Below are 72,089 nucleotides of genomic sequence, written 5' to 3'. Positions count from 1 at the left end.
CATCATATGCGCAATGTGACCAAAGAGTTGATCACGGGATGATGTGTTACGGAACGAGTAAAGAGACTTGCCGGTAACGAGATTGAACTAGGTATTGGATTCCGATGATCGAATCTCGGGCAAGTACAATACCGCTCGACAAAGGGAATTGTATACGGGATTGATTAAGTCCTTGACATTGTGGTTCATCCGATGAGATCATCGTGGAACATGTGGGAGCCATCATGGGTATCCAGATCCCGCTATTGGTTATTGACCTGAGAACGTCTCGGTCATGTCTGCATGTCTCCCGAACCCGTAGGGTCTACACACTTAAGGTTCGATGACGCTAGGGTTATAAAAGGAAGCTTGTATGTGGTTACCGAATGTTGTTCGGAGTCCTGGATGAGATCCCGGACGTCACGAGGAGTTCCAGAATGGTCCGGAGGTAAAGAATTATATATAGGAAGTCCTATTTCGGCTATCGGGACAAGTTTCGGGGTCATCGGTATTGTACCGGGACCACCGGAAGGGTCCCGGGGGCCCACCGGGTGGGGCCACCTATCCCGGAGGGTCCCATGGGCTGAAGTGGGAAGGGATCCAGCCCAAAGTGGGCTGGGGCGCCACTTCCCTTATGGCCCATGCGCCTAGGGTGAAGGGGGAACCTTAAGGAAGAGTCCCAAGGAGGGAAGGCACCTCCTAGGTGCCTTGGGGGGGGGCAGGACTCCTCCCCTGGCCGCCGCCCCCTTGGAGATTGGATCTCCTAGGGGCTGGCGCACCCCCCCTTGGGATCCCTATATATAGTGAGGGTAGGAGGGCCTCTCAAACACACCTTTTGGTTTTGGTGCAGCCCCTCCCTCTCTCCCAAGTTCTTCTCCTCTTCTGCGGTGCTTGGCGAAGCCCTGCAGGATTGCCACGCTCCTCCACCACCACCACGCCGTTGTGCTGCTGCTGGATGGAGTCTTCCTCAACCTCTCCCTCTCTGCTTGCTGGATCAAGGCATGGGAGACGTCACCGGGCTGTACGTGTGTTGAACGCGGAGGTGTTGTCCTTTCGGCACTAGGATCATCGGTGATTTGAATCACGACGAGTACGACTCCATCAACCCCGTTCACTTGAACGCTTCCGCTTAGCGATCTACAAGGGTATGTAGATGCACTCTCCTTCCCTCGTTGCTGGTTTCTCCATAGATAGATCTTGGTGACATGTAGGAAAATTTTGAATTTCTGCTACGTTCCCCAACACGCTGTTCTGTTACGTTTTGGACATGCCGAGAACCGAGGCCTTTTTTCTGCTGCTTCGCTTTGGAGGCGCCAAGATCCTCTCCGACAAGTGTATGACTACATGGTGACTCGTGTGTACCACTACCGTCGCCCCGAAGACATTGGATTCATCAAGTACCCCTCCGAACGAACGTGAACGACTACCACCGCAAGAATGGGACCGGCAAGTCCGAAGACCCCAAGTACCACAACATCGATGACCACATAGACCGCCAAGACCGGACCCGTCAAGTACCCTTCAGATTCGTCAAGACCCCAACGTCATATGCACAATGACCGTCGCCGAAAACCCGGGTAGCAGAACACCAAGTACCTCTCCGAAAAACGAACATGTGCCACTACGTCCGGAGGCATCGGATCCGTCAAGTCCAACAACGACCGTGTACAACTATTGGCCACCCTGAACGACTACGAAACGAGAACCTCTGCTTCCCCTCCAAACGTGTACCACTACGCCGCCCTAACGTCTACGGAACATGTACCACGACCATCGTTGGAGACCCCGTGGACGTCAAGTTCCATGTCGTGACCCCGAACATCTACGGACATGAACCACTACTTCCCTCGGCATCCTGAGAACGTCTACTTCCCCTTCACCTCTTTGAACTTGAACCCCTCCGATAACGCATGCTTCGAAGGTATAACCGTCGAGACGACCGCCCGTGAACGAATGCTTGTGTGATGTATGAGATGCCCGTGTGTTGCTCGGTCCTCCTCTTTTGCCGCTAACCCGTGGGGACCTGGTATCCGGGAGCACCCCACCATCTTTTACATGCTCCCGTCACTTTTCCTTTTGCACCGGTATTTCCATGAGCTACCGGAACCGTTATCGTTGCCGTGGCAGTCCCTTTCTTTCCACCACGGTGACAAATGTTTCTTAATGCTCTTGTCAACTTTTAATAAAAATTGCATAAACTTGAACATGTCATCCGCATCATGTTAACAACTTTAAGATGTTTAAAATTGTTGTTGCAATAAATTGCTAATCCATATGGGGATTTACCGGATTTGTTGTTTGTTATATCCGGCCCCATTTAAATTGTTTAAATGGTATAGTTTTGTTATGCTTCACCTCTTGCCATGTTAACCAACATTTAATATTGTTGAGTACCTAACCAAGAGTGAACTAAATAATTGATGTGGTGTTCCGTCAATATGCAACGGAGTTGCATATTGAGCTCCACTTAATTTGTAGGATTGCTTGTGCACTTTTCCATGCCACGCCTCTTTAATCCGAACATGCATTATAATTGTTTGTGCATCATGCCATGATTATGTGAGGGTTGTTTACTATGTTGTTTGCTTCTTTCCGGTGTGCTTCTTTGGGTTGGTTCCGATAATGTCGCATTTGTGAGGATTTGTTCGACTACGTCCGTTTGTCTTCTTCGTGGACTCGTTCTTCTTCCTTGCGGGATCTCAGGCAAGATGACCATACCCTTGAAATCACTTCTATGTTTGCTTGCTAGTTGCTCGCTCTTTTGCTATGCCTATGCTACGACACCTACCACTTGCTTATCATGCCTCCCATATTGTGAAGCCAAGCCTCTAACCCACCTTGTCCTAGCAAACCGTTGTTTGGCTATGTTACCGCTTGCTCAGCCCCTCTTATAGCGTTGTTAGTTGCAGGTGAAGATTGGTGCTTGTTCCATGTTGGAACATGGATTTTTGTTGGGATATCACAATATCTCTTATTTAATTAATGCATCTATATACTTGGTAAAGGGTGGAAGGCTCGGCCTTATGCCTAGTGTTTTGTTCCACTCTTGCCGCCCTAGTTTCCGTCATATCGGTGTTATGTTCCCGGATTTTGCGTTCCTTACGTGGTTGGGTTATAATGGGAACCCCTTGACAGTTCACCTTGAATAAAACTGCTCCAGCAAGGCCCAACATTGGTTTTACCATTTGCCACCTAGCCTTTTCTTTCCCTTGGGTCGGCCAGCCCAAGGGTCATCTTTATTAAACCCCCCGGGCCAGTGCTTCTCTATGTGTTGGTCCAACCCAGAGCACCGTGCGGGGCCGTCCCTTGGCAACTTGGGTTATGTTGGCTCCCGTACGCTTATCTTATTCGGTGTGCATCTCCTATCGGGATTTGTCGGCACAGCGGGTGGTCTTGCTGGACTTGTTTTACCATTGTCGAGGATGTCTTGTAACCGGGATTCCGAGTCTGATCGGGTCTTCCCGCTAGAAGGAATATCCTTCGTTGACCGTGAGATCTTGTGATGGGCTAAGTTGGGACACCCCTGCAGGGTTTTGAACTTTCGAAAGCCGTGCCCGCGGTTATGGGCAGATGGGAATTTGTTAATCTCCGGTTGTAGAAAACCTGAAGTTGACCTTAATTAAAATACATCAACCGCGTGTGTAACCGTGATGGTCTCTTTCCGGCGGAGTCCGGGAAGTGAACACGGCGTTGGAGTTATGCTTGACGTAGGTTGGTCTAGGATCACTTCTTGATCATAGTTGTTCGTCCGTGCTTTGCCTTCTCTTCTCACTCTCATTTGCATATGTTAGCCACCATATGTGCTAGTCTCTTGCTGCAGCTCCACCTCATACCTTTTACCCTTCCTATAAGCTTAAATAGTCTTGATCGCAAGGGTGCGAGATTGCTGAGTCCCCGTGACTCACAGATACTTCCAAAACCAATTTGCAGGTGCCGATGTTACCGAGCAGGTGACGCAACCAAGCTCAGGAGGAGCTCGATGAAGATCTTGTCCTTTGTGTTGTTTCGTTCCAGTTGATCAGTAGTGGAGCCCAGTTGGGGTCGATCGGGGATCTGTGTAGCATTTGGGGTAGTCTTCTTTCATTTTGGTTCCGTAGCCGGACCTTGATTGTATCTGGTTGATGTAATGCTTTATTCATGTAATTGTGTGAAGTGGCGATTGTAAGCCAACTATGTATCTCTTTCTCTTATGTATTACATGGGTTGTGTGAAGATTACCTCACTTGCGACATTGCTTTCAATGCGGTTATGCCTCTAAGTCGTGCTTCGACACGTGGGAGATATAGCCGCATCGAGGGCATTACAGCTACGATGGAGAGAAGGAAGAACGTGGCGATTCGGCCGTCTGGTGCAACAAGCTTGTCGACATCCAGAAGCAATACAAGATCATCAGCAACGGGCAAGAGAAGGACTCCATGGTTGACCTCGCTGAGACCATCATCAACCCCTGATACGCCAACATGAAAGAAGACGACCTGAACACGTGGGAGGTACCTATGAATCTAGCCTACATAACCTACGCGGCCAAGGGCGCATACGCATGCTATGACATGTACATGCAGATCTTCGACATGAGGGTGTGTCTGCTTCCCGTAACCGACGAGTACACGGACAGCCGCATCGTCATGATCAAGCGTGCCAGGAAGGTCTAGATGTTGTACTTTATCTATTTATAAGCACCTTTATCATGTGAGTGTTTCATGCATTAGCCTATGTGTCGTAATTATCTATTTTTTCCGAAATATTGCTTTTAAGAACCCATTAACCTGATTGCTTTTTTAGTGGCAATTTGCTTATGTATGTAAACTAGTTCACTTGTGCGTAAAAAAACTAGTTCACTCGGCTGCCCTGCTTTGAATCTCCTTCCTCCCAACATATTCCCCTCCTCAGGTGGACCCAGCAGGTCTCTGAATTTTCTCCCACTTTCTTTTTTGATGTAAACTGAGTTTTCTCCCAGTACTTTCCCCTAGAACCAACTCAACTGTCCCACGTCTAGCCTAAAAAATAGTAATACCCCACGTACTATTAACTCATCAAATTAAAATGATATTTTATTTCGTAAGTTGAAAGTTCTTACAAAATAATAATAATAATTGTTTATATATAACTTGGCAAATTAACTCCTAGTGATTGCGTACATAAGCTTGCAAAGATTTTATTGACGTGCAATCATGTGTTTATGTTTTTATAACATTTCTCCGTCTAGCCCAACATGATATTTTCACCCAGCCCAGCAATTCCGTGGCTTTCGACAAAAATGCAAATGGGATTTAAATGGGCTGCATAGATGCTACATCATTGTTTCACCCAGCCAACCAAATGGACTAAAAAACAAATGGACTGACATCTGGGTCCACGGCCACAGCCCAGTTTTTTGTGATTTGCCAAGTAAGTCGCTTTGTCAGGCCTGTTCGGTTGCAAATCTTTCAAGACGAGGAGAGCTTTCATTCGGCTGGCCGAGAAAATGGCCCATCAGTAAGGAGAAATGGGCTGTACATTTTTGAAACACATCAAGCCGGCAATTAGTTTCAAATATCTTTTTTTTCATTTCGAGATTTTAAATTACACTAATTTTTATGCGTGGAGAATTTGTTGGATTTTATATTGATATACATTTATTTTTAAAATCAGTTTGAATGTGAGTCGAAATTTCGGGATTAAAAACAGTTCGGACCGCACCAAAATATGCAAAATTTCATATAATTTTTTTACCGTGGCCACAATATGGGCTGTAATGCTAACAAAAAGAATATGGGCTCCAAAAAAAACCTTAAGAATTAGCAAATGGGATGTATGCTGTTTTCCACAGATTTGAGGCTTTCCTAAAAAAAGGTTGACACACAAGCGGTGACTGTTGGATGGCCATCCAACGGCTGTCATGCTTCTTCAATCTCTGCTCTTCCTGCTCCAGCCGCTCAAACAGGCGCCGGCGGGACTACCTGCTCCCTCCTCCCCGCGGTCGGCTCTGCTGTCGCGCAGGCCTCACCGCCCCACCATACACCCATCGCTGGCCTAGCCATCCCTCTACTCACCCACACTTGCTGTTATTCTCCGGCGACGGCAGACGAACCAGTAAACCCTCGTACAGTCGTACTCCCCTCCGCATGGGAAACAACTGCCGAGTCTTCCCTGCCTCCGTGTTGTTCCCTTCCTAGGCCTCGCTGTCGTCCACCGCCCTGGTGCTCTCGGCACGGCCTAGTCAACATGGTCAACGACCGACATGCATCTGAAGTGGACTTTACATGGAGAGGCCGACGGCTGGGTCCACGGCCGCACACAAGGAAATGCCTCCTTATTACGTGCAAAATAATGATTCCTCCACCTGACATCAGGGACCCACGGGAAGGGCCTCTGTATTTCGCGAAAAAAACATTACCGCCGCTGACAGCTCGGACCCACCAGCTATATCTTCGCACGCAAGGAAGTGCCTACTTATTACGCACAAAAAAAATGAATACTCCCCCTGTTAGCTGGGACCCAGTATAGTGGCAGGCTGCCTTTTGGGCCTACTAAGTTGACGGGGATGGAGGGCTTTGTCAACTTAGTCAATATGCATGATGCTAGCTCCAGTGACCGTACGATGTCCATCCAACGGCCGTAGTGCTTCTTCAACCTCTGGTCTTCTTGCTCCAGCCGCCCAAACCAGCACCGATCGGGCCTCGTGCTCCTGCCTCCCGTGGCTGGCTGCGATGCGGTGGAGGCCTCACCGCCGCCTACTACTCCCACCGCTGGCTAGGCCATCCCTCTACTCACCCACACCCCCTATTATTCTGCGGCGATGGCAGCCTCACACCGCAGCAAACCGGTGAACCCTCGTACTCCTCTACGTGTGGGCATCCACTGCCGCGTCTTCCCCTTCCTAGGCCTCGCCGTCGTCCACCGCCCTGGTGCTCTTGGCGCGGCGTGGTCAACGTGGTCAAGGAACGGCTTCCATCAGACGTGGACTGTACGTGGAGAGGCTGACAGCTGGGTCCACGGCTGCAGCAAGGAAGTGCCTCCTTATTACGTGCAAAATAATTATTCCTCCACCTGACAGCGGGACCCACCGGACGGGCCACCGTATTTCACGAAAAAAATGTTTCCCCCTGACTGCTAGGACCCACCAGCTACATCTTCGCACGCAAGGAAGTGCTTCCGGGCAAAAAACGTTTCGCCCCCTGACTGCTGGGACCCACCAGCTACATCTTCGCCGGCAAGGAAGTGCCTGATAGTCGGGACCCACCTGGTCGAAGCGTACGTAGCGTTGTCAATCTGGTCGCGAACGTGTACGTACATACTGGTTGATGTAGAGGCGCGCACGTGTCGTAGTAGAGGCGCGCACGTGTTGTAGTAGAGGTGCGCACGTAGCATTTACACGTACGTACAGCGGCCAGGGTGCAAGAAAGAAAATACGGCCACGTATGTGTACATATGGGCGGGGTGTCGAACGCCTACTCGCGCATACGTACGGTCAGGGCTGATGTACATGGCTGGGTCGGAACGGAGAAAAAGCGTCGTCATCGTGTTCATGGGGAGGCAACGGAATGCGTCGTGTTCATGGGGAGGCAACGGAATGCGTCATGTTCATGGGGAGGCAACGGAATGCATCGTGTTCATCGGGAGGGCTTGGATGGAACAGGCGATGGAAACGAGGCCTGGCGTACCACAGAACGGAGGAAACGGCCTTGTGTTCGACCGGCCACGTTCGAAACGGGATCCTGTTCATCGGGAGGGGTCTGGTGTACCGCAAAACGGAGGAAACGGACCTCCTATGGTCGAAACAGGGGTCCTGTTCATCGGGAGGGGTGTGGCGTACCGCAAAACGGAGGAAACAGACTTGTGTTGGAGCGCTACGGTCGAAACGGGGGTCCTGTTCATCGGGAGGGGTGTGGCGTACCGCAAAACGGGACTCGACGGGATACTGTTCATCTCCACCGTCGACCTCCTCCAGCCTCAACGGGCTCTTGTTCATCCAGCCTCCATGGGCTCCTGTTCATCCAGCCTCCACCACGCGCTACTCCACCGGCTACTGTTCAACCACCCCTCCATCCTCTACTGTTCATCCAGCCCTCCACACCACAGGGTCCTGTTCAACCACCCTCCATGGGCACCCCTCCTCCGTCTACTGTTCATCCAGCCCTCCACACCACGGGGTCCTGTTCAACCACCCCTCCACTGTCTACTGTTCATCCAGCCCTCCACACCATGGGGTCCTATTCATCCACCCCTCCACGGGCACCCCTCCACCGTCTACTGTTCATCCAGCCCTCCACCACACCACGGGGTCCTGTTCATCCAGAGGCAATGCCACCGCTCACTGTTCATCGAAACCCCCCGCAACGCTCACTGTTCATCCCATCGATCGACTTTAGTTAGCAACAGTAGTGAAGGAATCGCTCGACCGGGTTCAGTTAACAGCCATCGATCGATCGCTCGGGTTCGGTAACGCGTAGCCTGCAGTGCAATCGCTCAGGTTCAGTTAGAGCCCAACGCCTCGCTCGGGTTATGTTAGAGCCAATGCCTCGCACACACGTGCGTACGTGTATGAGAGAAACGTGCATCGCTCGGCCCCCGACCTCCCACCGTAACCGGGAACTCCCCGAAATTTTCCTCCCCCTCGCTTCTACCACGGTTTTTTCCGTCATGGACGGCCCAAAGAATGTCATGCAGCTGCGTCTCCGGCCCGCCCAAGATGAAAAGCCCATTTTTTGTCATGATTTTTGTCATAGAAGTATGAGCCCACCACATCTATGATGATACCGGGTTTTGACACAATTATCGTCATAGAAGTGTCATATGTATGACAGAAAAAAAATTCATTCGGCCCAAAATGTCACGGATGTGTCTTTTTTGTAGTGATCTTTGATTAGCGAGCTAGTCAAGTAGAGGCATACTAGGGACAAGCTGTTTTGTCTATGTATTCACACATGTACTAAGTTTCCGGTTAATACAATTCTAGCATGAATAATAAACATTTATCATGATATAAGGAAATATAAATAACAACTTTATTATTGCCTCTAGGGCATATTTCCTTCAGTCTCCCACTTGCACTAGAGTCAATAATCTAGTTCACATCGCCATGTGATTTAACACCAATAGTTCACATCTTTATGTGATTAGTTCACATCTCCATGTGACTAATACCCAAAGGGTTTACTAGATTCAATAATCTAGTTCACATCGCTATGTGATTAACACCCAAAGAGTGATCATGTTTTGCTTGTGAGAGAAGTTTAGTCAATGGGTCTGCCACATTCAGAGTCGTATGTATTTTGTAAATTTTCTATGTCTACAATGCTCTACATGGAGCTACTCTAGCTAATTTCTCCCACTTTCAATATGTATCTAGATCGAGACTTAGAGTCATCCAGATCGGTGTCAAAGCTTGCATCAACGTAACTCCTTACGACGAACTCTTTGTCACCTCCATAACCAAGAAACATTTCCTTATTCCACTAAGGATAATTTTGACCGTTGTTCAGTGATCCACTCCTGGATCACAATTGTACCCTCTTGCCAAACTCATGGTGAGGTACACAATTGGTCTGGTACACAACACATCATACTTTATAGAACCTATGACTGAGGCATAGGGAATGACTTTTCATTCTCTTTCTATTTTCTACCATGGTTGGGTTTTGGGTCTTTACTCAACTTCACACCTTGCAACACAGGCAAGAACTCCTTCTTTGACTGTTCCATTTTAAACTACTTCAAAAACTTGTCAAGGTATGTACTCATTGAAAATTTTTATCAAGCATCTTGTTCTATCTCTATAGATCTTGATGCTCAATATGTAAGCAGGTTCGCCAAGGTCTTTCTTTGAAAAACTCCTTTAAAACACTCATTTATGCGTTCTAGAAAATTCTACATTATTTTCGATCAACAATATGTCATTCACATATACTTATCAGAAACGTTGTAGTTCTCCCACTCACTTTCTTGTAAATATGGGCTTCACCACAACTCTGTATAAAACTATATGCTTTGATCAACTCATCAAAGTGTATATTCCAACTCCGAGGTGCTTGCACCAGTCCATAGATGGATCGCCGGAGCCTGCACACTTTGTTAGTACCTTTAGGATTAACAAAACCTTCTGGTTGCATCATATACAACTCTTCTTCAATAAATCCATTAAGGAATGTAGTTTTGATATCCATTTGCCATTTTGCGGAATCTGGGCTCATCATCGCTTCATCATAGTTTGTAGGTTCGTCATGGTCTAGTAACATGACTTCCAGAACAGGATTACCATACCACTCTGGTGCAGAACGTACTCTGGTTGACCAACGAGGTTCGGTAGTAACTTGATCTAAAGTTTCATGATCATCATCATTAACTTCCTCACTAATTGGTTTAGGCATCACTAGAACTGATTTCTGTGATGAACTACTTTCCAATTTGGGAGAAGGCACAATTACCTCATCAAATTCTACTTTCCTCCCACTCACTTCTTTCGAGAGAAAACTCCTTCTCTAGAAAGGATCCATTCTTAGCAACAAAGATCTTGCCTTCGGATATATGATAGAAGGTGTACCCAACAGTTTCTTTTTGATATCCTATGAGGACGCACTTCTCTGATTTGGGTTTGAGCTTATTAGGCTGAAACTTTTTCACATAAGCATCACAACCCCAAACTTTAAGAAACGATAGCTTAGGTTTCTAGCCAAACCATAGTTCATATGGCGTCGTGTCAACGGATTAGACAGTTCCCTATTTAACGTGAATGTAGCTGTCTCTAATGCATAACCCCAAAACTTTAGTTGTAAATCGGTAAGAGACATCATAGATTGCACTATATCCAATAAAGTACGGTTATGACATTTAGACACACCATTATGCTGTGGTGTTCCAGCTGGCATGAATTTGTGAAACTATTCTGTATTGTTTTAGTTGAAGACCAAACTCGTAACTCAAATATTCGTCTCCGTGATCAGATCGTAGAAAATGTATTTTCTTGTTACGATGATTTTCCACTTCACTCTGAAATTCTTTGAACTTTTCAAATGTTTCAAACTTATGTTTTCATAAAGTAGATAAACCCATATCTGCTCAAATCATGTGTGAAGATCAGAAAATAATGATACCCGCCGTGAGCCTCAACACTCATTGGACCGCATACATCAGTATGTATTATTTCCAATAAGTCCGTTGCTCGCTCCATTGTTCCAGAGAACGGAGTCTTAGTCATCTTGCCCATGAGGCATGGTTCGCAAGCATCAAGTGATTCCAAAAACCCATCAGCATGGAGTTTCTTCATGCGCTTTACACTAATATGACCTAAACGGCAGTGCCACAAATAAGTTGCACTATCATTATTAACTTTGCATCTTTTGGCTTCAATATAATGAATATGTGTATCACTACGATCGAGATGCAATAAACCATTTATATTGAGTGTATGACCATAGAAGGTTTTATTCATGTAAATAGAACAACAATTATTCTTTGACTTGAATGAATAACCGTATTGCAATAAACATGATCCAATCATATTCATGCTCAATTCAAACACCAAATAACATTAATTTTAGGTTCAACACTAATCCCGAAGGTAAATGGAGTGTGCGATGGTGGTCTTATCAACCTTGGAATCACTTCCAACACACATCATCACCTCGCCCTTAACTAGTCTCTGTTTATTTTGCAACTCCCGTTTTGAGTTACTACTCTTAGCAACTGAACCGGTATCAAATACCGAGGGGTTGCTATAAACACTAGTAATGTATAGATCAATAACATGTATATCCAATATACCTTTGTTCAGTATGCCATTCTTCTTCTCCGCCAAGTATCTAGGGCAGTTTCACTTCCATTGACCATTTCCTTTGCAGTAGAAGCACTCAGTTTCAGGCTTGGGTCTAGCTTTGGGCTTCTTCATGGGAGTGGCAACTTGCTTGCCATTATTCTTGAAGTTCCCTTTCTTTCCCTTGCCCTTTTACTTGAAACTAGTGGTCTTGTCAACCATCAACACATGATGCTTTTCTTGATTTCTACCTTCGCTGATTTCAGCATCGCTGTTGTGGGTTTGTCACGGCAGATGTCCTTGTGAAAGGACTTAGTCGTGGAGCCATCGCAATGGGTTAGCTTAAAGGGGTTAAACCGAACAAGGGGACACGGGGAGTTTATACTAGTTCAGCCCCTTCGGTGAAGGTAAAAGCCTACGTCTAGTTGTGATTGGTATTGCTAGGGTTTCGAAGGCCAGGGAGCGAATCCGCTTTGTCTGGCTCTCGAGTTGTTGTCCGTCCTCCAAACTGCTGCCGGGTCGTCCCTTTATATACATAGGTTGACGCCCGTCGGTTTACGGAGTCCCGAAGCCGGATCACAAACATGTCCGGTTTGGTCTCCATACTTCCTATATTTCAATGCAAGTTACATAATTAGGTCGGTTTACATCTACATGCCTTAACTCGCCTCTGGGCCTTGGGCCTTCATAAAGCGTCATCATTTTTACATCTTCATGGGCTTCTAATCTTCATAAAGCTAACACGGCTAATCCTGGCTGGTTTACATCCAGTAGTAATATCCCCAACATTAGGCCCCACATTGGTTTGAACTTGTTCATGTCAATCTTCAATACTTAGAAAAATTCCTCCATTGCATCTTCACCTTGATCTTGTAAACCGCTGTGACGTCATACTTCAGGATCATGATAGACCGCCCTGACGTCATCTATCCGTTGAAGCTGAAGATTACCTTCATTAATGCATATCCAGTGATTGAAGCGACACCATTATTAACTATCTGTTTTTGAGCTCCTCGATTCCCGAACTTGTCGCCTTATTGCTTCACCTTATAAATAGGGCCACGGGTCCTTATCATTTTCTCCCCTCGTCTCGTTTGCTTCTTCTTCCTCCTCGCGACACCTCCGCACCTCAGTGCCGCCGCCATCGTCAAGCCTCGCCTCTGCCTCACCATTGGCCGCTGCATCAACCTGTTCGTATCAGAATTCCGCAGCACACTTCCACTGCTTCCGCGGCTGCAGTAAGTCCTTTCCTCCTTCCTTAGATTCATTAGGGTTTCCCTGTTCTTCGCAGTTCTCTGAAGCTCATCAGTGCTTTGGTGTTGTTCTTCCCTGTTGCTCCTTAGTATATAGATGGACACTTCACGCTTGACGCATCCCTTGCCGTGGCTAATCTTCTGTTACTACCACAAACCCTTATGCACAAAAAACTGATCTAGTCCTGCATAAACTGTTTTGGGTCCTACCCTTTTTCGGGTCCTACCGTGGGGCTATCGCACGATGGGTTGGCGCCCACCGTGGGGCTATCGCACGATGGTTTCGAGTTCTTGAAGGGCAACTTTGATGGACTCAAGGGATACGCTATGGGCCGGATGACGAAAAGTCGTCGCGGCAAGCTCTACATCGACAACGCAGGACGGGGTCCCGAGGCCGATTCAATCAAATACGGGTACCGGGTCCCCTTTGGTGGGATTCACGTCTTCATCGGCAAGATTGGCGAACTGGCCCCTGAGCCAGACATCTGCACCGACATCATCGAGACGGCTCAGCGTGCAAGCCCTTCGACGGTTCAGCCTGTGGCGAAGCATGTTTTCATAGGCGTCATCCATGGAGCAGAATACGATGACGGACCAGCGTCTAATGGGGAAACCGTCGTATGTTCCGGCGACGAGTCTTCTGGAGAGACCGAGTCGCTCTATCAGTTGCAGGATGGCCGGATTGGTGGAGGATCCGAGGGCAACAGTATTCCGGACTCCCCTGATTTGCCAAACTGGGCCGCTATCTTCATGGTCGGTACACAGTCGGTGCCTCATTCGTCAGCTGCCGCAACAATACTCTCTGGTTTAGCAACGGCCACGCCGGCAGGGGCAGGAAGCTCTGTGCCGCCTCCGGCTCAAGTCCTGTCTGACTTGTTCGATGCTTTGGCAACATTGATGGCCGCAGAGGTGGATGCAGCAGCCCGAGATTAGCACAATGCGGAGATTGCAAAGGTGAAGGATCAGATAGCTCAGGCTAAAGCGGACCTAGCGGCAGAGAACGCTAGGATGGCTACAGAACGGGCCGAGTTGGAAGCTCGGGCCTACCGGATTAGGCTGGATCAGAACGCTTCCGAAGAAGTCATGAGAAGAAGGTACCGATCGCATCTCCCGTCGAGTTATGAGCTACGAAATCTCTTCAATACGCCAGGAGCAGGAACTAGTAACCAGCCAATATTAAACCGGATGGAGGCGCCAGGAACAGGAGCGTCGGTTCAACCGCGCACGATGGACCCGCCTCATCAGAACAACATTGTGCCATAGTATGTTCCAACACCTCCCGGGCATTACTCCAACCCGTTGGAAAACAATGTGGCCGCCGCTTCACGATTGGCAGCCCTCCCGACCGACGGCGAATCACCAGTTGCAATTGAGGCACGACGGGCCAGAGATCTCCTTCAAACAGCTCTAAACCAGTAGCAGGCATATTCACATAGCCGCGAGAGGATTCATTCCACCCCCCGTCCAAGCAGGAGCTACAGCAGGCACGTTGAGGATGAACCGGCTGTATCAAGCAGCGCACGTCACTGTAATCCGCCGCGAGGGCACAACCCGGCAGGGGGAGGTGCTAATGTGAAGGATGTGGTAGACCATGGTCACGCGCGTCAAGACGCCGAGTTAGCAGCTCTGCACGGAGCCCGTCAACCTACTCTGGTTCACCCTACCGCTTCAGTAGAGCCAGGTGTGGTGTTCAGTTCCTTAGGGGTGTCGTGTCTTACCCCCGCTTTGCGTAATGTGAGACTGCCCAAGGATTTCATAGGACCTCGTAAGGTACCCAATTATACCGCCGATCTACAGCCAGAAGCATGGGTTGAAAGCTACGAGATGGCAATGGAGATGCTAGATGTGGATGAAGCGGTATGTGCTAAATATTTCACCATGATGTTGGAAGGAACAACTCGTACTTGGTTGAAGAGCTTACCAACTAACTCTGTCGGATCATGGGCCGAATTAAAGCACCGGTTTATCCAGAACTTCAAAGATACTTGTAAGCAGCCCATGTCAATTGTGGATCTGGCCGCTTGTGTCCAAGAGGAGGGGGACTCCATGACCCATTGGGTCAAGCGGGTCTCAGCGATTTTGCATTCATAGGATCGTATCAGTGCAGATACCACAGTGCTAACGTTGGAGGGAAATTGCCATTTTCTGCCGCTCAAACAGAAGTTAGGAAGGCTCAAACGCCACTGCAATGATATGCCAACACTTATGGCCACTTTGGTTAAGTACGCCGATTCAGATAATACCAAAGACCTTGACTCAGAGGAGGACAAACCGGGGAAAGGGAAAAAGAACGGCAACACCAAGGTTCAGCAGCATAATACGGCAGGCCATGGGAACAGTGGTAAGCTCAAAGCTGACAACAGCTTGGACTTTGTTGCTAACACCAATGCTCAGGAGAATGGCCAGCGCCGTAAGGGCTAGCAGCCCCAGAGGGGCGGAGGTTCAGGCCCCAATTTGGAGCGCCTGTTAAATCAACCCTGTCCAAAGCATGGATCAAAGGAGAAGCCAACGTCGCATCTTTCGAAGGATTGTTATATCATGCAGGATTTCAAGAACTCCAATATGTTCCAGTACGATAATGGCCCGCCCGGTGGTTCAGGAGGTGGTTTCCACGGGCCGGGTTACGGAGGTGGCAGTTCCAGTTCAGGATTTTAGGGTAATCAACCCGGACACCTCAATCAAGGGCACCAAGGCAACCAGGGAGGTTACAACCATCAGGGGAACCAGCAGCAGCAGCAGTCGGGTTATCAGAGCAATCCTAAGAAGCTAAATAGTGGGCAATATCAGGTCTTCACCACTAGCTTGTGTAAGCGTGATCAGAAGCTTCACAAGAGGGCAGTAAACTCTGTTGAACCGGCGGTGCCTCAATATTTGCGCTGGTATGAGCAACCCATCTTGTGGAGTAGAGAGGATCACCCACCCCGGGTTGATAATCCGGCTCACTTGGCCCTAGTGGTGGCCCCTCAAGTTGGGGGATATAAGTTCACAAAGGTACTCATGGATGGGGGAAGCAGTATCAACATTCTATATTATGTTACCTTTCGTCGTATGGGGTTGACAAATAAGAGTCTTAAACCGTCAAACATTGTTTTTCACAGTGTGGTGAGTGGCAAGTCTGCATATCCAGTAGGCAAGATAGCCATAGAGGTGGCTTTTGGAGATGACTATGATTCAAGGTCAGAAACATTGACTTTTGAGGTGGTGAAAATCAAAAGTCCGTATCACGCTTTGTTTGGGCAACCAGCTTATGCTAAGTTTATGGCGAGGCCATGTTATGTTTATCTACAGCTTAAAATGCCCGGTCATAAGGGGACCATCACAGTACACGGGAGCAAGAAGATCGCTTTGGAATGTGAGGAAGGTGATGCAGCTTATGCTGAGTCGGTTTGTGCCACGGAGGAATTGAAGTTTTATAAGGACCAAGTTGATCTGGCAGATATGACTTCTTTGAAAAAGCCAACTACAGAACACAATCCGGCGTTGAAATTTAAATCGGCCACATATACTAAGATGGTTGATTTTGTTCCTGGCGATTCATCCAAGCAGTTCAGCATCAGTGCTAACCTGGATCCCAAATAGGAAAGCGCGCTCATCGAGTTCATCCGTGAGAACCGGGACATCTTTGCATGGAAACCTTCTGACATGCCAGGTGTACCGAGGGAACTCGCCGTGCACACACTTAACATTGATCCTAAGTTTAAACCGGTCCGCAGTTTCTCCGCCGCTTCAATGAAAAAGGCGTAAGGCTGTCGGTGAAGAGGTAGCTCGGTTGTTGGCCGCAGGGTTTTTCTTGGAGGTCTTTCACCCAGAGTGGTTGGCTAATCCGGTGCTGGTTCTTAAGAAGAACGGCACTTGGCGTATGTGTGTAGATTACACAGACTTGAACAAAGCTTGTGCTGCAGACCCCTTTGCCCTCCCCCGTATTGATCAGATCATCGATGCTACAGCGGGTTGTGACTGTTTGTGTTTTCTGGATGCTTACTCCGGTTATCATCAGATCAAAATGGCAGTTAAGGACCAGGAGAATACAACTTTCATCACTCCCTTTGGAGCCTTCTGTTATGTCTCCATGCCCTTCGGGCTTAAGAGTGCCCAGGCGACTTATCAAAGCTGTGTTCAGAATTGTCTTCATAAGCAGATTAGGCGCAATGTTCATGCATATGTGGAAGATATTGTGATAAAATCCAGAAAGGAGGAAACATTGATAGATGACTTGAGAGAAACCTTTGACAACCTCCGGGTTTACAAGATGATGCTCAATCCGGAAAAGTGTGTCTTTGGTGTTCCAGCAGGCAAACTCTTGGGTTTTCTGTTGTCAAATAGAGGCATTGAGGCTAATCCGGAAAAATTTCAGCAATTACATCTTTGGCTAAACCGGCGTGTATCAATGACATTCAACGTCTGGCCGGCCGGATTGCGGCTTTGAGCCAGTTTATCAGTCATCTTGGGGAGAAAGCTATCCCTTTATATAGATGCTCAAGAAAACAGATGATTTTGTCTGGAGTGAGGCAGATGATAAAGCGTTTGAGGATCTGAAGAGGCAGTTAGCTGAACCTCCTGTGCTTGCAGCACCGATCGATAAGGAGCTGTTATTGCTATATGTGGCTGCTAATGCCCGAGCTGTTAGTGCGGCTATTGTGGTGGAGCACAAGGAAGCTGGCAAGGAATATCCGGTTCAACGGCCGATTTATTATATCAGTGAGGTGCTCATTGAGTCAAAGCAGAGGTATCCACATTGGCAGAAGCTGGTATATGGAGTGTTTATGGCAAGCTGGAAGCTTAAACACTATTTCAGGGCCATCCTATAATAGTGGTCAGTTCGGCCCCTCTGGGAGATATCATTCAAAACAGAGAAGCAACCGGCCGGATTGCCAAATGGGCTATTGAGCTTGGACCTCACGGGCTCAAATGCATACCTCGCACAGCAATTAAGTCCCAAGCACTTGTGGACTTCATCAATGATTGGACGGAATTGCAGGCACCAGAGGAAAAGCTGGATAACACGTATTGGACTATTCACTTTGATGCATCGAGACAGTTGGAGGGCTTGGGGTTGGAGTCATACTAACTTCCCCATGAGGTGACAAGTTTTGTTATGTACTCCATTTAATGTTCCCTTGTATTAAGAATACAGCTGAATATGAGGCCTTGCTCCATGGTCTTCAGATGGCTAAGGAGATGAACTTAAAGCCGGGTTAAGTGCTTTGGGGATTCAGATCTGGTGGCCCAACAGGTGTCTGGCACTTGGGATTCTAAAGACCCACTCATGGCTGCATATCGATGAGAGGTGGACACAGTGGCTGGTCATTTCAAGGGTTATCAGGTGGCACATATAGACCGACGAAAGAATTAAGCGGCGGACGCTTTAAGCCGCCTTGGTTCTCAGCGTAGACCAGTCCCACCAAATGTCTTTCTTGACGTGCTGCATAATCCGTCGGTCAAAGTACCAACAGAGGAGGAGTTGGCTATTCCTGACCCGAAGGCTCAATTGGTGGCAGCTTTGCATGTTATACCGGATTGGACAATCCCATACCTGGCTTAGATGAACCGGGGCGAGTTACCAGAGGATGAAACCTCGGCCCGGCAGATAATCCGGCGTTCCAAATCGATGACTATACTCAACGGAGAATTGCATCGTTACAGTGTTTCAGGGGCAATTCAGCTCCTTAGTAGGGTTATGAGATTTTCGAGAAATCCATGAAGGGGATTGTGGTCACCACGCCGGTTCAAAGTCCTTGGTGGCCAAAGCTTTTTGCCATGGTATTTACTGGTTAACAGCTCATGCTGATGCGGAGGATTTAGTCAAGAGATGTGACGGTTGTCAAAAATTCGCACGCCGTGCTCACATTCCGGCTCAGGAGTTGAGGATGATTCCAATAAGTTGGCCATTTGTGACTTGGGGGCTTGATATGTCTGGACCCTTCAAGCAATCCAAGGACAAAAAGACCCACTTGTTAGTGGCAGTTGATAAATTCACCAAATGGGTGGAAGCAGAGCCAGTCAATAAGTGTGATGCGGCCACGGCGGTTCAATTCATCAAAAAGGTGATATTCCGGTTTGGTTTTCCACACAGCATTATAACTGATAATGGTACTAATCTGTCAAAAGGAGAGATGGAGGAATTTTGCCAACGTGAGCACATCCGGCTTGATATAGCATCGGTGGCTCACCCCTAGTCTAATGGTCAAGCGGAGAGGGCAAATCAAGAAATTTTATGAGGTATCAAACCCCGGCTTATGGTTCCTTTGAAACGGACACCGGGTTGTTTGGTTGTGGAGTTACCCTTTGTGTTATGGAGCATCAATACCACACCCAACAGGTCTACGGGTTACACACCTTTTTCATGGTTTATGGAGCAGAGGCAGTTCTTCCTAGTGACATCTGTCACGACTCGCCTCGGGTGACAGCTTACGTTGAAGCTGACAATGAGAAGGCACATCAGGATTCCCTGGACCTGTTAGATGAAGAGCGTGATCTTGCAGTAGCTCGTTCGGCGATTTATCAGCAAGATCTCCGATGTTATCATAGCCGCCGGGTTAAGACCGGAACCTTTCAAGAAGGTGATTTGGTGCTTCGGCTCATCCAGGATCAGACTGATATGCACAAGTTATCCCCACCTTGGGAAGGACCATTTGTGGTCAGCAAAAATCTGCACAACGGGTCATACTACCTCATTGATGTTCGAGAGCACAAAGACTCACGTAAATCGGAGGAAGAGACCAAGCGGCTGTGGAATATAGCTCTTCTTCGGCCTTACTATACTTGAGCCATAGGCTCTTCATATGTACATATTTATGACAATGTATATATTATATAATAAACTGGAGCCTCGAATAAAGCGGGGTCTTTGTTCTTTTTACATCATGTGTGTGCCTATAAGGGTTTCCGCTAACAAAGCACAATTTTGTTAAACCGGTATCTGCAGCTGCATGAATACAAAGAGATTTCACTAGGGGGCTTGGTAGTTATCACGCCATAGCTACACCTCTTGATAGGCGTTAAGACACAAAGGAAATTATGTGGGGCCCAAGAGAGTGTTGCACAAAGCAAAAACTCAAACATGGGCACCCACTGAGCACAACTCAAAAAGTTACTTGGGGCTCTTTATGCAAAGCAACAAAGAGTTTGAAAGGACCCTTGTAATTGGCTATCAAGCCACGGCTAGGAAGCCTGGTGTATTCACCTAAAACCCCGGGTTAACCTGCCTTCATCAAGTAAGCCACTCCTGTCCAGGTAATCCTGGTATGACCCGCCGAACGTTTGACAAGTCAATCTTCTACAGACCCTGAACTTGTCAAAGTTAAAACGACGATTGGTTAATTGGAGGCCCATCTTAAAAGGCTTTGTTAAACGGTTTAACTCAGAGGCCTGGCAGCCCATGAAAAGCCTCGATTTGGAGCCTGGCAGCACGTAAAAAACCTTGCATATTTCTTTTTTGGAATCCTATTTGCTAAGTTTTTTGCCTTTATTGAGGTTCATAATATGTTCTGATAAACCGGTGTCTCTGGCCCGGCTTAACTTTCAACTACACGTGGTCAGTACATGATCAGTTACAAACCAGCGTTCCTTACCCCGGTCTGGTTTGACTAAATCGCTAGTGCTATAAAGAAAACCCGGTGATTATTATATCCCGGTACGGTTTATTATCATAATCCGGCAAAATAAGGACGGAGATGTCAACACTCCGGATTAGTGTTGACACCTTTACCATACAAGCAGTTGGTCAACCAACGAGGTATGTTGCACATATTACTGTTTATACAAAAAACTTTGATCATTCATCTAAGTATTTTTGTTGAGCATCATAACCCGTCCAGTGGTAAACCGCTAGGATACTTTCAAGTTCTTGTATCCAGGAACACATCTCAGCATGGGCAATGCATAAATAGATCCCAAAAAGTGGAACAAATTTTCACAAAGTATCACAAAACATGCTCGATGGCATGACTGATAAAGGAGTTTTTTCTATCCTATTACAAGAAGCTTCAAAGCGGCCACAAGTGCAAAATTATTTTTTGGCATTGGCATACAAATATCTAGTAAACCGGCTGCCGGTTTAAGACGCTTCGTCTGGACGGTTTGAAGGTTGAGGATCAGTTGGTGCGATCACTTCTTCTTCATCCCTCCCCAGACGCTGGAAATCAACCGTTGACCAATCGACTCCAGTTAAAGCTTGAAACACGACCTCTTCATGGATAAGGCTGGAGGGGTTAATATCAGGAGCAAAGGTATGCTTACGGATTGGAGGCACAAGTTCTTCGACTTCATGGATTTCGGTAGGCTGTCTCTTCCCTTCAGCGTCATAAGCCGGCTTGAAATGAGACAAGTCTGTGTCCTCTGCCAATTTGCTAGCTATTAGCCGCATTTCTTTGGTCAGCTTTCGGAGGTCATCATTGTCGAAGTTTGAACCATCCTCCTTTACACTTGGGTATCCTTTAATGATGTCCTCCGCTTCAAGGTCTGGAATCCATGCCTTGGCTCGAATTAGTGCGGTTAATGCGCCTGCTCTTGTAGCTGCCTTCTTCAGTTCGGTAATCCGGGCTGGTAACATGGCCAGCTTCTCAAGAGTTTCCTTTATTAATGATGGTGCCGATTTATTGTAAGTCGTAGTGCAAATAGCCCGCTGGGACCCAGAGTACAACTATTCAATCAAAGTATACACCGCTCTAAGCTTCATCTGCATATCTGTGCCCAGATGAGCAATACAAGTGCCTATGACGGTTTAAAATCAGTGTTCTGATCAATGATAAGGTTCAATGAATTGGATAAAATGCACAAGGAGATACTTACCAAAGACAGCGGAAGTCATGGCGTTGATTTGCCATTTCAAACCAGCTAGTTCATCTACAACTGGTTTCAGGGCTGCTTCGGCATCCTCAGCTTTTTTGGTTAAACCGGCTTTCTCGGTTTCCCAGTCAGCATGATCTTTGTTAAAAGACTCTTTCAACTTCTCCATCGCTGCCAGGGCTTTGGTCAGCTCCTCTTTAGCTTTCGCAGCTTCTGCTTGTTGGGACTTCACATTCTCTTGCAAATCAGCGGTCCGGGCATCTCTATTGCTTAGTTCGGCCTACAACAATGAAGAAATGTCAAACAACAGGATATATATTTTCTAAAGTACAAAGCGTATAACAAGTTATGCACTTCATACTTGGGGGCTAATGCATATTTGCTCTGATTCACTACATCTTTTATAGTCTCCAGAACAATGCAAGCATTATCCTTGACACTTGGGGGCTAATGTACAATTGTTCAAAACGGACACATGGATAACATCATAAAACCCGGATTACTTTGCAAAGCTAAACCGGCCTTTGGGGGCTATGCTGAGGAAAGCTATATCATTACATTGGTAAAGTATAGGCCTTGCTTTTCACTAAGGACCTAACATTCTGAGGGTCAGTGGGAGAGACTTAAAGTATTACAAAGACCCGGTTCACGATTAACATCATAAAACGGCCCTTGGGGGCTACTTGGGCTGGCATATCAACTTTGGAATCAAGAAGTAAAGGGAGATAAAAATACCTCATAGCGTTCCTTCATCAAATTCACCAAACCGGCTTCATAGTCACGGTTTGAGTGCAGACGGTTTAAGAAACCGGAGTGAAGCTCTTCAACATTGAGATGGGCATAACTTGATAAGTCAGTACCCCATTTGCCCTTTTCCCTAGCAGCACGTTCTTCTTTGGCACTATGTTCGGCCAAGACTACGGGATGGCCAGGAGAGCTGTGGCCCATGCCAGTAATGATAACAACATCTCCTTGGCCTTCAGTGGTTTTGCGGGTGATGACGGAGTTTCAGTATCTCTCATCGGACTAGCCCGGTTTGGAGCTGCCGGTTTAGTGTCAAGCATGGCAGGGTCAGCTTCTGGTGGTTCATCAGTATTCCGATCTTGAAGGGGCGGTTCATCAGAGGAGGCTTCAGGATGAGGACCCTCCGGTTCATGAGTTTGGTCCGGTTAACCTCTTTGCTCTTCTTCAAAAACTGCCTCGTCTTCTGACGGATTGTTGACCCGAGCTTTCTTGCTGGGTCTGGCTTTGGCTCTGCAAATAAATTAAAAGAGGGTTAGCATCTTATTCAAGATTTATAACGCATTAGAAGGAGTTTGAAAACTTACCCAACCACAGTTTTTAGAGGAGGGAGTTGGGTTGTTGTCGACTCGCCAGAGGATGAGGGAGGTGTCACCTAATAATTTGATCGGACGGATTAAGAGGTTGTCTGAAATAACCTGCCTTGGGATAAGAATGGTCAGAAGTGGAAGAGACCTCAGACCGGCGCTTCTGAACCGCGGTATCAAGTAAACCGGCCGAAGTGACCTGTTGGCCAGTGTGCCGGGTTGTCCGGCGAGCTTCATGTTGCTGTGTCTTCAAAATAAATGTTGGGTCCAAGTAAGCAAGAGGATGAGAAAAGCTTACTTTTCGGACTGCTTGACGGCTTTTTTGTGTTCGCATAGAGTCTGAACCAGAGGAAAGGGTAATTACCTCTACATCATTAGCTTGGCTGCCTTCTACGTCCTCCTGATAAAGATCATTGTTAATGGGGTGCATGAAAAGGGAGCTAAGTGAGTCAAGTTCTACCTCAACTTCCGGATCATCAGCATCTTCATCAAGTTCCATGTTGATCTGGTCAGCCGTTTTCCGCTTTGAGGCCCGCTTGATGGCTTTGGTTTTGGGACGAGATGGTTTGACCGCTTTATCCCCGGTTGGCTTTACCGCTTTATCTGCGGATTTCTGTTTCCATAAGGGATCATCACCCTATTCATACATAAACAGAAGAAGGATTACAAGTTGAACAAGTTAAAGATATCAAAGATGAAAAGGAAGTATAGTGCTTACAGCAGGCGGTTTGTTCTTGGTATAGAAGGGGTTTAAGCCGGTTTGAAGACAGACTGATTCCGATTCATTCAAAATTTTCTTTACGCTTTCAGTGACCTCTTCATCGGTCACCTGAATGTTGATATGGCATTGAGGGTCTTCAACATCACCGGTGTACTCACACATTAAACCGGGGCAGCGGCTTAGCAGCAAGACGCTCCAACATATCCAACAGCGCACGAAATCAACGCATGTTAAACCGTTGGCCATAAAGGCCCGGAGCTTGGCGAGTTGAGGGGCATATTTTGCCCGTTCTGCAGAACTTAAGCGTTGCGGCATTGGATGGGTGTTGGAAAGCCGGTGATCACGATAGCCTGGAAGGGGATTTTCATCTTCAGGAGAAGTATCTCTGTAGTAAAACCAACTCTGGTTCCATTCCTTAGGATGGTTGTGCAGTTTGGCATGAGGGAATTCAACTTCCTTCCGCTTTTGAATAGAAACACCACCAAGTTCAGTGTTGGGACCATTTACAAATTATGTGCGCCGGTTCAGATGAAAGAAGTCCTAGAACAATTCAGCAGTCGGTTCTTCATGTAAATACACTTCACAGAAGACCTGGAAGTTGCATAGATTGGACACCGAGTTGGGTCCGATATCTTGAGGATGGAGTTGGAAACTGGCAAGCACATCTCGGTAGAACTTTGACCCTGGAGGTTTGAAACCACGGCCTATGTGGCCGACAAAGATCACAACCTCGCCCTGCCTCGGAGTTGGAGGATTTTTTGTTCCTGGGACTCGCCATCGAATTTCAGTTTTCTTAGGCAAGGTGCCAATGCTGACCATTCCATTCAACTGTTCCTCGGTGATCTGGGAACGAGCCCAATTGCAAGCGGCAAAGTGTTTTGCCATCGTGAAACAAAAAGCTGGAAAAGAAATGCTGGTTTACAAATCATTCACGGTGGTATACAAGATGCAGTGGAATAAAGATATACAAGTATGTGAAATTGCGTAAACTGGAGACGAATACAATAGTGAATGACAAGGTCATATCGAGGGCGTACATGTGTTGTTAAACCGGACTATTAAAATCAAAATAAAGAAGATTTGCCGGTTTATTAGGGGACTAATGGTATGAGGTAGATTGTTTTTACAAAGGTAAACCGCCTACGTAGTACAGAGGATACAGATCTAAGGCGAAAAGGGCTAAGTAAGGAAAAACAAGTTTCATAGGATCACATGAGAATTTGGGATCTACCGAAGACAGAAAGGCAAAAATATTTTGACCTAAAAAGGGTAGCACCCGAAACAGTTTATGAAGGACTAGATCAGTTTTTTGCACATAAGGGTTTGTGGTAGTAACAGAAGATTAGCCACAGCAAGGGATACATCAAGCGTGAAGTGTCCATCTATAGAATAAGGAGGAACAGGGAAGAACATCACCGAAGCACTGATGAACTTCAGAGAACTATGAAGAATAGGGAAACCCTAATGAATCTAAGGAAGGAGGAAAGGACTTACTGCGGCCGCGGAAGCAGCGGAAGTGTGCTGCGGAACTCTGATACGAACAAGTTGATGCAGCGGCCAATGGTGAGGTAGAGGCGAGGCTTGACGATGGCGGCGGCGCTAAGGTGCGGAGGTGTCGCGAGGAGGAAGAAGAAGCGAACGAGACGAGGGGAGAAAATGATAAGGACCCGTGGCCCTATTTATAAGGTGAAGCGATAAGGCGACAAGTGCGAGAATCGAGGAGCTCAAAAATGGATAGTTAATAATGGTGTCGCTTCGATGACTGGATATGCATTAATGGAGGTAATCTTCAGCTTCAACGGATAGATGTTGTCAGGGCGGTCTATCATGATCCGGAAGTATGACGTCACGGCGGTTTACAAGATCAAGGTGAAGATGCAAGGGAGGAATTTTTCTAAGTATTGAAGATTGACATGAACAAGTTCAAACCAATCTGGGGCCTAATGTTGGGGATATTACTACTGGATGTAAACCGGCCAGGAATAGCCAGGTTAGCTTTATGAAGATTAGAAGCCCATGAAGATGTAAGAATGATGAAGCTTTATGAAGGCCCAAGGCCCAGAGGCGAGTTAAGGCCTGTAGATGTAAACCGACCTAATTATGTAACTTGCATTGTAAGATAGGAAGTATGGAGACCGAACTGGACACGTTTATGATCCGGCTTCGGGACTCCATAAACCGGCGGGCGTCAACCTATGTATATAAAGGGACGACCCGGCAGCGGTTTGGAGGAGGGACAACAACTCGAGAGCCAGACAAAGCGGATTCGCTCCCTGGCCTTCGAAACCCTAGCAATACCAATCACAACTAGACGTAGGCTTTTACCTTCGCCGAAGGGGCCGAACTAGTATAAACTCCCCGTGTCCCCTTGTCCGGTTTAACCCCTTTAAGCTAACCCATTGCGATGGCTCCCCGACTAAGTCCTTTCACAAGGACATCTGCCGTGACAAACCCACGACAATCGCGAAGAGCTTGAGAATTACTTTCGTCATCCCTTGCATATTATAGTTCATCACGAAGTTCCAGTAACTTGGTGATAGTGACTAGAAAACTCTGTCAATCACTATTTTATCTAGAAGATTAACTCCCACTTGATTCAAGCAATTGTAGTACCCAGACAATCTGAGCACATGCTCACTGGTTGAGCTATTCTCTTCCATATTGTAGGCAAAGTACTGTCAGAGGTCTCATACCTCTCGACACGGGCATGAGCATGAAATACCAATTTCAACTCTTGGAACATCTCATATGCTCCATGTCGTTCAAAACATTTTTGAAGTCCCAGTTCTAAGCCGGAAAGCATGGTGCACTAAGTTATCAAGTAGTCATCATACCGAGCTTGCCAAACGTTCATAATGTCTGCATCTGCTCCTGCAACAGTTTTGTCACCTAGTGGTGCATCAAGGACATAATACTTCTATGCAGCATTGAGGATAATCCTCAGATCACGGAGCTAGTCCGCATCATTTCTACTAACATCTTTCAACTTATTTTTCTCTAGGAACATATAAAAAATAAAAGGGGAGCTACATTGCGAGCTATAGATCTACAACATAGTTATGCAAATACTATCAGGACTAAGTTCATGATAAATTAAAGTTCAATTAATCATATTACTTAAGAACTCCCACTTAGATAGACATCCCTCTAATCATCTAAGTGATCACGTGATCCATATCAACTAAACCATGTCCGACCATCACATGAGATGGAGTAGTTTTCAATGGTGAACATCACTATGTTGATCATATCTACTATATGATTCATGCTCGACCTTTCGGTCTCAGTGTTCCGAGGCCATATCTGCATATGCTAGGCTCATCAAGTTTAACCCGGGTATTCTGCGTGTGCAAAACTGGCTTGCACCCGTTGTATGTGAACGTAGAGCTTATCACACCCGATCATCACGTGGTGTCTCGGCACGACAAACTGTCGCAACGGTGCATACTCAAGGAGAACACTTGTACCTTGAAATTTAGTGAGAGTTCATCTTATAATGCTACCGCCGTACTAAGCAAAATAGGATGCATAAAAGATAAACATCACATGCAATCAAAATATGTGACATGATATGGCCATTATCATCTTGTGCCTTTGATCCCCATCTCCAAAGTACCGTCATGATCTCCATCGTCACCGGCATGACAGCATGATATCCATCATCTTTATCTCTATCAATGTGTCGTCACATGGTCGTCTTGCCAACTATTGCTTTTGCAACTATTGCTATCGCATAGCGATAAAGTAAAGCAATTATATGGAGCTTGCATCTTATGCAATAAAGAGACAACCATAAGGCTTCTGCCAGTTGCCGATAACTTTAACAAAACATGATCATCTCATACAACAATTAATATCTCATCACGTCTTGACCATATCACATCACAACATGCTCTGCAAAAACAAGTTAGACATCCTCTACTTTGTTGTTTCAAGTTTTACGTGGCTACTACGGGCTGACCAAGAACCGTTCTTACCTACGCATCAAAAACCACAATGCAGCATAGTGATTGCTTTTTTATCTTCAGAAAGAACCATGTTCATTGAATCCGATTCAACTAAAGTTGGAGAAACAGACACCCACTAGCCACCTGTGTGCGAAGCAGGTCGGTAGAACCAGTCTCGCATAAGCGTACGCGTAATGTCGGTCTGAGCTGCTTCATCCAACAATGCTGCTGAATCAAGAATCAACTAGTGACGGCAAGCAATATGTATGTACCCATGCCCACAACTCCTTTGTGTTCTACTCGTGCATATAACATCTACGCATAGACCTGGCTCGAATGCCACTGTTGGGGAACGCAATAATTTCAAAAAAATTCCTACGCACACGCAAGATCATGGTGAGGCATAGCAACGAGAGGGGAAGAGTGTTGTCCATGTACCCTCATAGACTGTAAGCGGAAACGTTATGACAACGCGGTTAATGTAGTCGTATGTCTTCATGATCGACCGATCCTAGTACCGAAAGTACGGCACCTCAGCAATTTGCACACGTTCGGCTCGGTGACGTCCCACGAACTCACGATCCAGCAGAGTGTCGAGGGAGAGCTTTATCAGCACGAAGGCGTGATGAAGGTGATGATGATCCTACCGTCGCAGGGCTTTGCCTAAGCACTACGATGATATGACCAAGGTGGATTATGGTGGAGGGGGTACCGCACACAGCTAAGGGATCAATGATCAACTTGTGTGTCTATGGGGTGCCCCTTGGCCACGTATATAAAGGATGGAGGGAGGAGGAGGCCGGCCCTCATAGGGCGCGCCCAAAGTGTGGAGTCCTATTAGGACTCCATAGTCCTAGTAGAATTCCACCTCCCACATGGAATAGGAAAAAGGGAAGGGAGAAGGAGAAGGAAGGAAGGGGGCGCCCCCTTTCCCTAGTCCAATTTGGACCAGTCCATGCGGAAGGGGTGCGGCCACCCTTGAGGCCTTTCTCTTCTTTCCCGCCTGGCCCATTAAGGCCCAATATGAATTCCCGTAACTCTCCGGTACTCCGAAAAATACCCGAATCACTTGGAACCTTTTCGATGTCCGAATATAGCCTTCCAATATATCGATCTTTACGTCTCGACCATTTAGAGACTCCTCATCATGTCCCTGATCTCACCCGGGACTCTGAACAAACTTTGGTCATCAAATCACATAACTCATAATACAAATCGTCACAGAACGTTAAGCGTGCGGACCCTACGGGTTCGAGAACTATGTAGACATGACCGAGACTCATCTCCACTCAATAACCAATAGCGGAACCTGGATGCTCATATTGGTTCCTACATATTCTACGAAGATCTTTATCGGTCAAACCGCATAACAACATACGTTGTTCCCTTTGTCATTAGTAAGTTACTTGCCCGAGATTCGATCGTCGGTATCTCAATACCTAGTTCAATCTTGTTACCGGCAAGTCTCTTTACTCGTTCCATAATGCATCATCCCGCAACTAACTCATTAGTCAGAATGCTTGCAAGGCTTATAGTGATGTGCATTACCGAGAGGGCCCAGAGATACCTCGACAATCGGAGTGACAAATCCTAATCTCGATCTATGCCAACTCAGCAAACACCTTCGGAGACACCTGTAGAGCTTATTTATAATCACCCAGTTACATTGTGACGTTTGATAGCACACAAGGTGTTCCTCTGGTATTCGGGAGTTGCATAATCTCATAGTCAGAGGAACATGTATAAGTCATGATGAAAGCAATAGCAATGAAACTAACCGATCATTTATGATAAGTTAATGGATGGGTCTTGTCCATCACATCATTCTCTAATGATGTGATCCCATTTATCAAATGACAACACATGTCTATGGTCAGGAAACTTAACCATCTTTGATTAACGAGCTAGTCAAGTAGAGGCATACTAGGGACACTTTGTTTTGTCTATGTATTCACACATGTACTAAGTTTCCAGTTAATACAATTCTAGAATGAATAATAAACATTTATCATGATATAAGGAAATATAAATAACAACTTTATTATTGCCTCTAGGGCATATTTCCTTCATGGACTCCGTTTAATATTGATTTTCTGTGATGTAAAAAACAAGCAAAAAACAACAAATGGCACTGGGCACTGGGTCAATAGGTTAGTCCCAAAAAATGATATAAAGTTGCTATAAAATGATTGTAAAACATCCAAGAATGATAATATATTGGCATGAATACTTCATAAATTTTAGATACATTGGAGACGTATCAACATATAGTTTTGTGATAAGATAAAGCGTAACGGGTAACAAGTAATAAAAGTAAACTAGGTGTAGCAAGGTGGCCCAGTCCTTTTTGTAGAAAAGGACAAGCTTGGACGAACTCTTATATAATGCAAAGCGCTCCCGAGGACACATGGGAATTGTTGTCAAGTTAGTTTTCATCATGCTCATATGATTCGCGTTCGCTACTTTGATAATTTGATACGTGGGTGTACTGGTGCTTGGGTGCTGCCCTTCGTTGGACAAGTCTCCCACTTATGATTAACCGCTCTCGCAAGCATCTGCAACTACGAAAGAAGTATTAAGGTAAACTTTACCATAGGATGAAACATATGGATCCAAATCAGCCCCTTACAAAGCAACACACAAACTAGGGTTTAAGCTTCTGTCACTCTAGCAACCCATCATCTACTTATTAATTCCCAATGCTTTCCCCCTAGGCCCAAATAATGGTGAAGTGTGTCATGTAGTCGACGTTCACATAACACCACTAGAGGAGAGACAACATACATCTCATCAAAATATCAAACGAATACCAAATTCACATGATTACTTATAACAAGACTTCTCCCATGTCCTCAGGAACAAATGTGACTACTCAGAAAAGATAGTTATGATCAAGATCATAGTAGTATTAATTATCATTAAGGATCTGAAAATATAATCTTCCACTGGATAAACCAACTAGCATCAACTACAAGGAGTAATCAACACCACTAGCAACCCACAAATACCAATCTGAGGTTTTGGGACCAAGATCGCATACGAGAGATGAACTAGGATTTGAGTGGAGATGGTGCTAGTGAAGATATTGATGGAGATTGACCCCCTCTCGATGAGAGGATCGATGGTGATGATGATGTCGATGATTTCCCCCTCCCGGAGGGATTTTTCCCCGGTAGAACAGCTCCGCTGGAGCTCTAGATTGGTTCTGCCCAGGGTCCACCTCGAGACGGCGACGCTTCATCCCGAAAGCTTACTTCTGATTTTTTCCAGGTCAAAACACACCATATAGCCAAAGATGGGCATCGGAGGCCTGCCAGGGGGCCCGCGAGGTGTCGGGGGTTTGGTGCGACATATGCCAACGGATGGCTTATCATGGTGGGGGCGAGTAGAACGTCACCGGTGCCTGGAAACGGGATGAGGCGAAGACATGCACGCCGGTGAATCTTACCCAACTTCGGGGCTCTCCGGGGAGATAATACCCCTACTACTGCTCTGCGGGGTCTCTGCATGATCACTATGGCCAAGTGTTTACATGGTCGCTCCTTGAGCTGTTTCTGGTGGTAGAAGAGGGCAGGGCTAGCTCTCTCCTTCTATCTGGTATGGTCTAGAACTACTGGGATCCAACCCCTTGCATGGGTGTCCTGGGGGGTTTATATAGGCTTACCCCCCAGGGGTACAATGGTAATTCGACTGGGCGCGGGCCCAGACGTTAGTGCCTCTGACCTCCGACTTCTCCGCCGACTGGTGGGGCCCGCCGACTGGTGGGCCCCACCGACTGGTCTAGTACGGAGCCGACAGGTCGCGTCCGCCGTGGGCAGGTCTTGCCGGCCGCTGATTACTGTAGCCGTGCTTCCGATGACGCAGGCTTGGTCATGGGGTCGTGGCAACAGCCCGCCACCTGGCGGGCGATCACTGTGGCCACTCCCCATCTCATCTTGATTAATGGCGCGTGGGTCCCGGGGGAGGGCTCGGCCGACTCCCCCGGACCGACTCCCGGCGGGTCCGACTGGCGGTTCTCCCGCCGTCTCCCGAGGTCTCACTGACTGGTGGGCCCCGCTGCCTCCATGCCGTATAGACAAGCCATCGTAGGCGCAGGACTTGGTACTGTGGTGCTGATGTCAGGGCTGGCCGGGCAACAGTGCCACGCCGCACGGAGATCTTCCCGGGTACGGCGTGCTGTGGCCATGCCTGCCCTTGGTATGGGGCGGGAGTGGGCTTCACTGTGGCCACGCCTTTCCCCCGTCCCCTTTGATGAGGTCATGGGTTTGCTGGAGTCGCCGGCCGACTCCCCAAAGCCGGCTTCTCTGGAAGTCGTCCTTGGAACTCGGCCGTGAGTGGGCAGCCGGCCGCCCTGCCGTCGACTCCTCAGGAGACGGCTCTTCGTCCTGGGGTCTTGAGGGGCGCAGCCTGCCCTGATGTCTTGAAAGGTCATGGGACTCGGGTTGGCCTACCCGTGGCCCATTACTCTGATAGTAGTCCCCGAAGCTGGTGAGGCGCCACGGACGATCGGCCGAGAAGCCTCAACAGTTTCTCTTTCCGGGCGCTCAACGCATGGTCTTAATTGACTTCTGCCGGGCCGTCTAGAAGGAGTCGGACTTTCTCAACTCGGACTTCACTCAATTTCGACTTGCTCGGTATTTCGAACGTCGCGGTGGGATAAGAAAGGGCATGCTAGCTAAGCCTCCAGGCCGCCGCCCATTCTTGGCCTGTCACGCAAGGGCACGTGGCTAGGCCGTTCTGCCAGCCCACGCGTGCGACGGGACAGGCCTAGGCGGGGCCCGCCACTACCACGCCTCGGCGCCCGAGCGGATCCTCTGCGGCCCTGGTGAACGGTTGGGATTCCCGTGGAGTTACTGCGCGCAGTAACTTTACGCAAATCGTGGGGGTCGTGGGGTTGTGGGCGCAGTAAATCCCCACGTCCGCCCCCTCGGCTTCGCAGCCCACAGGGCTATAAGTAGGGGGGAAGAGGGGGGGCACGGTCGCCCCTCCTTCCCACTACTCCTCGTTCTCTTTCTCCTTGCCGCTCCTCGCACTCCTCCTTCCTCTCCTCTTCTTCGCTCTACCGCACGCCCAAGCTCCGGCGAATGCTGCGGCGACAGCTCGCGATGAGTTCTTCCTCCGCTGCTGCGCCTCCCCTAGTGCGTTCCGGCACCTAGGGCGGTTCCGAGGTTCATGAAGACCACATTGAGTTCCTCCGCCGGACCCGTCGGCTTCCCGGCGAGGATCGCGTGCAGGTGCGTCTTGCGCCGGAGGGGGAGATTTCCCCCGCCCTGCAGGAGGGCGAGCGGGTCATCTTCCGCTCGCACTGCCTGCGCGGGCTGGGGCTGCCGGCGAGCAGCTTTTTCCAGTCTTTCTTGGAGTTCTACGGCCTCCAGCCGCACCACCTCACCCCCAACACAGTGGTGCTGCTGTCCGCCTTCGTGGCCTTGTGCGAGGGCTTCCTCGGAGTCCTCCCCACCCTCGAGCTCTGGGGGGAGTTCTTCTTCTCCAAGCTCGGCACCCAGGCCGTGGGCGTGCCGGCTCAATGCGGTGCCTTCATCGCCGTGCGATGGTGAGGAGCCGACAACCCCTTCCCCTCCATCTTGCTGATAAAGTCGGTGAAGATGTGGCAGAGATCCTACTTCTACGTGAGGAACGTCGCCACGAGGGGCGACTGGGTCAATCTGCCGGCTTTCGAAGCCGGCCCGCCGGCTGGGAGACTGCCCAACTGGTCGTACCGGGCCAGGTCGCTGACGCCTGCGGGAGCCGGCGCCATCACGCGACTCCGAGTGCTGACGCAGTCGGAGGGTGTGACTGGTCTGGACCTGCTGGCCGCCTTCGTCTCACGCCGAGTTCTCCCACTCCAAGGCCGCCCTCACATGATATGCCAGATGAGTGGGCGCCGCGACCCGAGTCGGATGTGCACCAAGGACATGCCTCATGAAGAGGTGGCCCTCATGGTGAACTACCTCTCGGACAGCAGGCTCCCGGAGGACTGGTGATTCGGCAAGGAGCCGTACTCCCGCGCCAACCTCCCTCCCATGGTGAGTCGCCTTTCTTTTCTTTCTTTAGATTGTCTTCTTCTTGCCGAGTTTTGTTTTGACTAGTCGGCTTTGGTTAGAATCCCCTTCTTCACCCACCAGCCAGCACCTTGGAGCCAGCCCGTGAGTTCGTCGCCGACCGGGCGGAGAGCGACGTCGATGACCCCGATCTGGGGGCGGGGGAACTGGAAGACGACACCGAGGGAGGAGGAGGGACAGCAGGCGACTTCAGGCCTTCGGCTACCTTCGCCGACTGGCCTGAAGACAGCGCCGAGGGAGAATTCGCCCCTCGCCATCGGCCAGGAGCCAGCCAGCCTGGCGCGGGCTCTTCTGCTGCGCCGGGCGCTCCAGGCGGTAGGAAGAAGCGCAGGGCCGTGCCGACCTTGTTCGGCAGTCGGCCGAAGAAGCCCAAGGGCTCGGCTGCGGCGATCCGGCGGGACGAGGCAGCCGCGAAGGCCATCCGCTTCCGTAAGGAAGTGAAGAAGCCGTTGTTGGTCTCCGCGTAAGTATTCTGTCTTCGAAGTTTTATTCTTTCTTCGTGATTTGCCTGAGTCTCTGCTTGCCCCTCTTTCTTCAGGGCTCCCCTCTCTCTTGAGCGGGTCGCCGCCGCCTCTGTCATGGGGTCAGCGGAGACGTCCGCCACCACTTGGCGGATTGACCCTGCTTCTGACCTCCGGGAGGCGACGGAGCGGAATGCGCAGGAGAGGCGCAACGAAGAAGAGGCCCTCCGCCTGGAGAAGGCAGAAGCCGACAGGGCGGAGGCCTCCACTAAGAAAAAACTAGCGGAGGCCGAAACCGCCGCCCCGGCGAAGCAGCAGGCTGAGGAAGCCGCACGCCGCCAGTCGGCCTTGCTTGTCACCCCGCTGAACTCTGTGCCGCCGCCTCCAGAGTTCACAGGGCCAACTGGAGAAGCCGGTGGGGAGAACCTCGTTGAGGAGAGGGAAGGCGGCGACCCCTCTACTCCAGACGCGCACGTTCCGCCGCCGCCTCCGCCGCCGTCTGAAGGTGCGCAAGGTGAGCAGCCAGCAGACCCTCCGGTGCTGCCGACCGAAGATGAGGCCGTGGCGAGGCTGCTCCTCCAAGTCGGCTCGCCCACGCGCCATCGTCTGGAGAAGGCGACTTCGGCACCCCGCCCCCTGGAAGCCGGCACCGCCAGCTCGGCGGCCCCAGACACCGAAGCGACGAGCGCCGCACCTGTTGGGTGGGTGCGAGGAGGCGGCACAGGTCCGCTAAACCGGGCGCTCTTGGACGTCCAGGCGAAGCTCCGTGCTAAGGGCGACGCTCTCCAGAGTTGCACCAAGGCGTTCCTAGCGTCGCGGGCAGCCGTCCGGGTATGTTTTTTTCCTTTGGTCTTTGTTTTCTTGCTTCTCTCTGTGGGGGCGCACCAGCGCACCCACTGGGTGTAGTCCCCGAGTTTCAGGCCGGCTGCTGAGCAGGCGGCCCGGAACTCCAATTGATGAACTTCTGGGTACTAACTTTGTCTAAAATGCTTGTCACAGGATTACCACAACCTCCGCGTCATTGCCTTCAACCGTAATGTTGAAGAGCTCGGCAAGCGGATTGCCGACTTGGCGGAGAGCCGGAGTAAGTCCTTTTTTCTTCTCTGCGGGGGCGTGCTAGCGCACCCGCGGGCTATAGTCCCCGAGATTCGAGCCGACCGCTGAGCAGTTGGGCCGGATCTCCCCGGAGACCTACTTTATTGACGACTGTTATCTTTCTTCCTTTTCTTCAGGAGCCAATGCTGCTCTTCAACAGCAGCTAAGCGAAGCCAACTCCGCCCTACGCGCCAAAGGGGAGGAGTGCAGCAAGCTCGCCACAGAGCGCGATCTGCTGGTCACTCAGTTGGCAGGCCAGAAGGAGCTGCTTGTGAAGTCGCAGAGGGAGGCGGAGGAGACGGAAACCGCCCTCTTGGCCAAGTTCGCGAGCGAGCGCTCCTCCTGGTCTGACAAGGAGGCGCTGCTGTCCTCCGGCTTCCACGAGATTGAAGACATCATTGATGGTGACTCTCTTTATTTTCTTTCTTCGATTTGCCAACTTAGATCATGCCGACTCCTGGTTTTTGACTTGCTTCTTCGTTTCTTCGTGTCTATGCAGACTTCTTCCCTGGGCAGTCGTAGGCCGTCATCCAAGCCATCGAGGCCGACCGTGAGAGTCGGAGGGCGGAGGGCGCGGAGATCGCCGCCGATGCCCCCCGAACTCTTGACGAGCACATCCTGAGCATCGAGGCTTGCCTCCGGGCGGCTCACCGGATGCTGCGCCGGCTCCAGCGCGTCGGTGCCCAGGCAATTGCCGCCCTTTGGCCGGATATGCAGGCTCCGCGCACCCCCAGCCTGACGGCCAACTGGCTGGAGGTCGCGGCTGGTCGTCTTGAGGCCTGGAAGGGCTCTTCGGCTCGGGCTGGAGCGCGCCGGGCCTTGGAGTTCGTCAAGGCGTGGTACCTGGGGCTGGATCTAGACCGGTTGGCCACGCTTCGGTCGGAGGCCCGACCGGAGCTGGCGGCTGCGGAACACGCCCTCGTCAAACGTGCTGCGGCGATCGCCGAGTACACCGACACCAGCATCTTCGTCCCCGAGTGGTCTGAAGACGGCGAGGAGGTACCGCCGGAGTGGTTTGGGATGAACCCAAACTACGGTGAAGACTCGGCGGAGGTGATTGGCTCCAGCGTCGAGGAGGAGGGCGAGGCGGAGGATGGCGGCGAGGCGGAGGCACCAGAAGACAGAGCAGACGGCCAGCCTCAGCCCGAGCACGCCTCCAGCAACGAGCCGCGTGCAACCGAGTCAACTGCCGCTGGAGGTGATCAAGCCGAGACTAGCCAGCCGGCTGCCCCGACGCCTGACGCTGGTGCCTCCTCCGAACCTCTGAATCCGTTTGCTGCCTCCTAAGCTGCCGCTGTATCTTTTATTTTATCTGCCTCAGTAGTCTTTGAAGAACTTGTTAATTCATACAATTCCACCCGCGGGGTGTATTTTGAACCTCTACTCAACAATTCGGCCAAGGGCCTATGTTATGTAAATATATATATCTATCTTTTCTTGCTCATTGTTCTTTTGGCTTTTTTCCTTTGCCGCTTTCTCTTAGTTGCCTGCCTTGCCAATCGGACAGCCGCTCTGCGGACTGTTGCTAGATCAAGTGCTAGGCTACTTTGGGAAAGCAAGTACTTAGACGATTTCAAGATTGTTTGAGCAAGTTGGATAGAAGACAACAATCCGAGTGTCCGAGAGTCGGTTTGCGAGAAAGGCTGGAAGCCATCTTGAGCTATGTTTTACACTTTGAGTCCATAGCCATTTTTCATGTGAACACCCATTCTACCTTACATCTGCCCACCGTACAGTCGCTCTGTGAGCTGCGGCTTCTGACAGAAGACGGTTTAGGTGTTACACACTACTTGTCCGGCTGCAGGAAGCATTTCATAGTGCAAGGCGGCAAGTCCCCGGGCCGACTTGTCGAACCTGGTGCCAAGCAGCATGACAAAGAGTAACATACTTGTAGGCATAATTTTTATCATACAGACAAAAGAGGACAGTCCCCGAGCTCGTCTCGGGGGGCCCGAAGTCTTGGTACTTTAATACAAAAGGTAGCGCGGTACATACTGCATCAACTGTAAAATCTTCGGAGGAGATTTGCATTCCATGGCCGCTCTGTCTCCTTGCCAGAGTCGTCCCTCTTGCATGCTCGGGGCTTCTAAGCGTCGATCAGGTAGTAGGAATCATTGCCCAGTACTTTGCTGATGATGAAAGGGCCTTCCCAAGGCGCCGACAGCTTGTGCTGGCCGGCTGTTCGCTGGATCAGCCGGAGCACAAGGTCGCATTCTTGGAAAGATCTTGGCCTGACCTTCCTGTTGTGGTATCGGCGCAGGCTCTGCTGTTAGATGCTGGACCGGCTGAGTGCCAACAGTCGGCCCTCTTCCAGCAGATCAACGCCGTCTTGTCGTGCTTCTTCTGCTTCCTCCTCGGTGTACATGGTGACTCGTGGGGAGTCAAACTCTATGTCCGTTGGCATGACGGCTTCGGCACCTTAGATGAGGAAGAAGGGCATGAAGCCGGTTGACTTGTTTGGAGTCGTGCGCGGACTCTAGAGGACGGCTGGTTGCTCGTCGAGCCAGCAGCCAGCCGAGCGCTCCAGAGGCTCGATCAACCGAGGCTTGATGCCGGACAAGATGAGGCCGTTTGCTCGCTCCACTTGGCCGTTTGACTGCGGATGGGCGACGGACGCTAGCTCCAGTCGGATTCCCTGTGTTGCGTAGAAACAAGCCAAGGCGCCTTTGGCAAAATTTGTGCCGTTGTCGGTGATGATGCTGTGTGGTATGCCGTACCGAATTGTGATATCGGTGATGAAGGTCACGGTAGTCGGACCGTTCAGTTTCTTAATTGGCTTCGCTTCCACCCACTTGGTGAACTTGTCCACTGCGACAAGTAGGTGAGTTAAACCACCTCGTGCTGTCTTGAATGGTCCCACCATGTCTAGACCCCAAACTGCGACAGACCAGGCAATGGGGATGGTCTTGAGCGCAGAAGCGGGCTGGTGCAGCTTGGAGCTGAACTTCTGGCACCCTTTGCATTTTTGGACCAACTCCTTGGCCTTTCCAAGGCAGTCGGCCAGAAGAAACCATGCCGAAAGGCTTTGGCGACAAGTGCTCTTGAAGCCGCATGGTGGACGCATTCGCCTTGATGGATGTCTTTGAGAATCGCCTGGCCTTGCTCTGGCTCTACGCAACGCTGGTAGACACTAGTGACGCTGCGCCTGACCAGCTCTCTTTTGACTATGGTATAGGGTGCCGCCCGGCGTTGTACTTGCCGGGCTGAGGTCTCATCAGTTGGTAGCTCTTTGTTCACCAGGAATTTGAGGATGGGCTGAGCCCATGAGGGTGCTGCTATTTCTTCGACTACCAGAACTGCGACTTGGACGAGGGCGGCCGGGCTAGGAGGCGGCGGGTTGGAGTAAACAGCCGCTTGCTGGGTTGATGAAGTCCCCAGGCCGACTGGCGCGGTCCTTGGGCCGAGTTCTGGAATCTTCGAGTCCGCCACCGCAGTCCCCGGGCTGGGCTCGACTGTGGCGGCTTTGGAGTCATCCGCCAAAGTCCCCGTTCCGTCTGCCGGAGCTCTGGAGTCGGATCCGGCGTCTTCGGGAGGAGCCGGCACAAAAATGGAGTCTGATTCTGGTGAAGGCTTGACAGACGGCTTGAGGAGGCGTTGAAGGGCGACGCCAGATGGTATTGCTTGGCGGGTAGAGCTGATTCGTGCCAAGGCGTCCGCTTGGTCGTTGTCGTTTCTTGGCACATGGAGGAACTCGCACCCTTCGAAATACCCGCTGAGTTTCTGCACGAGGAAACGGTAGCTCGCCATGTTTGCGTCTTTCGCGTCCCAGTCGCCAAATGACTACTAGACCACTAAGTCCGAGTCGCCATAACACAAGATCTGGCGGATGCCAAGTTCTTTGGCAAGCCAGAGCCCGTGAATGAGCACCTCGTACTCGGCAACATTGTTGGAGGCGGCAAAATGGATTTGCAGTGCATATTTGAGCTTGTCACCTTTTGGAGAGGTGAGGACGACGCCGGCTCCCAAGCCGGTGCGCATCTTGGAGCCGTCGAAGTGCATCCGCTAATGGGTGGAGTCAGGCGCTGGAGGCAGGTACTGGGTCTCGGCCCAGTTGACGAGGAAGTCGGCCAACGCTTGTGATTTGATAGCGGTGCGGGGCTGGTAGTAGATGGTGTAAGGAGCCAGCTCTATGGCCCACTTGGCCACTCGACCAGAGGCATCTCAGCTACCGATGATCTTGGCAAGTGGGGCCATGCAGACCACTGTGATTGGATGCTCTTGAAAGTAAGGCTTCAATTTCTTGGCAGCAAAGTGTACGCCATAGCACATCTTCTGGTAGTGGGGGTAGTTCTGCTTGGAGGTCGACAGTACCTCGCTCAGGTAATATACTGGTCTCTGGACAGGCAGCGCCTTGCCTTCCTCCTTGGCTCCACTACGATGACTGTGCTGACTACTCGGCTGGTGGCGGCGATGTACAAGAGCATAGGTTCCTTGGGAGTCGGGGCCGCCAGGACGGGTGGAGTAGTCAGCATCTTCTTCAACTGGTGAAAAGCTTCGTCCGCCTTATGGTTCCACTCGAAAAAAGTGGTCTTCTTCATGAGTTGGTATAAGGGGAGAGCTTTCTCGCCCAGCCGACTGATGAATCGGCTGATGGATGCTAAGCAGCCGGTGAACTTCTGCACATCCAGCAGTCAACTGGGTACCTCCATTCTCTCGATGGCCTTGATTTTTACTAGGTTGCATTCTATGCCGCGTTCAGAGACCAAGAAACCTAGCAGCTGGCCGGCTGGTACTCCGAAGACACACTTCTCGGGGTTGAGCTTGATCTGGAACCGGCGCAGGTTCTCAAAGGTCTCTTTGAGGTCTTCCAGCAGTGTTCCATGCTTTTCCGTCTTCACCACCACGTCGTCCACGTAAACGTGGGCGTTCCGGCCGAGCTGCTTGAGGAGACACCTCTGCATGCAATGCTGAAAGGTGGCGCTGGCATTCCTCAAGCCGAACATCATGGTGAGGTAGCAGAATGCTCCAAATGGCGTGATGAAGGCGGTCTTCAATCTGTCAGCCGGGTTCAGCTTGATCTGGTGATATCCTGAGTATGCATCCAAGAAACTCAACAACTCGCATCCGGCTGTGGAGTCTATCACCTGGTCAATTCTTGGCAGAGCAAATGGGTCCTTGGGGCAGGCCTTGTTGAGGCTCGTGTAGTCGATACACATTCGCCACTGCTTGTTCTTCTTTAGCACCAGGACCGGCTTTGCCAGCCACTCCGGGGAGAAAACTTCCATAATGAAGTCGGCTGCTAGGAGTCGGGCTATATCTTCTCCGACAACTCTTCTCTTTTCATCTGATAAGCGGTGCAGGGGCTGCCTGACCGGCTTTGCATCAGATCAGACATGTAACTTGTGCTCGACGAAATCCGTCGGTACACCTGGCATGTCTTTGGGAGACCATGCGAAGATGTCCCGATTCTCACGTAGGAAATCGATGAGCTCGCCTTCCTATTTGCTGTCGAGGTTTGCACCTACGACGGCGTACCTCTCTGGGTGCTCTGGATCCAAGGGTATCTTCTTTGTCTCTTTGGCCGGCTTGAACGAACCTTCGGCTTTCGACTCCTTCGGGTCGGGCGATATCTCCGGCTGCTTGCCGGCCATCGCCACAACTCGTTCAAGGAGTCGCTTCTCGGCTGCGATCACCAGGGACTCGGCCAGCCGACTGCTCTCGGCCGCGCAAGCGGACGACTTCCGGTAGTCGCCGACCACAGTCAGAATTCCCCTCGAACTGGGCATCTTCATCTTGAGGTAGGCGTAGTGGGGGACCGCCATGAACTTGGCCAAGGCGGGTCGGCCAAGTAGCGCATGGTATGGGCTCTCAAGGTCCACCACCTCAAACCAAACAGACTCTCTTCGGAAGTGATCTTTGTCCCCAAAGAGGACGTCAATCAGGATCTTGCCGATTGGTGAGCAGGAAAGCCCAGGAACAATGCCGTGGAACACCATCGGGCTGTTCTGAAGCTGTCTTTGCTTGATTCCTAACTTCTCCATGGTGTCCTTGTATAGGATATTGATGCTATTACCCCCGTCTATCAGAACTCGCGAGAAACGCGCAGCCCGTTTGTCCGTGGCAAAGGTGGCATCCAGGACCAAGGCGTAGGAGCCCAGACTCGGCATCACTTCTGGGTGGTCAGCCCTGCTCCAGCTGATGGGCCTCTCAGACCAGTGCATGAACTCTGGCATCTCTGAGGCTATTGCGTTCACCTCTTGTCGCTGCAGCCGCCTGCTGCGCCGATCATCAGCCACACTGGTGACCACCACATAGGCTCCATGCTCTTCAGGGTATTCGTCTTGTACTGCGCCGACTGGCCTGACTGCCGGCTGCTGGGGCGGAGGCGGAGGCGGCTGCCCAGCAGGCGGGGGTGGCAGGAGGCCGTCTCCCTTGGCGATCCTGGTGAGCCAGTGGCACTTCTGGGTGGTATGATTCGATGGCTTCGCGCCGCTGTGGAACTTGCAAGGTCCATCCAAGGTATACTCATAGGAGAAGGCCGGCAACCAGTTTGGCTTGCCGCCTTTCTGTCGCTTGGGTGGAGGCTGCTCTTCTGGCTGCTGGGCTTCAACGGTCGCGACCTGCCGGCTGCCGGAAGCCGGCTGCGGGGCCTTGCGCTTGTTGTCGCCCTGCTGTTGTCGCCGGCCGGTGTCTGCCGCCGGAGTTCTTGGAGCTTGAGGAGCTACTTTGCCAATCGTGCTGATTTGAATTTCCGCCTTCATGGAGGAGTCGGCTGTGGCGTACTTGTCCACTATGATCAGCAACTCGTCGAGGGTTTCTGGCTCGTCGCAGAGGAGCTTGTGCTTGAGGAGGGTACCTTCTCGGCACCCGGCTGTGAAGTACTTGATGGCCTGCACCTCGTGCACGCCCTCGCAGGAGTTCCGGAGCTTAGCCCAATGCGTGAGGTAGTCGCGAGTCGACTTGTCAGGACCTTGCACGCACAAGGAGAGCTGACGAGGTTTGGGAGGACGCTTGTACGTGCTGGTGAAGTTGCGGACAAACGCTTCAGTGAAGTCGACCCAGCTGTTGATGCTGCGGGGCTTTAACCTGTTCAGCCATGTCCGGGCCGTGCCCTGGAGCATGAGCGGAACGTACTTTACGGCGACACGTTTGTTGCCGTTTGCTATGCTGACAGCCGTGGAATAGTCGACTAGCCAGTCTTCCGGCTTCACGGAGCCGGTATACTTGGTGTGTCTCTTTGGAGCATGAACCCTCTAGGAAAGGGCTCGTCCCGAATGCGAGGCCCAAAACAAGGCGGACCCAGCTCGTCTTCTTCTTCCAGCGCCAGGGACCGGTGAAGTCGGTCGATCCGGTGGCGGGCGTCATTCTCTCCAACTCCCTCTCGGCGGCCAAGGCGGTCACCGAGAATCGGATGGTCAATAGGTGGCGAGGAGACTCGCCTCTCCTTGCGGGGAGGGGGAGGCGGACAGTCGTCCCGTCGTTCCACTTCTCTCGGGCGGCCATCTCGGTCGCGCTCTATGGTAATGCGAGTCCGGCTGTGGCTGACAGCCGGCTCCTTGTCCTTTCTTCCTCGGGCGCCGCCAGTCAGCGTCCGAGACGTCGCGCCTTGATCTCGGTGTGGGTCGTCGTTTGGCCGCTGCGGCGCCTCCGTGCGGCAGCCGGCCTCGTTCTGCGTGGCGGCCGCGTCGAGGAGCCGCTGGACTCGCTCCATCATGAGGCGGCGTTCTTCGCCCTCGAAATTGTCCAGCTCATCCGCCCTTGCCTGGGCGGCTCGAATGTTCTCCGCCGGTGTAGCGTACACGGGGCGGTTAGCCCCAAACAGGCTGGCGATGGCTACGCCGTGCTGCTGGACCGCGCCAAGGCGGCTGGGCCTTGCTGGGGTCGGCGAGCCGCCAATGGTGCGATCCATCTCTCGCTGGTAAGCTTCTGACAAGCGTCTCATGCTGGCCAGCTTCTTCGCTCCTGCAACGAGCTGAAGGCGGCACGCTTCTAACGTCTCCACGTCAGCATCTTCCGGAATGGGCGCAGTCAGGTCTTGCAGCGCTGCACCGAGTGAGTCGGGTGCTCCTCCACCAGGGAACTCGTCATGACTGATGACTAGCACCTCAGTGACGGTACTTCCGTCGCTCTCTGCGTGGGGGAGAGGTTCGTCATAGACCACCATGTTGGTGGGGAACACGTCGATCGACGCGGTGTCGGAGTCGACCAGCATCGGGTCGATGGAGCCTACGGACTCCAAGTCTACGGCAGGCTCGCCGGAAACGTGGAGTTGATCGAGGGGGCCCGTGAGGAGGTTTTCAGGGCCGCCCGTGCCTGCGTCGGACGCAGGTTCGTCAAAGAGGCGGACCTCGCCGACAAGTTTGGCCAAGGAGCTGGCTGCGCAGGCGATCTCAACGTCGCACAGTGCGTCGATGCAGACTTCGCCTAGCGTGCCTGGCTGGCTGCGCTCGCTAGGGAGGAAAAGGGTTCCCATCCAGAACAGATCTCTAGACGGCGGTGCACCAGGCCCCATGGTGGGCGCCAAATGTCGGGGGTTTGGTGCGACATATGCCAACGGATGGCTTATCATGGCGGGGGCGAGTAGAACGTCGCTGGTGCCTGGAAACGGGATGAGGCGAAGACATGCACGCCGGCGAATCTTACCCAGCTTCGGGGCTCTCCGTGGAGATAATACCCCTACTGCTGCTCTGCGGGGTCTCCGCATGATCACTATGGCCAAGTGTTTACACGGTCGCTCCTTGAGCTGTTTCTGGTGGTAGAAGAGGGCAGGGCTAGCTCTCTCCTTCTATCTGGTATGGTCTAGAACTACTGGGATCCAACCCCTTGCATGGGTGTCCTGGGGGGTTTATATAGGCCTACCCCCCAGGGGTACAATGGTAATTCGACTGGGCACGGGCCCAGCCGTCAGTGCCTCTGACCTCCGACTTCTCCGCCGACTGGTGGGGCCCACCGACTGGTGGGCCCCGCCGACTGGTCTGGTACGGAGCCGACAGGCCACGTCCGCCGTGGGCGGGTCTTGCCGACCGCTGATTACTGTAGCCGTGCTTCTGATGACGCAGGCTTGGTCATGGGGTCGTGGCAACAGCCCCGCCGCCTGGCGGGCGATCACTGTGGCCACTCCCCATCTCATCTTGATTAATGGCGCGTGGGCCCCGGGGGAGGGCTCGGCCGACTCCCCCGGACCGACTCCCGATGGGTCCGGCTGGCGGTTCTCCCACCGTCTCCCGAGGTCTCGCTGACTGGTGGGCCCCGCTGCCTCTAGGCCGTACAGACAAGCCGTCGTGGGCACAGGACTTGGTACTGTGGTGCTGATGTCAGGGCCGACCGGGCAACAGTGCCACGCCACACGGAGATCTTCCCAGGTACGGCGTGCTGTGGCCATGCCTGCCCTTGGTAAGGGGCAGGAGTGGGCTTCACTGTGGACACGCCTCTGCCCCATCCCCTTTGATGAGGTCATGGGTTTGCTGGAGTCCCCGGCCGACTCCCCAAAGCCGACTTCTCTGGAAGTCGTCCCTGGAACTCGGCCGTGAGCAGGCAGTCGGCCGCCCTGCCGTCGACTCCTCAGGAGACGGCTCTTCGTCCTGGGGTCTTGAGGGGCGCAGCCTGCCCCGATGTCTTGAAAGGTCATGGGACTCGGGTTGGCCTACCCGTGGCCCATTACTCCGACACAAGTTCAGGGGCGCGCTTAGGTGGGTAGGGCATGCCCTCCACCCTTGTGGCTGGCTGGTGGCCCCCCTCTGATTCTTTCTTCGCCCAATATTTTTTTTATATTCCAAAAACATGCTTCATGAAGTTTCAGGACTTTTGGAGTTGTGCCGAATAGGTCTGTAATATTTGCTCCTTTTCCAGTCCAGAATTCCAGCTGCCAGCATTCTCCCTCTTCATGTAAACCTTATAACATAAGAGATAATAGGTATAAGTACTGTGATATAATGTGTAATAACATCCCATAATGGAAGAAATATCAATATAAAAGCATGATGCAAAATGGACGTATCAACTTCCCCAAGCTTAGACCTCACTTGTCCCCAAGCGAAACACGATATTGAAAAATGTGTGCACATGTTCAGAGATAGAGGTGTCGATAAAATAAAATACAGACATGAGGGCATCATGATTATCTTTAGAACAACAACATATATTATCATATAATTTCTTATGCTAAAGTAACAATTCATTCACAAAGTAAAGTATGAATCAGAAACTTCATTGAAATCTAACAAACTATGATCTCAGTCATTGAAGCAATTGCAATTTATCATAACATCAGAAAGAGTCAATTAAAGTGCTTTTTAACAAGTCCACATACTCAACTATCATATAATCTTTCACAATTACTAACATTCACGGGATATTTATGGGTCCAAAGCTTAAATCGTACACAGAGAAAGATAGGGGCTTATAGTTCCGCCTCCCAACCTTTTACCTCAAGGGTAACATCAACAATAATACTTTAGGAAAACTTACATCCGAGTGGATATATATATATATATATATCCGGATCTCTCCAACATATAGTTCTTGCCAAAGGAAAAAGTATAAAAAAGGAAAGGCGATGATCACCATGACTCTTGTGTAAGGGTAGAAGACAAAAGTAAAAGATAGGCCCTTCGCAAATGGAAGCAGAGGTTGGCATGCACTTTTATGGTTGGATGATTGTATTCGAACACCGTACATGTTCTAGATTGTATCGGGTACATATCGGAGTACCGGGTACCCTTATCTTCTCCCCCTCTCTCTCTCTTTCACCCTTTCCCCCTCCGGTAAAAGGAAAGGGGGACGAATCCAACTAGTAACCCAAGTAGGATTCCTCCTACTTGGGCGCGCCTAGGGCCGGCCTCCTCCCCCTCCGTCCTTTATATACGTGGGGGCGCCTACAACACACGTCAATTATTCCAAGCCATGTGCAACGCCCCCTCCACAGTTTACGCCTCCGGTCACATTCACGTAGTGCTTAGGCGAAGCCCTGCGTGGATCACTTCACCATCACCGTCACCACGCCGTCGTGCTGACGGAACTCTCCCTCGACACTTTGCTAGATCAAGAGTTTGAGGGATGTCATCAAGTTGAACGTGTGCAGAACTCGGGGGTGCCGTACGTTCAGTGCTTGACCGGTCGGAACGAGAAGAAGTTCGACTACATCAACCATGTTAACAGACGCTTCCGCTTTCGGTCTACGAGGGTACATGGACACACTCCCCCCTCTCCTTCCTATGCATCTCCTAGATAGATCTTGCGTGAGCGTAGGAAATTTTAAAATTGCATGCTACGTTCCCCAACAGTGGCATCCGAGCCAGGTCTATGCGTAGATGATATGCACGAGTAGAACACAAAGAGTTATGGGCGGTGATTGTCATACTGCTAACCACCAATGTCTTATTCTGATTAGGTGATATTGTTGGATGAAGCGGCCCGGACCAACCTTACATGACCACATTCATGAGACCAGTTCCACCGATAGAAAAGCAACTAGTTTTGCATAAAGGTGGCTGGTGGGTGACTGTTTCTCCTACTTTAGTTGAATCGAATTTGACTGCGACTGGTCCTTGTTGAAGGTTAAAATATCAAACTTGATAAATCACCATTGTGGTTTTGATGCGTAGGTAAGAACGGTTCTGGCTAGAAGCCCGTAGCACCCACGTAAAACTTGCAACAACAAAGTAGAGGACGTCTAACTTGTTTTTGCAGGGCATCTTGTGAAGTGATATGGTCAAAACATGATGTGATATACATTATTGTATGAGATGATCATGTTTTGTAAAAGTTATCAGCAACTGGCATGAGCCTTATGGTTGTCGCTTTATTGTATGAAATCCAAACAACATGTAATTGCTTTAGTTTATCACTATGTGTTAGCGATAGTTGTAGAAGCAATAGTTGGCGAGACAACCACGACACTACGATGGAGATCAAGGTGTCAAGCCAGTGATGATGGAGATCATGACAGTGCTTTGGAGATGGAGATCGAAGGCGCAAGATGATGATGGCCATATCATGTCACATATTTTGATTGCATGTGATGTTTATCTTTTATGCATCTTATTTTGCTTAGTAGGATGGTAGCATTATAAGATGATAACTCACTAAAATTTCAAGGTATAAGTGTTCTCCCTGAGTATGCACCGTTCCGACAATTCGTCATGCCGAGACACCAGGTGATGATCGGGTGTGATAAGCTCTGTGTTCACATACAATGGGTGCAAGACAGTTTTGCACTTGCAGAATACTCGGGTTAAACTTGACGAGCCTAGCATGTACAGACATGGCCTTGGAACACTGGAAACTGAAAGGTCGAATGTGAATCATATAGTAGATATGATCAACATAGAGATGTTCACCATTGAAAACTACTCCATCTTTCGTGATGATTGGACATGGCTTAGTTGATATGGATTAGGTGATCATTCAGACGACTCGAGGGATGTCTATCTAAGTGGGAGTTCTTAAGTAATTTCATTAATTGAACTTTAATTTATCATGAACTTAGTCCTAATAGTATTTGCATATCTATGTTGTAGATCAATAGCTCGCAATATAGCTCCTATATATTTTTGATATGTTCCTATAGAAAAGTTGAAAGATGATAGTAGCAATGATGCGAACTGGGTCCGTGATCTAAGGGTTATCCTCATTGATACACAAAAGAATTATGTCCTTGATGCACTTCTAGGTGACAGACCTATTGCAGGAGCAGATGCAGACTTTATGAATGTTTGGCAAGCTCGATATGATGACTACTTGATAGTTTAGTGCTCCATGCCTTACGGCTTAGAACCGAGACTTCAAAATGTTTTGAATGCCATGGAGCATATGAGATGTTCCAAGAGTTGAAATTAGTATTTCAGACTCATGCCCATGTCGAGAGGTATGAGACCTCTGACAAGTACTTTTCCTACAAGATGGAGGAGAATAGCTCAACCAGTGAGCATATGCTCAGAATGTCTGGGTACTACAATCACTTGAATCAAGTGAGAGTTAATCTTCCAGATAAGATAGTGATTGACAGAGTTCTCTAGTAACTATCACCAAGTTACTAGAACTTCATGATGAACTATAATATGCAAGGGATGACGAAAACGATTCCCAAGCTCTTCGCAATGCTGAAATCGGCGAAGGTAGAAATCAAGAAATAACATCAAGTGTTGATGGTTAACAAAACCACTAGTTTCAAGAAAAAGGGCAAAGAAAAAGAAAGGGAACTTCAAGAAGAATGACAAGCAAGTTGCCACTCCCATGAAGAAGCCCAAAGCTAGACCTAAGCCTGAAACTAAGTGCTTCTACTTCGAAAGGAATGGTCACTAGAAGCGGAACTACCCCAAATACTTGGCGGATAAGAAGGATGGCAAAGTGAACGAAGGTATATTTGATATACATGTTATTGGTGTGTAGTTTACTAGTGTTCATAGTAACCCCAGGGTATTTGATACCGGTTCAGTTGCTAAGATTAGTGACTCGAAACAGGAGTTACAAAATGAACAGAGACTAGTTGAGGGCGAAGTGACGATGTGTGTTGGAAGAGATTCCAAGGTTGATAAGACCACCATCGCATACTCCCTCTCTACCTTCGGGATTAGTGTTGAACCTAAATAAATGTTATTTGGTGTTTGCGTTGAGCATGAATATGATTGGATCATGTTTATTGCAATACGATTATTCATTTAAGTCGAAGAATAATTGTTGTTCTATTTACATGAATAAAACCTTCTATGGTCATACACCCAATGTGAATGGTTAATTGAATCTCGGTCATAATGATACACATATTCATAATACTGATGCCAAAAGATGCAAAGTTGATAATGATAGTGCAACATACTTGTGGCACTGTCGTTTAGGTCATATTAGGTGTTAAGCGCAGGAAGAAACTCCATGCAAATGGGCTTTTGGAATCACTTGATTATGAATCATTAGATACTTGAGAACCATGCCTCATGGGCAATATGACTAAAACTCCGTTCTCTGGAGCAATGGAGCGAGCAACTGACTTGTTGGAAATAATACATACCGATGTTTGCGGTCCGATGAGTGTTGAGCATCATGGCGGGTATCGTTATTTTCTGACCTTCACAGATGATTTGAGCAGATATGGGTATATCTACTTAATGAAACACAAGTATAAAACATTTGAAAAGTTCAAAGAATTTCAGAGTCAAGTGGAGAATCATCATAACAAGAAAATAAATTTTCTACGATCTGATCGTGGAGGTAAATATTTGAGTTATGAGTTTGGCCTTCATTTAAAAGAATGTGGAATAGTTTCACAACTCATGCCATCTGGAACACCACAGCATAATGGTTTGTCCGAATGTCGTAACTGTACTTTATTAGATATGGTGCGATCTATGATGTCTCTTACTGATTTACCACTATCATTTTGGGGTTATGCATTAGAGACAACTGCATTCACTTTAAATAGGGCACCATCTAAATCTGTTGAGACGACACCATATGAACTATGGTTTGACAAGAATCCTAAGCTGTCATTTCTTAAAGTTTGGGGCTACGACACTTATGTCAAAAGGCTTCAGCCTGATTAGCTCGAACCCAAATCAAAGAAGTGTGTCTTCATAGGATACCCTAAAGAAACAATTGGGTACACCTTCTACCACATATTCAAAGGCACAAGATCTTAGTTGCTTAGAATGGATCATTTCTAGAGAAGGAGTTTCTCTCGAAAGAAGTGGGTGGGAGGAAAGTAGAACTTGATGAGGTAACTGTACCTTCTCTCGAATTGGAAAGTAGCTCATCAGAGAAATCTGTTCCCGTGATGCCTACACGAACTAGAGAGGAAGCTAATGATGATGATCATGAAACTTCAGATCAAGTTACTACTGGACCTCGTAGGTCAAACAAAGCATGTTCCGCACCAGAGTGGTACGGTAATCCTGTTCTGGAAGTCATGTTACTAGACCATGATGAACCTACGAGCTATGAAGAGGCTATGATGAGCCCAGATTCCGACAGATGGCTTAAAGCCATTAAATCTGAGATAGGATCCATGTACGAGAACAAAGTTTGGACTTTGGTGGACTTGCCCGATGATCGGCAAGCCATTGAGAATAAATGGATCTACAAGAGGAAGACGGATACTAATGGTAGTGTTACTATCTGCAAGGCTCAACTTGTCGCAAAATGTTTTTCGACAAATTCAGGGTGTTGACTACAATGAGATTTTCTCACTTGTAGCGGTGCTTAAGTATGTCCGAATCATGTTAGCAATTGCCACATTTTATGAAATCTGGCAAATGGATGTCAAAACTGCATTCCTTAATGGATTTCTTAAAGAAGAGTTGTATATGATGCAACCAGAAGGTTTTGTCGATCCTAGAGGTGCTAACAAAGCGTGCAAACTCCAGTGATTGGAAATGATAAGGTGATATACGGTTTGATAAGGTGATCAAAGCATATGGTTTTATACAAAACTTATGGTGAAGCCTGTATTTACAAGAAAGTGAGTGGGAGCTCTGTAGCATTTCTGATATTATATGTGGATGACATATTATTGATCGGAAATGATATAAAATTTCTGGATAGCATAAAAGGATACTTGAATAAGAATTTTTCAACAAAGGACCTCGATGAAGATACTTATATATTAGGCATCAAGATCTATAAAGATAGATCATGATGCTTAATAGGACTTTCACAAAGCACATACCTTGACAAGATTTTGAAGAAGTTCAAAATGGATCAGTAAAAGAAAGGGTTCTTGCCTGTGTTGCAAGGTGTGAAGTTGAGTAAGACTCAAAACCCGACCATAGCAGAAGATAGAGAGAGAATGAAAGTCATTCCCTATGCCTCGGCCATAGGTTCTATAAAATATGCCATGTTGTACACCAGACCTATTGTATGCCTTGCCATGAGTTTGGCAAAGGGGTACAATAGTGATCTAGGAGTAGATCTTTGGACAGCGGTCAAAATTATCCTTAGAAGACTAAGGGAATATTTCTCAGTTATGGAGGTGATAAAAAGTTCGTCGTAAAGAGTTACGTCGATGCAAGCTTTGACACCGATCTAGATGACTCTGAGTTTTGATCTAGATACATATTGAAAGTGGGAGCAATTAGCTAGAGTAGCTCCATGTAGAGCATTGTAGACATAGAAATTTGCAAAATACATACGCATCTGAATGTGACAGACCCGTTGACTAAGCCTCTCTCACAAGCAAAACATGATCACACCTTAGTACTCTTTGGGTGTTAATCACATAGCGATGTGAACTATATTATTGACTCTAGTAAACCCTTTGGGTGTTGGTCACATGGTGGTGTGAACTATGGGTGTTAATCACATAAATATGTGAACTATTGGTGTTAAATCACATGGCGATTGCCGGTGTCCTGGGAATGGGGGTACCCAGACTTGCCTGACTGCGGCCTAGGGCGTGGCTCCACCAGCGGCCTAGTACGGCCCATATTCATCAACCAACACTCAAGACCCTCGCGAGGGGCCAAGCCTCACGAGGCAGACGGCACAAGACCTCCTCAGGGGCAGCCTCACTAGGCTAGCTCGCGAGGAGCAGAGAGATCAAGGCCAGGGGGCACCTTCGTGAGGTTTCCTTGACATGAGCCATGACGACCAAGGCCAGGCGGGCGCCAGCGGGCGCAGGGTGCCAGTTTCCTCTTTGGTGCTAAAGAGGCAGGCGCAGGCGAGGAGTCCCGGGGTGTCAAGCAAAGGTTTCCATATTGGTGCAATGAGACCAAGACCAGCAGGACGGCAAGACAGAGGTCATCACGGAGCCCACGACGGCGTCACCACCAGAGCCTTTGGCAGGCGAAGACCACCTTTTGTCAGGATAACTTGTACTCGTTGTCCCCCTTCAAATTGGCCGTTGTGGGATCCCTTCCCACCTAATATTGGGGGAGATGACCCAGGCCTCTATAAATAGGACTTAGCCACCACCGTAGCGGGCATCGATCGATCTGGAGAGAGGAGATTAAGACCATCCCCAACCACACAAGCTCATCGAGCTCAAGAACACCTCTCCTCAGGAGGCTGTTCTTCCCTTGTACTTGTTCATCCCCAGCCTACAAGGCAATCCACAACACCACACTGGATTAGGGTTTTACACTGCAATGGTGGCCCGAACCAGTATAAACTCTTGTGTCTCTCGTTCCTCGGGTTTGGCGAGCTAGGATTTGAGATCATTGTGAGAGTGTGAGCTAGGGGAAGAGAGATCTTCGTGTGCACCCTAGTATTCGAACCACAAGGGTTTGCCGGAACCCGTAATCATACATTTGGCGCGCCAGGTAGCGGTGTGCTGAAGCTTTCCTTCTGTCGATCCACGTTCCACAACTCCCTTGTATCCATGTCATATGCTCGCCGAGCCGGTGCTGAGCGCCGCGCCGCCCTTGCCGCCCGCGTCGCCCCGACGGCGCCCGTTGGCGGACCTCCCCGCCATTCTCCATCACCCGCTGCCAACGCCGCCACCGGCCCGGCAGCGAACGAGCAGCAAGCGTCATCACTGCACCCCTGTGTGCGGCGGGATGGCCGCACCGCCACGCCATCGCTGACTCTGGTCGGCTCGTCATCCCACGCTCGTCGCGCTCCCATGGACGAGTAGGCCGCGCTACTGAAAGTGCAACTGTCCCTAGGTGGTTTTGGTAATTCCTAACAACATATAGCTCATTGAGGTAATGCTATTTCAAGATTAATATCTCAGGAAAGCTCAATGATTGGCATGGCATGGATGAGAAAAGTGGACCCCTCAAAATGCTAAGGACAAAGGATTGGCTCAAGCTCAAAGCTCAAGACTCTACATTTTCTATTTTAGTGATCCAAGATCACATTGAGTCTATAGGAAAGGCCAATACTATCAAGGAGGGATGAGGTGTTGCTTAATGAGGTTCTTGCTCAAAATGCTTAGTGATATGCTCCAAAAACCCTCAACTACTTTCTCACATCCACATATGACCTAAACCAAAAGTCAAACTCGGCTCCACCGATTCTTTCTATCCGGCGCCACCGAGTTTCAAATGTCATAGCCAATGCCACAAACCCTAGGCAAATCGGTCTCACCGATAGGGATCTCGGCCTCACCGAGATGGGGTTGTAATCGCTCTATTTCCCTTCGTAACATTTCGGTCTCACCGAGATGAGCGATCGGTCCCACCAAGATTGCAATGTAAACTCTCTGTTCTCCCTTCGTAACGTTTCGGTCTCACCGAAATGAGTGATCGGTCCCACCCAGTTTACCTGACCAACTCTCTGGTTAGCTTATTACCAAAATCGGTCTCACTGAGTTTGTGTAATCGGTCTCACCGAGATTACGTTTCGCCCTAACCCTAATCATATCGGTCCTACCGAGTTGCATGTCGGTCCCACCGAAAACCCTAACAGTCACTAGCTTTGCTGAATCGGTCCGACCGAGTTTAACCATTCGGTCCTACCGAGTTTGGTAAGTTATGTGTAATGGTTAGATTTTGTGTGGAAGCTATATATACCCCTCCACCTCCTCTTCATTCATGGAGAGAGCCATCAGAACAAACCTACACTTCCAACCTATATTTTCTGAGAGAGAACCACCTACACTTGTGTTGAGACCAAGATATTCCATTCTTACCATATGAATCTTGATCTCTAGCCTTCCCCAAGTTGCTTTCCACTCAAATATTCTTTCTACCAAATCCAATCGTATGAGAGAGAGTTGAGTGTTGGGGAGACTATCATTTGAAGCACAAGAGCAAGGAGTTCATCATCAACACACCATTTGTTACTTCTTGGATAGTGGTGTCTCCTAGATTGGCTAGGTGTCACTTGGGAGCCTCCGACAAGATTGTGGAGTTGAACCGAGTTCAGCACTTTGTGAAACCCTAGCAGTCTCGGTGCCACCGAACTGTGACTCGGTCTGATCGAGTTCACTAGTTTAGGTTCCAAAAGCTGCTTCCGTATCACCGAGTTTGCAAATCGGTAGATCCGAAATGCTTTCTGTGGAAAACTAAAACTTAGTTTTTAATTCATTCTTTTGCAAAAACCTCTGTACTATGTGATGCTCATCCACTCTACCTCATCTATAATCTATTCACAGGATCTGCTGTCAGTGTTTGCATCATGTCAGATTAGAGTGACAGTCAGAACAAGTCCGAGGAGCAGGTTCACTTGAGTGGGGGCACTAGTCCCTCTAGTAGCTCAAATGATGGCAACAGGAGCACACCCAGCAATCTGCCAAAGGCTGCCACAAGGGCCAGCAAGAAAAGAACCTCAAAGTCAGAGGATGAGGACTATGTGGCTGAGGAAGAAGAAACCACCTCAAATAGGAAAGTCCTGAAGAAGGAATATGGTACAGCTGCTGCCACCAAGCCAGGGATGAAGCAAAAGATTCCTGCCAAGAGAGCTCCAATGTCTAAAGCCAGAGCATCTACTCAAGAGACTTTGGGATCTGCACCCAAAGAGCAGGTTGTGGCAGAAAAGAAAAGGAAAGAGAGGGTCAAGAAGACCACTGCCAGAGTGCTTGGGAGATCTTCAATCATGAAAGACTCTGAAGAAGAGGAAGAGGAAGAGGATGCTGCACCAGCACCTAAAGCTCAGAAGCTTATGGGAGATGCCATAAGATCAGGGGCTGCTCCATCTAAGCCCAAAGGAACTCCTAAGCCAGCTACTCCAAAACCCAAAACTGCACCCAAGAGGAGCACCAGGAACATCCCAGCAGTAGAGAAGAACAAGGCCCCAATGCCTGAAGCTGCAATGGAAGAAGAAGATGATTGTGTTGTCTTGAGGAAGTTGAAGCCAAAAATTCCAGACCACAATGATGCTCATCCAGCTGCAGAGAACATGAAAGTCAGGAAGGACTTTGGTCTAAGGCTATGGAGAGAGTCTGATCCATATGCCACCAGGAGAAGGACTGCTATGGACTACAGGTTCCATACAAAGGAACAGCAGGACTTCTATGAGACCATGTTGCTTGACAAGAAGCCCATAGTGTGTGACATGAGATGGGTCGATTGGCCATTCATTGAGGAAAATGAGGATCACTTCCCTGGTGTATATGACATCTTCAAGGCTTGTGGAGTTGATGAGTTTGTGGCTCAGAAGCTCACAAAATGGAACGATGAGCTCATCATGCAGTTCTACTCCACAGCTCACTTCTACTTAGATGGAAGGATTGTATGGATGTCTGAAGGTACTACGTACCAGTCCACAGTTGCAGAATGGGCTAAGTTGATCAATGCCCCAGAAGAACATGAAGATGACCTGGATGTCTATGCCAACAAGAAGAAGGATCACAACACCATCGCACACATGTACAAGGAGATCCCAGATGCTGCTCTTGAGACACACAAGTTTGGATCTGTACATTACCTTCTGTCAGGCTTGCCTACTATCAACTGGATCCTCAGGCACACTCTCTTTCCAAAGTCAGGTGATCACAAGATGATCAGAGGCCATGCAATTAATTTTCTTCACATCTTTGATGTCCCACAGAAATTCAAAGTCATGAGCCTAATAGTGGAAACAATAAAGAGGACAGCTGCAGATCAGAAGAGGAGTTGTGGGTATGCCCCACAGATCCAGGAGTTGATCAACTCCAAGATGGGCACTGGCACATATCTGCTGGACAAGGAGCACCTGCCCATCTACCCAGACTTTGAGACAACACTGTGGTGATGGATGAAAATGAACCATCTTCTGTGCACGCACAAGCCAAGAAGGAGAAGGCAAAGGCTGAAAAGGCTGCAAGGATGCCAACTACTGAAGAAGAATCTCAGTACCTTCTAAAGAGCAAGCAAGATCAGCTTGGCTACTTGATTGCCACCACTCTGAGGATTGAGAAGGGACTGGCCACCCTAACTCAAAACTAGGAGAGCTTGGAGAGGATCATGGAGCAGAAGTTCTATGACTTGGATGTGAAGGTCATTGAGATCCAGTCAGTCGTTGAGAAACTTTATAATGATGTGGGGGGGAAGAAGGGAAAGACAACCACTGATGCTTTTGCTAGAGTGCCCAGAGGTCAGAGGTCTGCTGCAGTGCCTATTCCAGAAACCAGAGCTACTTCATCTGCACCAGCTACAGCTTCAGTGCCACCGGCTCCAGCACCTACTCCACCAGCTCCATCTACATCGACTGATGCCTTCGTTCTTGGAGTTCTGTCTACACCACCACCTGAAGACCAAGCCTGAGTGTCGATCTAGCACTATGCATTTTTGATGAACTTTTTGGTAACTTGTTGCCAAAGGGGGAGAAAATGTATAGATCATAGGCTTCGAGAGAGAGCGTTGCTTTTTATTCTCTCTTTTTGTTTGGTGGTTAAACTTCGGTTATTTGCTTGGTTGAGATACTTTATACTTTGTGCTTGCTTAGATGATCATGTGTTTTGATCATATGCTACCTTAATGCTTGTTGGATGACATTATCCTTTCCATATGATCATTCACTTTGCTTGGTGATGAGTGCATGTATTTTAATTATTATCATTTTGAGCGCTCCACCAAGATGTATGTGACATGGAAGAGTAACCCATGATCCTAACTCCTTGTGCATTTGCAGTCCAAAGCAAACCTTAAACTATGCACAAATTTAGGGGGAGCTCTTGCTTTTCACATACTTCTCAAAGCGACAATGTTTTTCACTCTTATTATCATTTGTCGAAGCTTTGATCTATACGTTGTCATAAATTACCAAAAAGGGGGAGATTGAAAGTGCAACTATCCCTAGGTGGTTTTGGTAATTCCTAACAACATATAGCTCACTGAGCTAATGCTATTTCAAGATTAATATCTCAGGAAAGCTTAATGATTGGCATGGCATGGATGAGCAAAGTGGACCCCTCAAAATGCTAAGGACAAAGGATTGGCTCAAGCTCAAAGCTCAAGACTCTACATTTTCTATTTTAGTGATCCAAGATCAAATTGAGTCTATAGGAAAAGCCAATACTATCAAGGAGGGATGAGGTGTTGCTTAATGAGGTTCTTGCTCAAAATGCTTAGTGATATGCTCTAAAAACCCTCAACTACTTTCTCACATCCACATATGACCTAAACCAAAAGTCAAACTCGGCCCCACCGATTCTTTCTATTCGGCGCCACCGAGTTTCAAATGTAATAGCCACTGCCACAAACCCTAGGTAAATCGGTCTCACCGATAGGGATCTCGGTCTCACCGAGATGGGGTTGTAATCTCTCTATTTCCCTTCGTAACATTTCGGTCTCACCGAGATGAGCGATCGGCCCCACCGAGATTGCAATGTAAACTCTCTGTTCTCCCTTCGTAATGTTTCGGTCTCACCGAAATGAGCGATCAGTCCCACCGAGTTTACCTTACCAACTCTCTGGTTAGCTTATTACCAAAATCGGTCTCACCGAGTTTGTGTAATCGGTCTCACCGAGATTACATTATGCCCTAACCCTAGTCATATCGGTCCTACCAATTTGCATGTCGGTCCCACCGAAAACCCTAACGGTCACTAGCTTTGCTGAATCGGTCCGATCGAGTTTAACCATTCGGTCCCACCGAGTTTGGAAAGTTATGTGTAATGGTTAGATTTTGTGTGGAGGCTATATATACCCCTCCACCTCCTCTTCATTCATGGAGAGAGCCATCAGAATAAACCTACACTTCCAACCTATATTTTCTGAGAGAGAACCACCTACACTTGTGTTGAGACCAAGATATTCCATTCTTACCATATGAATCTTGATCTCTAGCCTTCCCCAAGTTGCTTTCCACTCAAATCTTCTTTCTACCAAATCCAATCCTATGAGAGAGAGTTGAGTGTTGGGGAGACTATCATTTGAAGCACAAGAGCAAGGAGTTCATCATCAACACACCATTTGTTACTTCTTGGAGAGTGGTGTCTCCTAGATTGGCTAGGTGTCACTTGGGAGCCTCCGACAAGATTGTGGAGTTGAACCAAGGAGTTTGTAAGGGCAAGGGGATCGCCTACTTCGTGAAGATCTACCGCTAGTGAGGCAAGTCCTTCGTGGGCGATGGCCATGGTGGGATAGACAAGGCTGCTTCTTCGTGGACCCTTCGTGGGTGGAGCCCTCTGTGGACTCGTGCAACCGTTACCCTTCGTGGGTTGAAGTCTCCATCAACGTGGATGTACGATAGCACCACCTATCGGAACCACGACAAAAACATCCGTGTCTCCAATTGCGTTTGAATCCTCTAAACCCTCCCCTTTACATTCTTCCAAGTTACATGCTTTACTTTCCGCTGCTCATATACTCTTTGCATGCTTGCTTGAATTGTGTTAAGATTGCTTGACTTGTCCAAAGTTGCTAAAATCTACCAAGAACTAAAATTGGGAAAAGGCTAGATTTTTATTTGGTCAAGTAGTCTAATCACCCCCCCCCCTCTAGACATACTTTCGATCCTACAGCTACTCATGGCATGCGAGCTCATGCGTTACCGCCCGGTCGACGACCTCTACGAGGACTGGCTAGACTGCATCGCCGAGCTCGTCAGTACCGCTGGGGGCTCTCCTGCACCATCCCTGTCGCTGCCTCGCCCACCTCCAGCCGCGGGCGACGTAGATCACGGAGCGCCTCCGCCGCCACCACATAAAGATGGCGCCCTCGCACCGAGACACATGGCTCACATAGTGCCCCTGCCTCCTCTGCATCAAGACGGTGTCCTCGCCCCAAGACGCGTGGTCCTGCGGCGTGATCTGCCACGCCGTGTGCCCGCACACAAAGAAAGAAGCTTCCAGGAGGTCCCTCGACCGCAAGAAAACGCTCTCGCACTCCCTGCACCACCACGTCAAGATGGCGCGCCGCTTGTCGTGGCGGTGCGTGGGTACCAAGACCAGGCTCCACCACCACGACGAGCTCCGGTGACCACATCGGGCTGCCGAGCCTTTACTCCCGAGCTGCGCACCATCGTTTGGCCAGGCAAGTTCAAGCCGGACCTGCCTCCGCGCTACGACGGCACCCCCGACCCTGCGGAGTTCTTGTAGCTCTACCAGCTAAGCATCGAGGTAGCCAACGACGACGAGAAAGTCATGGCGAACTGGTTTCCCATGGCTCTCAAGGGTGGTGCTTGCTCATGGCTCCTGAACCTGCCCGCAGGATCAATCTCCTCCTAGGACGAAATGCGCGAGCGTTTCGTCGCCAACTTCGAGGGGCGAGATGCGCGACCGCCCACCAGCCGCAGGCGACCTACGGCGCATCAAGCAGCAACCAGGGGAAACCCTGCAATAGTACATCCGGCGCTTCAACAGCGGCCGCCTCAAGATTCCCAAGGTGACAGACGAAGCCATCATCTCCGCATTCTCCGATGGCGTCCGCGACGTCAAGATGAAGGAGGAGCTCGCCATCCATGAAGAGCTATGCTTGGCCCTGGAGATGTTCAACATGGCGACCAAGTGTGCAAGAGCTGAGGAGGGGCGCCTCTCCCTCCTCGAGCTCCCTGCTGCTGGCCCCGAAGAGAAGAAAGCCAAGGCCAAGGACGTGAAGCGCAAGGGAGTAGCCATGCTCGTGGCAGAGCCGGACTCGAAGCGCGGCCGGGACCACCCCGAGTCGTCTAAGAGCAGCCATCCGTTTTGTGCCTTCCACAACGTACACAGCCACAACACTAACGACTGGCAAGAGCTCAGAGCCATTCGAGATGGACGCTTCGGTCGGCGCTCCGAGCGCAACCTCCGGGGCTACGGCCGAGGAGGAGGACAAAGTGGGGGACACTGGGACGACTGCAGCCTCCGTCAGGAGTGGCACGACCGGCCTCACGAGGACCGCTGGCAGGATCAGCCTTTGCGAGGGCGCGTGGACGGACCAGCCTCGTGAGAACCGTCCTCAGGGCAATGCTGGCCTCCCTCCACTGCCACAACCACCAAGGAGGAACGACGACCACCACCAAGACGAGGGGGCTGGGGGCTTCCAGGAGCCGCGCGCTATCGCCTGCATCCTGGGCGGTGCTCAGGCCCTAGATTCCAAGTATATCTTCAAGCAGTTTGCTCGTGAGGTGAACGCGGCCCTTCCCAGGCTCGAGGCCGCGCGCCCGCTCAGGTGGTCCAAGTGCGCCATCACCTTCAGCTCGGCGGAACAACTCAAGTGCACGGCGACCGCCGGTGTCCTTCCGATGCTTTGTTCACCCATCATCAGCAACGTCCAGGTCACAAAGACCCTCATCGACGGCGGCGCAGGGCTCAATGTCCTGTCCGCCGAGACATTCGATAGCCTCCAAGTGCCATACGATCAGCTACAGCCTACCATGCCTTTCTCAGGAGTGACCGATGGCTCCACCACCCCGATAGGGCAGGTCTGCCTCCCTGTCACTGTTAGTGTACAAAAGTAGGGGCTCTCCTTTCGCACCCCTTTACTTGTGCACGAGCAGTCAGAGTCGCGCCCACGGCCACACTAAGCAGGGCAGAGGAGGGAAGCCGGAGCAAAAGACGACCAAAGCAACGCCAATACTAGAGGCGTAGAGAGAGAAAGAGGGCGAGGTGGAACCCCCGGCAAGACCCTTGCCGGGGTGGCTTCCGCAGCCTCAGCAAAATCCTTGCCGGGGCAACTTGCCTGATGCTTGGTGAGACCCTTGCCGGGACAACCAGACCCGCTCTTTGCACAATCCCGCATCCGCCAACCGTAAAAGGGATCCTAGTGACCCCATAGGTGCCGTTTCCCACCGACATCTCTGGCGCGCCAGGTAGGGGTGCAAAGCTGTGAAAATCTGGTCTGGTTGAAGCAACGACTTCATCGTGGTCGTCACTTCAAGCAAGAAGACGACCGAACAAATGGCGTCCTCGGTAGACGCGGCGAACGCTCACACAGCGGCAGAAAAGGTAACTCATGCAAAACTTTCAAGCCCACTCAACAGTTCAAGCGGCTGCGTCGAGAACGGCAAGGTGACCTTCTGCGATTGGCAATGCTCTTGTTTTATCTCGAGTCTGCTCAACAGCTCGGGCGGCCACGTCAAGAGCAGTGAGGTGGTTTGCCTAGCAGCAAGCATACCTGGTAGGCCATTGAGGATCCATCCTCAAGGCGCCGCCTGGGTTTCCGCGCTGGCGAACCTACCCGATTAACGTAGGGTGGACATACAAAGGGGGATCAAACGGGAAAATAACATGCATCATTTCGAAAGTGATGCAGGGTTATATTACATCATTTGTTGTTGCGGTTCTAACTAAAGATAGAAATTGTCTTGGTCATGAACTTACAGCAGCGATAAGAAACGGGGTGCCTAGTCCCGGTGTTGGCCTTGTTCCCTTCGAACTTCGTCGATGCGGCTGAAGATGGGCTCGATGCACTCCTCGAGCGGCGTGGGATCCACGTCATCCGGCAATCTATCCAGTGAAGCTTCGAAGTCGAGGTCAGGGTTCCAGTACGCCATCTTGGTGAGGACCTTGGTCATGGAACCCCGGCAAAGCCTCCGGGCCTCTTCGGCCAGAGAGGCTGCCCTGTTGGAGCGGAGCCGCTCCAGGGCCCTGAGAACACCCTCGAAGAACAGAGTCAGCCTGGCATTAGGACTCATGTTCGGCTCTGGGACATACCTCACATTGGACATTGTGACGCCCCCGATTTAATCGTACACTAATCATACACGCAAACGTGTACGATCAAGATCAGGGACTCACGGAAAGATATCACAACACAACTCTACAAATAAAAATAAGTCATACAAGCATCATATTACAAGCCAGGGGCCTCGAGGGCTCGAATACAAGAGCTCGATCATAGACGAGTCAGCGGAAGCAACAATATCTGAGTACAGACATAAGTTAAACAAGTTTGCCTTAAGAAGGCTAGCACAAACTGGGATACAGATCGAAAGAGGCGCAGGCCTCCTGCCTGGGATCCTCCTAACTACTCCTGGTCGTCGTCAGCGGGCATCACGTAGTATTAGGCACCTCCGGTGTAGTAGGGGTCGTCGTCGACGGTGGCGTCTGGCTCCTGGACTCCAGCATCTGGTTGCGACAACCAGAATGAAAGGAAAAGGGGAAAAGGGGGAGAAAGCAACCGTGAGTACTCATCCAAAGTACTCGCAAGCAAGGAGCTACACTACATATGCATGGGTAAATGTGTAAAGGGCCATATCGGTGGACTGAACTGCAGAAAGCCAGAATAAGAGGGGGATAGCTAATCCTTTCGAAGACTACGCTTCTGGCAGCCTCCGTCTTGCAGCATGTAGAAGGGAGTAGACTGAAGTCCTCCAAGTATCATCGCATAGCAATAATCCTACCCGGCGATCCCCTCCTCGTATCCCTGAGAGAGAGCGACCACCGGTTGTATCTGGAACTTGGAAGGGTGTGTTTTATTAAGTATCCGGTTCTAGTTGTCATAAGGTCAAGGTACAACTCCAAATCGTCCTGTTACCGAAGATCACGGCTATTCGAATAGATTAACTTCCCTGCAGGGGTGCACCACATACCCCAACACGCTCGATCCCATTTGGCCGGACACACTTTCCTGGGTCATGCCCGGCCTCGGAAGATCAACACGTCGCAGCCCCACCTAGACCAACAGAGAGGTCAGCACGCCGGTCTAAACCTAAGCGCCCAGGGGTCTGGGCCCATCGCCCTTAGCACACCTGCACGTTGCGTGGGCGGCCGGAAGCAGACCTAGCCTAGTGGCGTTCCAGTCCAATCCAGCGCGCGCCGCTCCGTCGCTGACGTCAAGAAGGCTTCGGCTGATACCACGACGCCGGGATACCCATAACTACTCCCGCGTAGATGGTTAGTGCGTATAGACCAAATGGTCAAACTCAGATCAAATACCCAGATCTCATTAAGCGTGTTAAGTATCCGCGAACGCCGACTAGGGCCTGGCCCACCTCTCTCCTAGGTGGTCGGAACCTGCCCTGTCGCTCCGCCTCAAAGATCCACACAGAGGACCCGTCTTTAGTCACCACATGTATCATGTATAAAGTATATAGTATATACCCGTGATCAACTCCCGAGTGATCACGGTCCGATAGTATAGCATGGCAGACGGACAAGGATGTTGGGCCACTGATGATAAACTAGCATCCTATACTAAGCATTAGGATTGCAGGTAAAGGTAACAACAGTAGTAGCAAGGACAGGCTATGCATCAGTATAGGATTAACGGGAAGCAGTAACATGCTACACTACTCTAATGCAAGCAGTATAGAGAAGAGTAGGCGATATCTGGTGATCAAGGGGGGGGCTTGCCTGGTTGCTCTGGCAAGAGAGAGGGGTCGTCAACTCCGTAGTCGTACTGGGTAGCAGCAGCGTCGGTCTCAGTGTCTAGCGGAAGAAGAGGGGGGAAGAAACAATAAATATAATGCAAACAGATGCATAACGATGCATGACAAGGCAAGTAACGGTGCTAGGGGTGCCCTAACGCGGTATTAGGTGATACCGGTGAAGGGGGATAACATCCGGGAAAGTATCCCCGGTGTTTCGCGTTTTCGGACAGATGAACCGGAGGTGAAATGTTGCAGGTTCACTATGCTAGGGACACGTGGCGGACGAACGGGCTGCGTATCCGAATTCGTCTCATCGTTCTGAGCAACTTTCATGTACAAAGTATTTTCATCCGAGTTACGGATTAAAAGATATGATTTTCTAAAGATTTAAATCATTTTCTGATTTTAATTATATATTTAATTCCAACATTATCCAAAACAGTGAATGATGACGCAAGCATGACATCAGAGTGATGTCAGCAGGTCAACTGGTCGGTTGACCAGTCAAACAGACAGGTGGGTCCAGCGGGACCCACATGTCATTGTCTGTTATCTAATTAACTAGGTTAATTAGTTTAGTTAAACAGATTAGTTATGTTAATTAATGAAAGTTAATTAGGTGAAACTAGTTAATTAGGCTAATCTAATTAGGATTAATTAAGTTAATTAATTAATTGATTAATTAATATTTTTATTTAGTTTTTTTTAATCCTTTTTTTATCAAACATTTTCAGGGCGTGGGGCCCGTTCGTCAGTGGCACTAGGCCAACCCCGCGGGGCGGGTTAACGGGCGGAACCCCGGGGTCGGGAGCGGGGCGGGCGCCCGTGGAGGCCGCAGCCTGCCTGGGGCGGGGCGAGGCCGGCGGGGCGCCGGCAGCTGCCAGCAGCGGCGAGGGACGAAGGCGCGAGCGGCAGGCGGGTAGCGAAGCGCGGTGCGCAACGACAGTGAGCGGCGCAGCAGCGGCGGGGTTCGCGTGGGGCCGCAGATGGCGGGAGGCGCGGCGCGAGCTGGCGGCCTCCGACGAGTAGCGAAGCACGGCCAGCCGTCGGGGATGCGACGGGCGCGCAGGCGCGTCGCGCGCACAGCGCGGCCACGGAGGGGGAGGTCAGGGGAGGAGCTGCTCGTGCTAGCGCACGGGGACGAACGGGAGGCGACGCCGGACAGAGAGGGAAGAGAGGAGAGGCGGGCCTCACGTTCGAGTAGAGACCAGGGGGGCGGCGAGGCTCGAGGAAGCCGTTGCGGAGGAGGCCAGGGACGACCGACGGAGACGGGGAGGAGGTCCGGCGAGGGAGCGCTCCGACGAGGCCCAGGCGGGGCGGCGAGGCAGTAGCGGACGACGGAGGGCGGGCGCAGGGTGTCGGGGTGGCACCGGGGACGGGCTCCGGCGAGGAGGATGCAGGCCGGTGGGGAAGGGCGCCGGCGAGGTCCAGGAGGGGAAGGGGGGCGACGGCGTTCGGTGGCGATGAGGGTGAGGCGGCGGCGTCGAGCCCGATCCGATCTGGATCGGGGGAGAATGGGGGCGCGCCGTGGGGGGGGGGAAGGGGATCGTGGGGAGAGTGGGGGGATGGGGTTAGGGTTTCTGGCAGTGGGGGGGGGGGTTATAGCCCGGGGTGGGCCGGCTGGGCTAGGTGGGTTGGCCCAGTTGGGCCACGGCCCAGGGAGGGGGGGGGGGCTTTTCTCTCCTTCTTTTTCTGTTGTTGCTTTGACCTTTTTCGTATTTTCTTTCTTTTATTTATTTTCTCTTGTGTTTCAATTCAGTTTAAAATATTTATGCATTTTATAAAACTGGGTCTCCTACACCACAATTATCTATGTAATATTTAGTACAAACCGAACATTTTTATTTCAATGTTTGAAAACTTTTATTATTTACCAAAGTTTGAATTTGAATTTTGGTCCGGTTTTGATCTAACGACCGATTAGCAACAGTAACGTAGGTAACGTGGCTCCATTAGCGTGGGATTACTGTAGCTTAATTACCCGGGCGTTACAGACATCCCCATGGTAGCCATCTGCGAGGTGATCCTGCCGATGACATCGGCGAGGCGGCTGACAGCGTCGTTCTTCCACAGCTGCCTCTCCTCCAGATTCTTGGTCAGGGTCTCCTCCCGGGCCCTAACCTCCGAGAGCGACCCCTCGAGGCCCTCCAGCTTCAGCTTCAGGTCCTTGATGGACTCATTGGCCGTGGAGAGTAGCTTGACCTTCTCGAGGACTGCGGCCTGCGCATCAGCCAAGGCGCCCTTGGCCGCGTCCCTCTCCCCACCAGCTCCTGGATATGCTTCTTCAGCCCATCACGCTCCACCTCTAGCTCGTTCACCTTGCCGGCATGGACCTGGGCCTGAGCATTGAGGGCCTCCTCGTGCCTCTGCTCCAGCTCCTGGGTCCGCTGCATGACAAGCTCCTGGACCTCCTCGTCCTTGCCATGGAGTGTCGCGGCGAGTTTCTCCTCGCGAGCAGCAAGGTCCTCCTCCTAGGAGTTCAGCTCGGCCTGGTGCTGACACCGAGCGGCCTCCTCCTCGGCGGCCTGTCGACTCTCTGCCTCCTAGGCCTTCACGACATCGGCTTGCTTCATGACAAGCTCCAGCTTGCGCTCGGCCAGCTGATCCTAGGCGGTCTTCAGTTCCTCACAGGCCTGGCGGAACCAAGCCTGCGCCTCGGCAACGCGCCCTTCGAGGTCCACCTCTGCCATGTCCACTGCTACCATCCTCGACTTGGCCTTGTCCAGGCGAGCGTGGTGAAGCGCCTGAAGCTTGTGGAAGTTGGCGCTCATGCTCTGGAGGAGCCGCTCTTCCTGGGAACCGCCGCCATCGACGCTCGGTCCATCAACGACCTCGAGCCTGGTGGCGGCAGGCACCTCGTCGTCGAACACCTCCCCCTCGGCGGACACCCTAGTGCTCGCCGTCCATGGGAGGTGGACGAACAAGTCGTCGCCCACCCTCAGATATTTGCCCGAGCCAGAAGTGGCGGAGGAGGAAGGCTGGTCGTCGACCACCTCCTCCTCGGCAGCGGCCTTGCTGGCCTCCCCGGCAGGCCCCTTGCCGGCCTCCTCGGCAGCGGCCTCCTCGGCCTCCCCGCCAAGCCCCTCAGTGGCGTCCTCAGCAACGTCCTTGGTGGCCTCCTCAGCGGCGATCTCGTCGGCCTCGGCCGCGGCATCACTGGTGACCTCCCCGATGACGGTGTCCACGACCTCCCGGTCCGCCAAGGAAGGATCTGGGTACCGAGAAGGAGAGTGAGGTGAAGTCAAAATCAAAATTTGAAAGAAGAAAAACGAGTGGGAACGGGAGGTAAACAACTCACCTGTGCCAAGCTGGGACGAAGTGGCCCCCTCCCCACCGACATTCGGTGCCGAGACGGAGCCGCCGATGCCCGGGTTCGCCTCCTCCTCCTCCATGCGCGTGGACTCGGTGCTTGGCACCCTTGCCGCGACGCCCCTCGGGGTGGCGTGGTTGATGGGGGCGGCGTGTTGGGGGTGGCACTCAGTGGCTCCTCCTGCTACCGTTCTCTTGCAACCACGGCAAGATCAGCACCAAGAAATCGTGCCCCCAGCGCACGTCGATGAGGAGCGAGTGATGAACGCATGCCAGGGGCTGCGCCGGGGGCTGCTCTCCACCACCACCAGCGGCGTACTCGAGGTGCCCACCGGGGGCTGGCCGCCCGTTGAGTCCTTGGCCCTCTTCGCCACCCTCTGGGCCAGCGTCTCCCTATCCCTGCGAAGATGAAGACAAGTCAAGAAAAGTGGCACGGTCCGAGGGGACGGAGATGACAAAAGACGAGACACTTACTCATCCTCCACCTCCTCTTCCGCACCTTCCTCTTCCTCCTCGGGCTAAGAGACCCGAGGTCGAAGAAGACCTTCGTGTCGTCACCTGCGGGAGGAGGGGAAGCAGGTGGAGTTCGGGGACGCTTGGACGGAGAAGGGGCAGCCGCTTTCTTCTTCACCACCGCAACCTTCACCGCCGCCGTGGCCCTCATCTGACGCATGGACACCTCCGGAGGTTGTTGCGGTTGTGCGGTCTTGCCGGGCCAGACCGGCTCTCCAGAGATGGACCGCCGTAGGACACGCCCTCTCCCTGTAGCTAGGGGCTCGACAGCCTCGTCCTCCTCCCCAGACCACTCATCGACCTCATCTTCAATGAGAGAGGCCTCGATGTCGGCGCTGGTGGCCTCCCCAGCAGATTCCGCCCACTGGGCGAGCTTCTTCTCCTCCGTGGCCTTCGCGGCCTCGTCCTCCACGCCGCCAACGCTGCCAGCCTCCTTGGCAAGCGCCGCCTCCACCGCCCTGGCGGCAATATAGTCTAGCTCCACCTAGGTGGTGCCCTGGATGAGCAGCGGCTCTTCGCGGACGTACTTCTCCGACAGGGTGTCGAAGAAATTCTACACTTGGTCCGCCTCCGGCTCGACCCAATTCGGTTCAAGGCCGTGCGCTTTACAGTCTGGCATCATGGAGATGATGTCGGTCTAGCGGGAGTTGTTGCTCAGCGGGACCACCCTCGCCGGCCACCCGAATAGGGGCCCCTTGGCGACCTTGCCGACCTTCGCAAACTTGCCGGTCCTCTCGGTCCTTCCATCGCGGTTCACGTAGAGCTGAAAGAGCCACTAGCATAAGTGGGCATGCCCCATCACCGTGAAGTTATGGTTCAGGCCGGGGCGGAGCCGCATGATGTCAGCCACGTTGCTGAAAAGCTAGGCCGGCCTCCCCTTGTTCTGCGGAGGAGCGATGCGGCGGCGGATGAAATCCGCCCAAATCATCTCCAGGGTGAGCCCGACAATGGCGAGGCGGTGGCTTCTGGTGATGGCAACCGTGAGCTTCCCATCCTAGGCATCGACATCGCCCAGTCATCTCTGTGAACCAGCGGCGTCTGGCGAACCTGGCAAAACTCCTGAGGGTCCTCCTCCTCAATCCAGTACCACCGGCTCCGCCACTCCCCCCACCTCTCCTTCTGGGCGCCCTCTGGATATGTCCCCTTCTCTAGGGTCCTTGGGATCCAGGCGACACAACCGGAAATGGTGCCTCCCCTCTGGATCCGAGGGAAGAAGTAATGGTGGAAAAGCGCCATGTTGGGGTGCACTCTGGCGAAGCCCTCGCAGAGATGGGCGAAAAGGGCCATGCACGCCACGGTGTTTGGAGTAAAATCCAAGAGGTGGAAGTCGTAGGTGTGCATGACGTCGTTGAAGAAATCGGAGAAAGGGTGGCAGAGGCCGCAGGAAAAGTATTCGACGAAGAATGGGTACCGATTCAGGGCGGCCTTGGCGCAATCAACGGGGATGACGCGCGTGGCCGGATGCCCCGTCGACTCCCCCCCCCCCCCGTCTTGCACCCCCACAGGGGCCTGAAGTTGTCCCAGAGGTGGACCGCGTCGACTGTCAAGGGAAAGTAGGCGAGCTGCGTCCGCCGTGCCGCCGACTCGCTCTCCGGCGGCTCCGTCCGCCGGCATCCTTGGCCACTCCTTTGCCTTTGCTGGTTTTGGGTTCCATGGAGGCTGCGAGAGGTGGAGGAAAAAGGTCTATGAAAATGCGGCGGCGGCGAGCAAGAGCAAGGGCTTGAGGAGGTAGAAGGAGGGGACGGCGGTTCTGAGATTGGAGAAGGCACAGAGGGTAAATGAGCAGCGCGCCCGCGGTTGTTCCTTTTTACGGGGAAGGCGCAGGCCGCCTCTTTGCCATGATGTGACGCATGCGTGCGGAAACCGCCCCATGCACGACCCCCACGTCACGCATGACCCCCCACGTCGCGCGTTCAACGCGGGTCATGGGGAAGCACAGTGGACGGAGAAGTTACTGCGGTAAAAATCTGCCTCACCTGCCCGCGCACCGTTCTGGGCCTAGCCCAACAACATGTCGCACTTATGTATGGCCCAGGCCCGGGGGCTCCTGTCGGTGTACAAAAGTAGGGGCTCTCCTTTTGCACCCCTTTACTTGTGCATGGGCAATCAGAGCCGCGCCCACGGCCACACTAAGCAGGGCAGAGGAGGGAAGCCGGAGCACAAGACGACCGAAGCAACGCCAAGACCAGAGGCGTAGAAAGAGCAAGAGGGTGAGGTGGACCCCCCAGCAAGACCCTTGCCGGGGTGGCTTCCGCAGACTCGACAAAATCCTTGCCGGGGAAACTTGCCTGACGCCAGCAGAGCGCGCCACCCTTGAGCCCAAGGGGTTCCAACACCATCAACCATATTGGAACGAAGGATCTCGGGAGGCACCACCATGGTGGCATGCAGTTCTTTGTAAAGATCATAGATACACAAGATCAGATGGGAACCAGAACACGACGATCCTTGGCGAGAGCCTTGCCAAGGAAATCCACGAGACCCCTGGCAAGATCCTTGCCGGGGACGACCACGTGCCGCAGCGAGACCCTTGCCGGGCCCTCGGCGAGATCCTTGCCGAGGACGCCTGCGGGGCCGCAGTCAGGCCCGCGTCTGCCAAAGACTCCACCACTTCTCCCATACAGCTGCCAGCTCGACCAGCTGGGCAGGCATCTGCATGGCAGTGCGCGGCCTCTACACCAACTCAGCAAGCACCTGCGTGGTGGCATGCAGTTCTTCATGAAGGCTCCACCACCGCGCTAGCTCAGCAGCGAGCCAACGTGGCGCTACAACGCCTCGTCAGCTTGGACGTGCGTCGGAGCCAGGCGAGGCGACGACAGCTGGGACGAGTGCCGGTGTCAAAACCGGCGGATCTCGGGTAGGGGGTCCCGAAATGCGCGTCTAAGGTTGATGGTAGTAGGAGATAGGAGACACGATGTTTACCCAGGTTCGGGACCTCTTGATGGAGGTAATACCCTATGTCTTGTTTGATTAATATTGATGAATATGAGTATTACAAGAGTTGATCTACCACGAGATCGTAATGGCTAAACCCTAGAAGTCTAGCATGTATGACTACGATATTGATTATCCCCTGTCTGGACTAAGTCCTCCGGTTTATATAGACATCGAGGGGATCTGGGTTACATAGAGTCGGTTACATAATATGGAATCTTCATAGTTGTTCGCCAAGCTTGCCTTCCATGCCAAGGAGAGTCCCATCCGGACACGGGCACCATCTTCGGTCTTCATATCTTCACAGCCCATCAGTCCGGCCCATAGATAACAGGTCGGACGCCGGAGGACCCCTTAGTCCGGGACTCCCTCAGTAGCCCCTGAACCTGGCTTCAATGACAAGGTATCCGGTGCGTAGTGCTGTCTTCGGCATTGCAAGGCGGGTTCCTCCTTCCGAACTCCAAAAAATAGTCTTCGGGTGAAACAAACGTGTCCGGACCTGTAAAACATACCGCACACAACCGTAGAGAGAATATAATAACACACGAGTCCCATCTGCTGACAACTTTAGTAATGTGACGTCACGCCTGTCTGGTCATAATTTCGAACCGTTTTTCGCCCCACATTTCGAGACGCGGTTGTCATTGGCACGTCCTATCAAAGCAGAGATCGTGTCCCCTTATCACAGGATTCTCATCAACATAGGTGCGGGTTACACATCCTTGGGAGCCGGCGAATTTTAAGGCGAATGGGGGGGGCGTTTGATATTCACCGCCCTTATAAGGAGATAAGATTCATCCTTCTTCCCCCACGCTTTCCTCCTGCCTCTCCGTCCTTGAGTTCGAGCGCCCAAGTTCTCATTCCCCTTGTCTCGAGAAAGCACTCAACCATGTCCGGAGCCGGAGGTCAAGGCAAGTGGATGGCCTCCTCCATTAAGGAGGAGAACGTCGCCGAGCTTCGGGCGGCCGGGTACCTGGCAAAGGAAATCGCCCACCTTCTTCCAGCCTAGGGACAGATCATCCCCACACCGAAGCCCAACGAGAGGGTAGTGTTCATCCCCCACTTCCTCCGCGGGCTAGGGTTTCCGCTCCACCCCTTCGTCCGCAGGATTATGTTCTACTACAGGATAGATTTCCACGATCTATCGCCGAACTCCTTCCTCAATATCTCGGCGTTCATCGTCATGTGTGAGGCCTTCCTCCGCATCCACCCCCACTTCGGGTTATGGCTCGAAACCTTCAACGTGAAGCCCAAGGTGGTGGACGACAGCACGCAGAGTGCGGGGGCGCAATGGTGAGCAAGCTCACTAATTTTTCTTGGCCAAAAGGCACATTCGTGGAATATGTCAAGGAATGGCAGAAGCTATGGTTCTACATCACCGAACCCTGCGACGCCTCCTAGGCCGCAGCTGCCGAATTCAACTCCAACACTCCTGTGCGGCTCACCTCTTGGGTCGAGAAGAGCCCAAACTGGTGTTTGTCGGATGAGCTGATTGCGTTACAAACACGCATCCAAACCATGATCGATAGGGATATCAAGCTCGTCGACATAATCCAAGTGATGCTGGTGCGCCGGATCCACCCCCGCCAGAGTTGAAGCCGTCCACTATGGGACTTCAACCCAAAGAAACACCATACCTTGGAGAGGCTCTTCGAAACGACTCATGAAGATGCCTGGAAGTTGCTTTTCAAGTGCAACGAGATACCGCTGGCCACCGATTCGGATTGTGGCCACGACATAAATCACCCCCCCCCAACGAGGTATGTTATTTTTAACACATCCCTTACTTGCTTGTTTCAAGGGTGATATTTATTGCTTTCATTACCATTGCTTTTTCAGTACTGGTTGAAGAAAGCGAAGAAGATTCGATGTCCGGCTCCCCTGCCCGAAGAGCCAGTCACTCCGCGTTTAGCGAAGATGCTGGAGCTGGCGCCTTACAAGGCACCAGA

This window comes from Triticum urartu, chromosome 4A (assembly GCF_056163025.1).
Source record: "Triticum urartu cultivar PI428250 chromosome 4A, HENAU_Tu73, whole genome shotgun sequence".
NCBI classification, from domain to species: domain Eukaryota; kingdom Viridiplantae; phylum Streptophyta; class Magnoliopsida; order Poales; family Poaceae; genus Triticum; species Triticum urartu.
The sequence above is the reverse complement of the archived record's forward strand: the minus strand, read 5'-3'. Positions refer to the sequence as shown.